Source organism: Dromiciops gliroides, chromosome 5 (assembly GCF_019393635.1).
Source record: "Dromiciops gliroides isolate mDroGli1 chromosome 5, mDroGli1.pri, whole genome shotgun sequence".
Lineage (NCBI taxonomy): Eukaryota > Metazoa > Chordata > Mammalia > Microbiotheria > Microbiotheriidae > Dromiciops > Dromiciops gliroides.
In genome coordinates this window covers 102867561-102939649 of record NC_057865.1, presented here as the reverse complement: position 1 = coordinate 102939649, position 72089 = coordinate 102867561, and the positions used below count along the sequence as shown (strand labels likewise).

The 72089-nt window shown below is 39.4% G+C and overlaps 4 gene segments (V, D, J or C); all 4 read left to right on the top strand.

Annotated features, from left to right (window-relative positions):
* The first annotated feature begins 23542 nt into the window (after positions 1-23542).
* On the top strand, positions 23543-27423 carry LOC122728778. The segment is given in 3 exon segments: positions 23543-23633; positions 23965-24338; positions 27391-27423. Coding segments are annotated over 3 exon segments (438 nt in total).
* Positions 27424-27779: 356 nt separating this feature from the next.
* Positions 27780-28529, top strand: LOC122728777. The segment is given in 2 exon segments: positions 27780-27865; positions 28183-28529. Coding segments are annotated over 2 exon segments (378 nt in total).
* A 14012-nt stretch (positions 28530-42541) lies between these two features.
* On the top strand, positions 42542-56511 carry LOC122728776. The segment is given in 3 exon segments: positions 42542-42677; positions 42814-43190; positions 56425-56511. Coding segments are annotated over 3 exon segments (513 nt in total).
* A 14406-nt stretch (positions 56512-70917) lies between these two features.
* Positions 70918-72089, top strand: part of LOC122728775 — a 10114-nt gene continuing 8942 nt past the window's right edge. Inside the window, 2 exon segments of the V gene segment in view lie at positions 70918-71052; positions 71185-71583. Of these exon segments, the coding sequence occupies positions 71004-71052; positions 71185-71583 (448 nt within the window).

The following is a 72089-nucleotide window of genomic DNA, read 5'->3' as shown; positions in this document are numbered from 1 at the left end:
AAAAACAGAAAACAGTTTAGTTTAAAAAAAAACAAAAACCAACAACAGAAAGCAGTTTAGTTTTAGACCAACACCTAACACATCCTAATAAGTTTCAAATGTACACTTGACCTCAATATGAAATACCATTTGTAAAAAATGGATGAAAATGAAAGGAAATATCTATCACAATTATGAATAGGGAGAAGACAGCACAGATAAAATAAATAAACAAATGGCTTTTATTTCATGATACTGAAAAAATGTAGCAAGCAAAATTAATACAATTAAGATGAGAAGAGAAACTGGCAAAGGGGAAAGAATTTTTGCATCAAATATCTGATAAAAGTTTGATATCCAGGATATTAGGGCATTAATACAAATATGTAAAATCAAGGGCTTTAAATAATTGGTCAAAGGAAATAACCACAATCCTCTAAAGAATTACAATCTATAAACAGCCAAATGAAATAGTGCTTCAAATCACTTATAATGAAAACAAAACCAATCTGATATCACTTTATTCCCTCACAGATTGGCAAAGGTGACCAAGGATGGAAACAATCAATGTTGGAGGTCATGTGGAAACAGGTGATATGATATTGGGTGTTCCATTCATTCTGGAAATCAATTTAGAATTATTCTGAAAAAAGTGACTAAGTTGTCCATGCAGAAATCCCACTGCTAGGCATGTGCCTCAAGGAAGTCAGTAAAAAAAAGTGCCATTTATTTATTTATTTTGGTGAGGCAATTGGGGTTAAGTGACTTGCCTAGGGTCACACAGCTAGTAAGTGTTAAGTGTCTGAGGCCGGGTTTAAACTCAGCTTCTCCTGACTCCAGGGCTGGTGCTTTATCCACTGTGCCACCTAGCTGCCCCTGAAAAGTGCCATTTATACTGAAATGTTCATATCGACATATTTTTGTGGCAATGAATAACAAGAAACTGCTGAAAATGGTAACCCATAAACTGGGAAATGGCTAAACAAGTTGTAGTAAGTCAATGTAGTATAATAATACTTCACCAGAATAAATAATGACTATGAGGAATTCAGAGAAACACAGGTAGATTTGCTTGAACTGGTGCAAAATAAAGTAAAAAGAAACAAGAAAACAATATACATAATGACTACACAATATAGAACAACAATACCATGTAATTATAGCATCCATGCTTGGCTCTGGAGAAGAAAGGAGGAAATCCATTCCTTTTCTTTCTTTTGAGTGTTGAGGGATTATGGCTACAGAAAAATCAGTATGCTTCCAGAATTGGATAATATATTACTTAATTTTTTTCTTTCTTTCTTTTTCTCTGTCTGTGACAAAGGAAGACTTGCTGGGTAGAAGAGAAAGGAGAGTATATTCAGAAAGGCTTGTGATGTAAAAATAAAAGACATCACTATAATTTTAAAAAGAAGAAAAATAATTGAAAGAATACAAGCAGTACTTGGTAGATTTAGCATTCATAGGATATTTGAACTATTTGAGAAATGCTTCATAGCAGAAAGAGAATACAAATAAGTTCTCAAAGGTAAGAAAGGAGAATGAAGATGGATGTTGGCTCCTTCTGGGTTGATAGAAAATGCATAAGGATGACTTGATCAATGTAAAGCACAAGATTCTTCTTTTTTAATGCTTGATCAAACACAAAGACCATACCTTTCTTTATGAAACTGAAGTCCCTAGGAATGCCTCTGACCCAAGAAAAGACCCCTGCTCATCTGAACTCATTGTAGACCAACATTTCACCTTGGGGAATTCCAGTGCTTTTAAATTAGATCAAAACTCTAACATAACAGACTTACTCTACCTAGGGGTGCGTATGATCTCAGTGTCCCAACTCCTCCTTTAGCACAATCTAGAGAAAGAGACCGTGCTGAACAGAATCTACATACCTCCTCTGACACCAGCATCAGCTCCAGATTCCTCTATTGTGTGACCTGCTGTCTCCTGGGAGCAGGTAGGGATTAGACATTGGGAAAAACAAAGTCCTACCCTTGCTGGGGTGTAGCTCCAATCCTTTCTATTGTGTTTTTAATATTAGACTACCTCTCAGGATCTGGATACTGACTTTTTTTTTTTACCTTTTTCCAGTCCCCTCGGATGCCATAGTCACTCAGACCCCGTGGCATCTAATCAAAAAGACTGGAAAGAATACAGACCTGAAATGCGAGCAGAATTTGGGGCACAATACTCTGTACTGGTATCGTCAGGACTCCAAGATGGGACTTCACTTAAAGTTTTACTTCAATAATAAAGCACTTATTGAGAATGGTACTATTTCCAATCGTTTCAGGCCAGAATCTCCAGAAAATTCTCTCTTGCATCTTCATATTGAATCATTATAGTCAGAGGATACGGCTACCTATCTCTGTGCCAGCAGTATAGCCACAGCACTGCAAGGTCACCTGCTCTCTGTTCACAAACTTCCCCAGGCCCCGGCAAGGAAGTAGCAGGAGGGAAGATGGGACCCAAAATGTTGGTCTAGGAAACAAGGAGAGCATCTCTGCAGGTCAGGACTCACTTCCTGCAGGAACCTTAGTGAAGTGGGTACGGCTATTCTCTTGCTCATCTTCGCAACCTCAAGAACTCAACATTGTCAAGGTGCCCAAGGGGATCAGGTTGTGGGAAAAGTAGTCACATTACTCAAACTCAAAAAGGACTGACTGGTATTCTACAAAATTCACTTACAATGGAGAAATAGAACTGCTGAGGTGAGATAGACTGCTCTCTTTGGCTCTCACCATAATCTCCTAGGAAGGAAGCCTATTCAGAAAATCTAGTTAGTAATTTAAAGTTGTTTGGTAAAAAACATAACAGAAAGAACTACATGGCAATGATGAATATATTTTCCCAATTGTACTAATCCAAGAATTTTTTCTCTATCAGATATGTACCTGTTGAGACTAGGGTTTGTACCTTCCTCCTAGCACAATGATGGGAACAAAAATAACTGCAACAAACTAAAAAGAATTCAGATATGTGGGGGCAATGGTAGATTTAGGTCTTATGCAGGATGTGTAATCATTGCATAAAACTTTCCAGAGGAGGTAGAATTTAAGTAAGATATTAAATGTAAAGGGGGAGAGGAATAACTGATATTTTACTCATGAAGGGGTACTGAAAAATGTTCAAATAGATGATTATACTATACAATACAACACACACACACACACACACATACACACACACCCCACACCATACCATACAACCCAAATATATTGTGATATATTTCTTTAGGAAAAAAACATTCTTTTAAAAAATTTAATTTAATTTCCAATGAATAAAATTTTATTTCCTCTCCCTTTTACCTCCCTCACCCCCCAAAAAACTTCACGGGGGGAAGAACATTTGTAACAAATATGAAGAGTCAAACAAAAATTCCCACATTAGCCATATCCAATAAATAAATGTTTCAATTTGTACCCTGCATCCATCACCTCTCTGTCAGGAGGTGGGTAGCATGCTTTATTATGAGTCCTTTGGAATCATGGTTGGTTAATAAGTTGATGAGTTTGTAAAAGAGCATCCTTTTCTGAGGAAATAAAAGTCTCTGAGTGTGTCTGTGGCCTAGGAAAAGCTTTTCTTCATCTGCCCTCAGTATATGCCAATTTAATTGCTTTGGGGACCTTACTACTTTTGGAGGTGGTCAAGGCTATGACATCACTGACTTACTTCACCTAGAGGTAGTTGTAACCTCCATGTCCCATACAAGATTTTGGTCAAGTGAAAAGAAACAGCTGCTCCTCAAGCCTGACTTTACTCTTCAAGTTCAGTGTTTTTATTCTCATCCTTGAAGGCTCAGGAATTCAACTTTATCAGCCAATTCATGTGTAATTTGTTTCTGAGGAAATTAGTCCTACTAACCAAACTCAAAAGATATTGTTTTATGAACCAGATAGGGAATAAATATATTTTATTCATCATTACTGTGAGATATAACTTCCAAAATGAAATATAAACTCTTGTTGGCTGTCAATAGTCAGTCAACAAGCATTTATTACATTCTTATAGTGTAATAATGCTAAGCATTATCAGTATAATCTCCTAACATGAAGAAAGGCTTGTCAGAAAACCAAGTTAGTAACAAATGATGCTTAATGAAAATAGATCAGAACAAAGCAAGCTGCAGGAAGATGAGGGATATTTTTCTCCAGTTGTAATAGTAAAAGTCATTCTTCTTCATCAGAAATAGATTTGTTGAGAAGACCAGAATACTTGGGTTGGCTGGTCAGCATGGTCTCTTCCCAGTGCAGTGCTGGGTCTACAAAGAATAAACCAAAAAATTAGAAAATTGCATGGGGATCATGCTAGAATTAGGGCTTATGGGGGATATGTGATCATCAAGAAAGGTTTCTCAAGCAAAGAGAAATATGAATAGTCAAATAACACAATTCCCACATTGTCCATGTCCAACAAATACGTCTCAATATGGCCCCTGAGTCCATCACCTCTCTGTCAATAGGTGGTCAGCATGCTTCATCATGAGTCCTCTGGAATCATGGTTGTTTAACAAGTTTATAAGAGTTCTTTAAAGATCATCCTTTTCTGAGGGAAGCAACAATCTCTAGGTGTGTCCATGGTCATGTTCACGTCATGGTTTTGTTCCTCTGCCCTCAATATAGAGGCCATAGGGGACCCTGTTTTTGGAGATGGTTGAGACTGTGATATCACTGACTTATTCCACTTAGGTGTAGATGCAGCCTCAGTATCATGGATTAGAGGGGAAAGATATGGCTAATTTGTCACCCCATTCTGAAGTGATATACAATTCATGAGCAGATGACTGTTCCATGCAAGGCACTGGAAAACAAATACCAATATCACTGTCTGAACACAAAGATCATGTCTTTCTGAAGAAGGAAACAGTTTCTGGATATAGCTCTGTCCTTGGAAACCATCTTTGCTTCCCTACACTCAGTGCAGACCAGCCTCTTAACTAAGAAGACTCTGAAATTTTTGGAGCTGGTCAATTGTGACATTATAGATCTTCTTCCCCTAGGAGTGAGTACAACCTCAGAGTCTTGGTTCTCATGCTATTTTAGAACCTAGAGCCCTGTGTTCAGGAGAGGGCGCTACCCCCCATGAGCACTAGATTCCTCTACTGTGTGACCATTTGTCTCCTGGGGGCAGGTGAGGCTGCTTGGACATTGGGGATGACACAGTCCTGCTCTCACGGGGCTTAGCTCCTAGTTTTTTCCATTGTGCTTTTAATCTCAGACCAATTCTCAATATCCATACCCCATCTTTTTTGTTATCTTCTCCCACAGTTCCCTTGGATGCTGGAGTGACCCAGACCTCATGGCACATGATCACAAGGACTGAACCTATGATATGAGCAAGATATGGGTCATGACACTCTGTCCTGGTATCTATGGGACTCTAGGATGGGACCACAGATGATGGTTTACTTCTATAATAGAACACTTATTGAGAATGCTACCATTTCCAATAGCTTCAGACCAGAGTTTCCAGAAAATCCTCACTTGTATCTTTACATCAAGTCTCTCCAAATGAAGGACACAGACATCTAGCTTTACACTGGCAGCTTAGTCACACAAGTCCTGTAAAGTCATACCTTTCTGTGCCCAAACTTCACTAGACTTCAGCACATGAAGCAGGTGGAGAAGAGATGGGAAACAATCTAAATCAAGGAAGGAACAACTCCTTAGGCTAGGCCTCACATGCTGGAAATATTCAAGTTGGGTTACAGAAGATAGAGTTTTTATCTTCAACTTTGCAGGCTTAGAAAGTCAACTTTACCAGACTATTCTGGGTTGCTATGGAAAGTAGTCACACTAACCAAATCTTAAAAGGGACTGATTTTTAAAGAAGAAAGAGATGTTGGGGCAGCTAGGTGGTGCAGTGGATAAAGCACCAGTCATGTATTAAGGAGAACCTGAGTTCAAATGCGGCCTCAGACACTTGACACTTACTAGCTGTGTGACCCTGGGCAAGTCACTTAACCGTCATTTCCCCGCCAAAAACAAAAAAAACAAGAACAAGATGTCATTAACTGATAATTAGCAAATGGTTCCTGACCTAAAAAGAAATCTCTTGTTTACTCCAAATTTGATCTCTTCCTAGGAAGTAAGTCTATCAGAAAACCAAATTAGTAATGAAAAGGTGTTCAGTTAGAAGAAATCAAAGAATGCTGTGTGACCATGAAGGCTTTTTGTTTCCAAATGTACTCAAGCAAGACTTTCTTCTCTACTAGAAATATGCCTGTTGAGATAACTCATTTTCTGGTCAGAGTACTTTCTATTTGATAGACAAAGACCATTTTTATTTTTTCTGTTTTGGGTAGTTGTCAGTCATTTCCATGGTCATTTGATTGTGAACTCCTTGAGGGCAGGGACTGTCTTTTGCCTCTTTTTGTATCTCCAGTGCATAGCACAGCCCCTGTCACATGGTAAGTGCTAAATATATGTGTATTGATCAATTTTGCACAATGAACATGACAATAACATAAAATCATATGTTTATAGCTAGAAGGAAGGAACTGATAAATATTGGGAGGGGTGAGGAATGAGAATTGTTTTTTGTGTACCATGCACTGCTCTGGCTGGAGTAGGCAACATAAATACTTCAATCAATTTAATAAATCCATCCCTGCTGAAGATGAATGTCTTGAATTAGGACAGACTAGAGAAAAATATTCCTCATGTTTATGTCATTTTCCTTGTTCTGATCTATTATTTCCAAGAAATTTTTTACTACTAATTTGGGTTTTTGAGTTGGCTTTTTTAGAGATCATCTAATATAAAACTAAAAGAGACAGAGAGACAGAGAGAGAGACAGAGACAGAGAGACAAAGAGGGAATAAGAGAGAATGAGAAAGAATAATGAAGATTTTGGGGAAAATTCTAGCTCAAAAGAAATATGCAAATCTATGTAAAGCAAATTCTATGTATTGGGGATATAATTATTAACAATCATCCATAAATACACAGACATATGAATGTTCTTGAAAATAAGATAGAAATAGATTCCAGAGAGAAAGGACAAAGGATACAACAGAAAATTACAGCTGTTGCTCCTCTACTTACCATGATATGTGCACAGGGAGGTATATGGATCTACCATTTCTGCTGTCTATTCTGTCACCTTTGGGGGAGAAGGGTTAGCATGTTTATGATCTTTTCTATCATTGTTGCAATTTCAACTTTGAAAATATTCTAAAGCAATCCAAGATTGCTGTTAAAATTCTGTTGATTAGGGGGAAACTAGGTGGAGCAGTGGATAAAGCACTGGCCTTGGATTCAGGAGGACCTGAGTTCAAGTCCATCCTCAGACACTTGACATTAGCTGTGTGACTCTGGGCAAGTCACTTAACCCTCATTGCCCTAAAAAAAATTCTTTTGATTAGGTATAGCATGGATTTCTTCTGTAGGTAGAGTCTCTCTTCTTGACTTTATCTTCTTAAATATAACTGACGTTACCTCACGATGTGTGTTAATTAGGTTTGGAGGAGCTCGGATACAAGTGTAGCAGTTGCTGATTCAAGGAGAAAATTTAAATCCTGGTAGACTTGTCTGATTTTGTGCGTTGCTTCCTCACTTCTGCTAAGCAGAGAGGGACTCAAGGAAGCATTAGCAACACAGGAGGAGCGGGAGACTTTGACCTTCTATTCATTCTTCTTTCTCCAACATAGAAGAAGTCTGTTTACCCCCCCCTTTAGATTATTTACAACAAAATTGAGCATAGAGGGGCATGGAAAAAAATGATGGGGAAAAAAAGACATCCTAGAAAGTTATATCTTGTAGGGAGTTATTTGGGAATGAAACAAGGAAACAAAATAAGTAGAGAGAGGTAAGCAAGGACTCTTTGGAAATATATAAGTCTTATACCTAACTTTTTTTTTTTTGGCAGGGCAATGAGGATCAAGTGACCTGCCTAGGGTCACATAGCCAGCAAGTGTCAAGTATCTGAGGCCTGGATTTGAACTAAGGTCCTCCTGAATCGAAGGCCAGTGCCTTATCCACTGTGCCACCTAGATGCCCCCCTATGCCTAACTTCTTAAGTATGTGAAGATAGTTCCCAGTAAAAACCTAAGTTGAGTGGCACACAGTAAAAATTCTTTCTATTGAAAGAAGTATCTCAATGAAGGATTTATCTATTATGTAACTCTATAAAGTATCTCTACCTCTTTATACAGGGTAGACCAAAAGTAACTTTTAATTACTTTTGAAAATTATTTTTTATTTATTTTTCCCAATTTACAAGATTTAATTTTCCACACATAATGCAAATTCATATAGATGCATCCACATACATATACATATATGTACTGTATGTGATGCTATGGTATATAAATTAAAAACAAAAAAATAAAGGAGTTATTAAATATTGAAACCCGTTTGTGACTTTTGACCCACCCTGTATCTACCCATACCTATGTCATCTATGTTTATATCCATAGCCATATCATTGCTAGAGGCAAATATGTCTAAATCTTGAAATAGATATAGATATAGATTAGAGATAGAGATAGAGATGATGTAGATGTAGACAGATGTAAATGTAGATGTAGATACAGATATATAGATATACCTGAGACATCTGTTTCCTTCCCTATTTCTCTCTCTTGCACACTTTGAAAATCTCTGCCTCTTGTCTCTCTGTCTCTCTCTGCCTCTGTGTGTGTCCCTTCATCTTTAAAAATAATTTAAAAAGTTATCGTATCTCCTTCTTCCTTGATCCTCAATCTATCTGAATTACTTTTGTTTCTATTTTCTCAATTTCTATTCTCTGGTTTTTTACTAGCTATAGTTCAAGATCATTATCTTTAGAAAAAAAAAACTACACAACACCCTATTTCCTGGTAACATAAAAAGCCCCAAACTAAAATTCAGAAACAACAACCATGCCAGTGAATTTTTTTTTAATTTAAATTTTTTTTTCAGTGAAATAAACATTTATTTTATTTTTCCCAATTACATGTAAGGGTAGTTTTCAATATTCATTGTCATAAGATTTAGAGTTCCAAATTTTTCTCACTCCCTCTCTTTCCTCCACCCTCCACAAGACATCAACCAGGTTATATATGAACAATCCACAAGTGTTCTTTTTATCAGTTCTTTCTATGGGGGTGGATAATATGCTTCATCATTAGTCCTATGAGATTTAAAATTGGATACTAGAGCATTAACCTCCCCTTTTGACTTTTTCCCTTATTTATCTCCCAGACTAGTAAATGGAAGAAGCTTCTGATCTCTAGTTAGAGCTTTTATTGTTTGGAAATTACAAGGTAATGTTGATTAGAGGGATAAGAAAGTATAAATACAAAACAAATAGTCTTAAGCCTAAATTTAGTCTATATTCCGTATAAAACTCACCAAAAACCCAAGGCCACCTTTGAGGGGGAGAGCCACGTCAAGCACTTGCTGTTACGGCGAGCCGGGCCGAGTCCAACCTCCGTCAGCATCTCTGTCTTCAGTGCCAGTCATCGGACAAGGAGAGCCAAAAAGAGATTCCACTTCCATTCTCTCCTTGCCTTTTAAGCTCGCACCCTGGAAGTGGAGTGCTTAACAGTCAGACTGGCATGTGTAGCCCATGCATGGCCATCGGTCTCCTCCCTGAAAGGGTGGTCCTTCAAAACCTGGCGTCTCTCCATTATCGCTAACCGACTGTTAAAAACTTCTTACCACAGTCCCTTGGGATTGTCTTGGATCATTGTATTGCTGAGAGTAATTAAGTCATTCACAATTACTCATCAAGCAATACTGCTGTCACTATGCACAATGTCCTCTCAGTTCTGCTCACTTCACTATACATCAGTTCATATGAGTCTTTCCAGGTTTTTCTCAGATCATCCTGTCATTTCCTATAGCACAATACCATTCCACTAAAATCATATACCATAGTTTCTTCAGTCATTCCTCAATTGATGAAAATTCCCTTGATTCTCAATTCTTAGCCACCACAAAGAGTTGCTATATTTTTTGTACAATTTTCACCCTTTTCTCTTTTTCATGATTACTATTGTTAACTGTTTCCCTCCATCCTATTCCTTTCCCCATGATATTTACTCTATTATCTATCTTCTTTTACCCTATCCCTCTGCAAAAGCGATTTGCTTCTGTCTGTCCCCTCCCCCAATCTGCTCTTCCTTCTTTTGCCCCTCTCTCTTTATCCCCTTCTCTTCCTATTTTCCTACAGGGTTAGATAGATTACTCCACCCAATTGAGTGTGTACATTATTCCCTCCTTGAGCCAATTCTGATGAGATTGAAGTCTTTGAGCAAATTCTGATGAGTGTTAGGCTCATTTACTGCCCAGATTAAATAGATTGCTCCACCCAATTAGTTCCAAAGGTTTGTCATGCCAGGGTGGGAGTGGGGATAAGCTCCCACTCTCTATAAAAGGCTCCAATAGCATGCGTCTCAAATAGCCTCTGATAACCGAAGCCCAACTCCTGGCCTTCTCGTGGTGGAACTGTTTCCACTAACAGGAGAAGGGGCAAAGGCGAGTCACTGGCACCTTAAAACCAGTTGCTTTGGGCTGGTGGGGCTCATTAGCCTTGGCAGGCAACCTGCCTAGGGGAAGGAAACCCTGATTTTAAACCTCCGCTGCCTTGAGGGTATACCCATATATGGGAAAGGCTTTGGGAGTTAACCCTGAGGAAAAATCAGGAGTCGGAGTCCCTTAGGCAGTTGGATGTTGGACATCACATCCCTCTGGCAACTCCTGCGGCAGCACTGGTGCCAAACTGTATTGGCTCTGCCTCACCTTTGGATCCACCTATGTCGTGGAGAGGGAAAACCCGCTGCATGGGCAACAGCTTGTTTTCCATATTGATCCGCCCAGGCCAGTGCCCTGGAGAGGACACTCCAGCTACTCCTCATGGGGTAGATACAACACGGGATGCAGCAGTTACCGGTTAAAAGTCATTCAGGAGCTGAGGCTCCCGTATCGGACTGCACAGCCACACTGTGGCCTGTGGCTCTTCAAGGCGCTGATCCATGGTCATCTGTGACTGGTGGAGGCCTACTACTACTCCACCCAATTGGGTGTGTGTGTTAATCTCTCCTTGAGGCAACTCTGATGATATTAAAGTCTCTGAGTCTATTCTGATGAGTGTAAAATTCATTTACTGCCCTGCTCCTCCCCCATCTCTTCCCCTACTCCATAAACCCTTTCCTGTTCCTTTCATGTGGGATTTTACCCCATGCTACTTCTGCCCTTCCCCCCTCCCCCTTCCCCAATGCATCCCATTCACCTCTCAGTTTTACCCTAAAGATGTCATCATGGGGCAGGCAGGTGACACAATGGACAAAGCATACACCCTGGACGCAGGGGGATCCGAGCCAAAACCTGGCCTTAGAAATGACAGTCACCCCCAGGTATGTCCTGCAACTCCAATTTTTTATGGTTCTCTAGGGTCTTGTATTTGAAAGTCAAATTTTCCATTCACTTCAGGTCTTTTCATCATGAATACCTGAAAGTCCTCTTTTTCATTGAAGTCCCATTTTTCCTATGAAAGATTATGATCAGTTTTGCTGGATACATGATTCTTGGTTGTAATCCCAATTCCTTTGCCCTCTGGAATATCCTATTCCATACCCTCCGGTCCTTTAATGTAGAAGCTGCTAGATCTTATGTTATCCTGACTGGGACTCCACAGTACTCGAATTCTTTATTTTTGGCAGATTGCAATATTTTCTGCTTGGCCTGAGAGCTCTGGAATTTGCCTATAATATTCCTAGGAGTTTTCCTTTTGGGATCTCTTTCAGGAGGTGATTGATGGATTCTTTCAATTTCTATTTTACTTTCTTCTTCTAGAATATCAGGGCAATTTTCCCTGGCAATATCTTGGAAAATGATATCTAAGCTCTTACTTTGATCATGGTTTTCAGATAGATCAATAATTACAAATTCTCTTTCCTGGACCTATTTTCTTGGTCAGCAGTTTTTCAAATAAGATATTTCACATTGCCCTCTATTTTTTTATTCCTTTGCATTTGCTTTATTGTGTCTTGGTTTCTCATAAAATTACTAGCCTCCATTTGTTTAATCCTAATTCTTAGGCAATGATTTTCACGAGAGAGCTTTTGTACCTCCTTTTCCATTTGGCCAATTTGGCTTTTCAAGCTGTTGACTTTTTTCTTATGTCTTTCCTGCATCACCCTCATTTCTCTTTCCATTTTTTCCTCTACCTCTCTAACTTTATCTTCAAAGTCCTTTCTGAGTTCCTCTACCTCTCTAACTTTATCTTCAAAGTCCTTTCTGAGTGCCTCTATGGCCTGAGACCAATTCATATTTTCTTGGAAGCTTTAGATATAGGTGCCCTGACATTGACATCTTCCTCTGAGGGTGCACCCCGATCTTCCTTGTCACTGAAGAAACTTTCTATGGTCCTCACCTTTCTCTGTCTGCTCATCTTGTCTGACTTTTACTTGAGTTTTTGCTCTTTAAAGTGGGGCATTGTTTCCAGGCTGTAGTATCCCAAGCTTCAGAAGGTCCCAGTTGGTATGATTTGGGAAGGAGCAGGTTCTTCACTCACCTGGCCTGTTCCCTGGTCTGTAGATGACCCCAGACCAACTTGCTAATCAACCAGCTTTGTGTGTTGTGGTTGTTAGCCCCAATGAGCCTGTGCCCCTCCCCCACCTGGGCCACTGCTACTCATGCCTACCTCCTGGTTCCCAGCAGGAAAAACCCAAGTTCTGCCTCAGCACCAGAATAGACCCTTGTAGTCTCTCTCCTGCCAAGGGCTCAGCCCTCACACCAGACTGTGAACTTAGTTCCAGACAACACTGGTGCTGAAGCTGATTCAGAGGCTCTGAAGGGTCTCTTTCTCTGGTGAGGCCTTCTTGGGACTGGATCTGTGTCAGGGTGACTGTGAGGTTGGGCTCGACTCCTGTCTCAGCACAACAGCTCCCTCCTTCTGACCTTCCAAGCTGTCCTTGGTTGGAAGATAAATTAGCACATTCTTCTCTGGGTTTTGCTGCTTCAGGAATTGTCCTATGTCATTATTTGTATTTTTTTTGTAGTGATCATGTTATGAGTTTGAGAGCTCACTGCCTTTGCTCTGCCATCTTGGCTCCCCCCCCCCCCAGTGAATTTTAAAGAAGTGTTTTTTGTAGGTATGCATGCATGTATTAATGTGTACATGCATGTATATACACGGGTGTACATATATACATAAATATATTTATTTGTATGCACACTTATACACCATTTTTTTAGGGCTCCATTTTAAATATCATGCATAGAATGGGATAAAGCACTCCAGATGTGTTCAGATTAGCAGTTATAAATAGGACTATGACTTCTAATCATTAGGATACTGTGTGTAGATTAATGCAGCCTTAGACTTATTTAGTAGCTACATCAATTACATAACACTGTTGGCTCATGCTACATTTGGAGGCAACTAAAGTCTTATTCTTTGTTTACATGAATGACTTTCAAGCTAAGTTTCTCCTATGCTGTATTTCTGCAATTAGTTTTTTAAAAACCTAAATGGACATTATTACATTAATTCACAAGAAATTCCATTCTATTGTCCAGTGTTCCACCCTGTCAAAGAAATTTTTTCATTTCACCTCTCTATTACTTTCCATAGATTTCTGTTTCTGGACAGAATATATGTATGTATACATGTGTGTATACATACATATATGTACATAATACACATAAATATATAATTTATAAAAATATAGCATTAAATAAAAATATAAATATGAGTAAAAATGTAAATAAAATATACATATACATACATAATTTTATATATCATATATAAAGTCTGAAAATTTATACACACCTGTATACAATTTCTATATGACAGAAAGGTATATGTATGCATATATGTTCGTGTATAGACATATGCATTATGCATATTCATAAACTTCCATCTATATATATGTAAAATGTGTATGAATATGTGTTTACACACATATGTATCTATGTATATAGTCCAGATAATGAGTTGCTTAGAGGTATCCATTTGTGTGTGTGTGCATGTGTGCGTGTGTGCGTGTGTGTGCGTGTGTGTGTGTGTGTGTGTGTGTGTGTGTGTGAGAGAGAGTGTATTCATTTGAGATAGCAAGAATAAGTATTATTCTCACTTTTAGCCTGTTATTCAATGCAAATGTAAGAACCACTTAGCCACTAAGCAACTCAGTTTCTGGGCTTTGAAAGGGGTTTTCCTTCCTGTTCATATGAGGTGTTCTTATCCTATTTAAGAAAGTAACCCTTAGGCTGGGCATCTCTGAGGAGAGTTGTAGCACAGATCACAGCAGCTCAAAAAGGAGAGGAAAGATTTCAAGATGAGAAACACGTTTTATTAACAGGTGGCAAGGTGGTTTAGCCTTATTATATGTAATTCCAGGTGCTGCTACTCCATCATGAATATGCATTTCCTTTGCTATGTGGCCATTGTTCTTCTGGGAGCAGGTAAATTCTGGGCACAGATGGGAAATCCTTACTCCAAACTTGTCAAGCCCTAGCTGAAAAACTTGATCTATGCTACAGTCCCCACTCCCACCGCCCCAAATTCAGCCTCTGTCATTCTCTTTCTGCACAGGCCTTATGGATGCTGGAGTTACCCAGACCCTGAGATACATTGTTGCAAGGAAAGCAAAGAATGTGATATTTAGATGTGACCATTTCAAAGGACAGACATGGGTTTATTGGTATCAACAACTTTTAGAAAAAGAGATTAAATTTTTGATGTATTTCCAGGGCAGCAATAAAGTGGATGACTCAGGGATGCCCAAGGCTCGATTCTTTTATGTCCCCAAAACAAGCCCTGTTGGCTGTCAATCCAGCCCATGGAGCTTGGGGACTCAGGCATCTATTTCTGTGCTAGCAGTGCAACCATAGTGTGGCAAAGCCTTCTCCTTTCTCTGTATAAACCTCCAGCCACCACACAGGAAACAGCTAATGCAGCAGCTTGTAACATGGAGTTTGGGACCTTGGTTTTTATTTTAAAATATATTTTGGCATCTCCATTTCAGCATAATCAGGTTTCCTTTGTAACCGGATATATTTTGTTTTCTCCATTTAAAAACATTGATCTGAGAGGGGCCCCATAGGCTTCAGCAGACTACCAGAGGGGTCTGTTTATCTGTCTCTCTGTCTCTCTCTCATACATGCACACATACATATACACTCATACTCACATACACACAGAGTTAAGAACTCTTGAGGTGGAATATCACATGAGACACAGGGGTTAAGGAAAGCACTGGTCGCAGAAACCAACCCCAGAATCCATAGCACATTCATGAGTAGAGGAATTCTGTGGCATAACAATAAACTCATGTCATTTCTTAATCTTTGCTGTGATCTCACAAATGTGAGTCCTTCAAACCATTCAGATTAAAACTTACCCTTGTTATCTCTGCTGTATAGAGGAAGAGAAACTAGAGACATCAGAACTCAGCAGCATCCGTGCCTAGGCAAGGACGGTCATCCATGGCAGAAGAGAGTCAATAAGATTTATTTTTTCTTTTTATTCTTTTTTCTTTCCTTTTTTATTGTTTAATTTTTTAATAGTTAAGATTTATTTTTTAAAAAGTCAAATGTAGTGTATACATGTAGAGCTTTATTCTTGGAGGCAAAAAGATCTAGGTTGCAATCCCACCTCATTCTAACAACTGCTATGTGACCCTCAGCAAGTGACTTAAGGTATTATGTGCATTTAGTGACAGATTATTGGGGAGAGAGGCATTCTGGTACAATGAAGAGAATACTAGGTTTAGACTCAAAGGAACTGGATTCAAATCCTAGCTTTGCCACTGATTTATGTGGACTTGGTCAGGTCCCTTATTTCTCTGAGTCAACTGTAAAATGAGGAAGGTTGAATCAGATGACCTCAAAGGTCCTTTCCATAACTAAATCTATGATTTCATAATTATTCTCTGTGTTCCAGAGAGATAGCAGAAAGAGACAAAGGGATTGGCTCCTGTAGCTTGGGTAAACATAAACTTCTGAGAATATAGAGTCAGTGAGGGACAATATTTTAGACCCAGATTGTACCAATGACAGGAGAAATTTTACACTGGATTCAATCTAGCAATCAGAGAGTCATTAGCAGCCCTATGCCAAGCCCTAGGCTTAGTCAATTCCAGGAACCTAGAGTAACTAGAGAGGACATATTTTTTATGCCACTAGTGACAACTGTCTTACTCAAAGCTCCCTCATTTCTGGATATCTCTGCCTTCACCCTCAGGACAGTTTATTCTCCAATCACATCCTCTATTCCCTGATTTTCTAGGAAGTCTATATTTTCTCTTTGGTTCTAAAATGGTTCTACTCTTTATCCAGAATCAGAGTTTGAGATGAAGAATTATGGTTCATGTAACTCTACAGGTAAATCTAGCAAATGTTAGAAAGATAGCACAATTAGATTTCAACTAATTCTCTCATGCTGTGCTTATGGACAAGACAGAGAATTGTATGATAGCTGATACATTAAGATATATTCAAAATCGATTGAATGACCAGATTCATAGAGTAGACATTAATGGGGTCAGTAACAATTTAGAAGGAAGTCTCTTGTGGAGTTCTTCAGAGATCTCTAGTTGGTCTTTTGGTATTGAATATTTTAGCTAAATTGTCAATTAGCTGTATTACCGGTCATGTTTGTCATATTTGCAGATGGCAAGAAATTTCAACAGATAGACATGGGGCTACTTTGCTGACAAATGTAGGACCAATTGTGAGAGAGGATAAATAAAGGAATCTTTCAGCATGGGAGGCTGTGGGGCTGGTAATTGAAAGAAGATCTTTGTACTACTCTTCCAATGAAAAGAACTAGCTCACCCATTTGACTACTGGGTCTTAGTTTTTGAAAGCAGTTTCTGATTTGGATGTCATTCAGGGTGAATGGGCTTTGCTGTCTTCCAACCCTGGCCACAATTCTCTTCTTGGGAAGTACCTTCTTTAAAGCAATCTACCCTCCAAATGATTATTCTTTTTATCCATATCTCCACAACAAATGTATGCTATTTGTGGGGTGTATGGGGAGTTCAGAGATGACTATCACATCTGGTATGAGGACTTGCCCATCACTTTTCAGGGCTGCTTATCCACCTTTGGTATACACCAATCACCTGACTCCCTTTTGGCTCCAAGAAGTAATAGTGTGTACAGCAGCCATACTCTGATAAAATGTTCTTGGCAGATAGGCTAAACCAGGTCGAAGGTAGCCAACAGGTCTCAAACCCACAGCTGAGTCAGAAGACTGTCTACCACAAGAATGTGAAGACTTCTGGAAGAATAAGTGGATAAAAGCAATGTGTTTCAAATGTCCAAGAAGACAGCCAAAGTGGCACTGGGAATTATTAGAACTAGGTCAGACATCTAAGACAAGAAGAAAGCCATCCACTGTGTAAATGGCTATCACCAGTCATCTTGACTTTGGTCCTGCCACTGGACTTTGATGACTCAGGAAGAGAGAGTGAAGTTGACACCTTTGGAAAACTCTGCTTAATTAAATCCAATTTCCTGGCAAGTCAAGACATTACCTCATGATGTCATGGATCGTCTAAAATAAAGGATCAACAACAACAACACTATTTATATCCTATCTTACAATTGGATACTATTTTCACTGTCTTTTGATGTTTGAAGTTTGGAGCATAGAATGGTAAGGGACAAAACTTGGTCACTTTGATGGAACATTGGGAGTGCAAGTCTCTGGATTCTTTGAAGAGTTCAAACACTCACTTATTGCCCATCAAGAGATCAACCTTGGGCAACTCATTTAATTTCTTGGAGCCTTAATTTTTCTCCTGGAAAACACTGAGAATGATCCATATGGTACCTTTCTCTTAGTCATTAAGAATCACATTTTTTTTTTCAATTTTCTATTTATGTAACTAGAGAGAAGTCTTTGGCAATAATTTCAAGTTTAGCCAGTTAGGATCTTTTCTCTACTTGGTTCAACTTTATCAACCACAACTGACTATGATATATCCTATATTGGTAAAAAAAAAGAGCATGAGGAAATGACAGTATAATTTTTTAGCCTGTTCATCAATTTTATTCAGTGATTAGAAGAGTAGAAATCTAATTACCTCATTGTATTATTTTGTTAAATAAAGAGAACATATTTTTGCGATGAAGATTTTTCTGCAATCTTAGATGTACATCTGAGGATTCCATTGAGGAAGTTTTCCAAATCCCTGAATCAATGATTAGAAACATTATGCTATTGGTACTTCATGTCAAGCAATAATTAGATCAATCCTAGGTAGGTATAACCTTAATTATAGTGATTAAAAATAAATATATATATAATTATTCCCTCCCCCTTTTTTTCAGCTAAGGGTAGTCCTAGTGGATGTTGGGACAGGCTTGATGAAATATCATAGTGTTCCAGCAGAGGGCATACTAATATAGAGTATAGAATAATATAATATAGATAATATAGAATGTCACCATTCTTCTACAAAAGACAGCAGTGGAAAGCTGAGAACTTTGGGGACTCCTGTCCTCAGTCTCTCCTCTTTAGGAAGAAGAAAGGTGAGTAATAGAAGGTGCTAAGATTTCTATTGTTCCTGGGGCCCAATATGTGCCTTAGATCCTGGGACGCTGGGAGGATATGGTGGTGCTATGGTGGGGAAGAAATAGCACCAGAAACATTCTTAGTGCTTGGTGAAGGTTAGTCATAAATGGAAAACCTCTGAAGTATTCTGGCAAGGCCTCAGCTCCAAACATTTTCTCAAAACTTCAGTGTCAAGTGCCTTCCCAGGATAAGTATTATATCTTCTCTCTCCTTTCTCACAGGCTCAATGGACTGTGAAATCTCTCAGACCCCAAGATTACTGGTTGGAGGAACAGGACAGGTGGTGACTTTGAGATATGACCAGGATCAAGGAGATGACATTATGTTTTGGTACCCAAAAGGCCTAGACCAAGGACCAAAAACCTTCTCTGTTTCTACAACAAGGACATTATAAAGGATAAATACATCCATAGTAGCTTCCATTATTGCAGCCAACTACCTCTTTCTGTTAGCTTCACATCAGCTCCCTGGCTGTTGGGGGGATGAAACAACATATCTCTGTGCTAGCATGAAATTCACAGTCACAGCCTTGGAGAGTAACTTCCTTTATGAGGATGAAACATTCTAATTCCTGCACATAACCACCAATCCTCAAGAGTCTTGTGCATTTCACTTCCCAGGCCTCACGCTTTCCCATTCTTCAGGAAAAGGAGGTAGCCTTCTTTTTTCAGTTAGTCTATTTTGTTCTAAAGGGGTTGAAAGGTTTGAGGCTGAACACAAAAGCATATAGAGAACAGTTGTCAAATGGCCCTCACAATTTCCCGGGGATTGACCACAGTACTCACTCTTATTGAGATCTAACCCCTAGCTCTGAAGAGACACACAACAGTTATTCAAGGGAAAGAAGCTGGTCACTCTTGGTAGAAGGCTGAATGCATGATCACTATCTTCACTTAGTCATTTAGGGTATTCTTTTAAATCAAGGGTGCTTGGCCACAGGTCCATGTATGCATTTCACAGAGTTGTGGCCTGGAATGAGGAAAAATATTTCATCTTTATTGTCAGTAATCTCTAACTAAAATTTAGAATTAAGGCTAAAAAAACCATTCTTCTGCTAAGTGTCCCAAGGTTTCATCAGATTGCCAAAGACTGTATGACATAAAGAAGGGTTAAGATATATATGTGTTTGTATATATACACATACATATATATATACATGTACACACACACATATATAAATATATATACACATTTATCCATATATAAATATACATACACACATGCATTTCATAGTCTGTGAACTTTGATGGGAAAATTAAGTACATTTTTATTTTCAGAAACCTCTAAGTGAAATTTGGAATTTCCTTCAATTAAGATTTTTCTAAAAACCTCCTTATTCATAGGTTTCACTAGGCTGCCAGAGGAGTATATGAGAGGAAAAAGACCTTCCCTCTTCTGCCCATGATGGCACCTCATTTAGCCTCTCAGGGGATTCATTCCCTCTTCTGGAAAATAAGGATTGTGATCTTCAGAATCCTTTCTTCTTAGGTAAATTCTGGTTCTATGATACTATGTTGGAATAGCTAGTACTAGTGAGTGGAAATCTTAGGGGAAGTCATCATAAAAATCCACTAGGGGGCAAACAGGTACTTTCTTGGGGAAAAAAATAGAAAATCTTCATTATTTAAGAAAAAAGAGGACCAAAGAGCTGGGATTCCTAGTTGTCCTTAGAATCTCTTCTCAGGAAAGAAAAGAAGACAGAAGATGCTGAGCTTCTAAATGCTCTTGGAGTCCAAGATATGGAACTGGTCCAGGAGAGAAAAATTTAGTGGTATTGAGCAAATAAATGGAGAGGTAACCTCATTGACCATAGAGGATGTAAAGGGACATCAAGAGGTCTGAGAGACACGTGGCGATGGGTGCTGATAGATTTGTGTTGGCGTGGATTGGAGAAATTGTGTGTATGGAAAGATAGGTACTGAACATTTTAGGTGTAGCAGAAAGTGTGGAATCTTGTGTTTGATACACCCATGTTCATGCCACCCCTTGGCTTGTTACTTGATACATTCTTACATTTAATTTTACCATCATGAGCTCTAGTGCATTCTGGGTTATCTCTATATATCTCCCAATTAAGTAATTAAATTTCAACTTATGTTTCAATTATCTTTCAAGTAACTAAGTACAGAAATCCTACCAGTTGATAAAATATCATTTATATAATAATTTGGAAAAAAGTCCTCTTCCAATAGTGCATACTCATATTTTGCTAAAGATTAAATTCCATCTCCTCAAATTAAATAATTGTTAAAGTTACTGAATATAAAATTCATAAACAATGAAACTAATGGTAATATAAAAACAAATGACAGGCTTGGTGTGAACATGCCAGCTGAGACTGATAGAATCGGTGATGATCACACCTGATTCTCCTAATTGTCCTCCTGCCTCCATCTAGCACAGTGGCTAAGTAGAATACAGTATCTAAGGGTTCCTTGAGCTAACTAGGTCCTTGAGTTCTTATTATTCTTGTCAGAGGCTCAACACATGAAAAAAGTAGAGATCATACCTGGGGTTATCAAGCTACAGGGCTGTCCAAGCCTTTTCTTTCTTTCTTTCTTTCTTTCTTTCTTTCTTTCTTTCTTTCTTTCTTTCTTTCTTTCTTTCTTTCTTTCTTTCTTTCTTTCTTTCTTTTTCTTTTAGTGAGGCAATTAGGGTTAAGTGATTTGCCCAAGGTCACACAGCTAGTAAGTGTTAAGTGTCTGAGGCCAGATTTGAACTCAGGTCCTCCTGACTCCAGGGCCAGTGCTCTATCTACTGTGCCATCTAGCTGCCCCTTGTCTGAGCCTTTTCTTACAGAGAAAAATTGGGAATTGTAGATGAGGAACAGCAGATACCCAGTAGATAGAGATTGCCAAAAAAAGTAACTTATCCAGTGGCATCACTGGAAAATCTAATAAATGTTGAATATGGAAGCTGTTCAGCATCAGAGGTGTGAATTTCCCTAGATCTATACTTACTGTGGCCTTATGAATCTTGTGTTCCTAAATGTGTTTGATATGATGTGTTCCCTGCACTTTCATCTGACAACACTGGGAGTATGGCAACATATGGTAATGTGCAAGAATATTTGAGGGAGGAGAAGGGGAATCAGGGAAGGTGTCCTATAGAAGATGGCAACTGATTTGAATCTTGAAGCTAAGAATACCAAGAAACAAAAAGATATTCTAAAACTACAAAAGGTACCGGCTGGGTCCAAGTAGGAGGTAGGAGACAGGATCCCAGGCTGACTGGCTTCAAGAAGAGAAGTTGGAGGCAGAATAAAAGCCTTTCAATTGTAAATTGGGAAGTTTGGATTTTATTCTCTAGGTAATCAAGAATCCCCAAGGATAAGGGAACAGGCCAATGACATGAAGGGACTTATGTTGCAAAATTATTTTTTGTATTTAATTGGAGGATTGGTTTACAAAGGTAGAGCATGGGTAAAGGCAGAACAATTTGAAGGCTCTTATCATTGCCCAGGCCAGGGGTAATGAAGACTTCTCTTAGGATTGTTGTTCAGTCATACCTGAGTCTTTGTATTTGCCATTTGGGGTTTTCTTGGCAAAGATACTATAGTGTTTAGCCAGTTACTCCTCCAGTTCATTTTACAAATGAGGAAACTGAAGCAAACAGGGTTAAGTGCCTTGCTTAGGGTCACGGAACTAGTAAGTGTTTGAAGCATGTGACTATTGAAAAACCTGAGAGAGAGAGTTTCTAGGTAATTAGTAATTAGTGTATTAATCTGTTGGCTAATAATCAATAAAGTGATGATCAGTGGATCTCTAGGAAAACCAAAAATTCCCAAGGTAGACACTGAATGCTTTAAATACCTATGTAAAAAGGGATGCCCATGGTAAGTGAAAGGCAACACTAATTGGTGGAGTTTAATGAGGATGTGGGCTAGGAGCCTTGAGCTCCTGCTGAGAACATGACTTGAACATGAGACTCAGTTGCCTCCAGCAATCTGGACAGGGGTATACATTTCCACCCAGACTACTCTGATTGTTTTTCTCTTTCAATGAGATGGGTCACCCTAAATTCTAGTGGAGGGTTACACAGAAAGGGGTTCATTTCCTTGGGGCAAGACCTCACCTGGACTTATTCTATTTACACTCTAAACAGAAGGTCTCCTAGTTGGGTGGGGTCTGGCGCAAGATTGAGGGATATATTTGCCCCAAATTATGGATATTTCATCAATCAGTCATATCTTTTATTTTTCTGTGTGAGGCAATGAGGGTTAAATGACTTGCCCAGCATCACACAGCTAGTAAGTGTTGAGTGTCTGAGGCCAGATATGAACTCAAATCCTCCTGAATGCAAGGCTGGTACTTGTGCCACTGTGCCACCTAGCTGCCCGCAATTGGTCAACTCTTTCAGAGACTTACTGAATTTATACAGGGGCTGGCCATTAAATAACCAAATAAAAAAGCTGGATCCAAACTCAATAATGGATTATTAATAAAATAGAAAATAATAGTTTCTTTCAAGCTTGATTTGAACTCAGGAAGATGAGTCTTTCTGAATCTGGGCCCAGAATTCTACCCAACAGGGTACAAGCTGCCTTTTCCATCAGGCTTATAGCCATATAAATGAAAAGAAACCCCTGGAGAAAAGCTATCAGCCATCCTCCTTTTCTCCCAAGCAATGGTCTCAGCCTTTATTCTCAGGATAGAACAGGTTGAGATTCATGATCTGCACATCCATGTATGAATCTACTGAAGGAACCAGATTTTGTTGTGGTGAGTAAATGGCTGAGTGGATGAGAGCTCTCTGGTAAATAAGCCATCTAAGAGACTACCTTAGACACATAAAAGAAATGACTTTGTGTAAGTGACCAAGCCTTTCAAGGCTCAGGTTTCCTCATCTAATGGGTCCCTTCCTACTCCAACTTTCTAGGGTCCTATATAGAAGCATAGGATAGGCTAGGTAGAGAGGTCTGGTGAATGAGGCTGTTTTCTAGATGAAGTTTTCCCCCATTTCCACTAGGGGACACACCATAGCTTCTCTCTGTTTCCATTGGAAACAAAATTGGAGGAGAGGAGGGGACAGAAGAAAAGGAGGGGAAAGAAATACGAAGAATCCTCTTCAACTCAGCCTCTTCCCACAGCAAAAGAGCCAAGAAGAAAAAATGCTGTGCCTGCTGTTGCTCTTGGGGCCTAGTATGTCCTATGAAATCTACTGATTTGGGGGTCAAGATGATTTGCTGAAGGTCCTAGGGAAAGAACGGGGAGAGGAGCTGGGGTACTGACAGGTATTGGGGCACTAGCTGAGATAGTAACCAAAGTATAGGGTGGGGGAGCCTCCATTCTACCCTCCAGAGAAAAGTACTAGAAAGGTAACATGACAGTGTGGAGTTCTGACATGATGTAGAGAAGGGTTGGGGAAATGGTGGCTAGAAAACAGCAGGAATAACAGAATTCCCCAGTTATGGTTTCATCTGAGCCTAGAACAAGGTGCTTTTTCTTATCTCTCCATTTTCTGTTCTATTAGGTGGTGGTCTTGCAACACTCATCTCTCAGCACCCAAGCAGAGGGATCTGGAGGAAAGGGGCCTCCGTGAAGATTGATTGTGAACAGAAGGGTCAACTCAGCACCATGCTATGGTACCAGCAGCTTCCACAGCAGGGCTTGGTACTTATTGGTATTAAGAATGAGGGCTTTGATGCCACGAATGAAAAGGGATTTAATGAGTCCAAGTTCCATATTACTTCACTACGATCCAAATCCTCCACTTTGAAAGTGACTGGTGTGATTCCAGAAGATAGTGGCTTCTATTTCTGCAGTGCTAGTGACACACTGAGAGAACTTGATCAAAGTCTGCAACAAGAACCTTGGCTTTTCCTCTCTTACTCACATGTGGAGAAGGTGAGGGATTCTGATAGAGCAGAGGGAAACCACAGCTGTGGGGGAAGACAGCAGGGTCCTGGGCAACCAGTGAATCAGTGGTGGAGGTGGTTGGAAAGAAAGGACAGAGGATGTTTCCTGGGGCATAAGTATTAGGAGATGCAGTCATATAATCTCATTCCAAAGGCTATCCTAATATCTTGGTCACCATAACATAAATTCCTTCCATTTTCAAAGAAGTTGTTGGCAAGGAGAATGAGGTAGAGATCTCAGAGAGCTGAAAATAAAAGAGATTTCTTGAGGTGAGATTTTTCCTTATATAATGAAGACCAATATGCCAGCTGTCCCAGATCCATACTCTCCTCTCCTTACTAGCCCTGCCACTGTGAAAAACTAATAATATCTTCCCCAATTAATCATGAGATTAATAAATATATATGTAATTTATATAATTATTTTAATTAATAATATATAATTAATAATTTATCACAATGTAACTTTTCCAAAAGGGATAGGTACTGGACCTGTGATTTCATTTTTATATAGAACTCCTAATTCCTCTACAGATTAACCAAGCACTTTCTATGCAAGTAAGAGTCCTTGAGAGCTGGCAAGAATACCAGGAGGCAAGTCAGTGACACAAGTAGTATGTAGTGGATATAGGATTTGATCCAAAGGTTTCTAAGCTTCCGTACATTTCTGATTGGACCTGAACAAGATTAGAAATTAATTTGAAAATAATAAACAAAATAAATAAACATACAATAAAATTTGATGCTACATTTAAAAACCAAATCAACATGCAGCCTATGGAACCTCTAACGTATAGAGTTCTCCTCTAGTCATTGTCAGTCATACCCACCTCTTCATGACCCCATTTGGGAGTTTCTTGTAAAAGATCTTGGAGTGGTTTGTCTTTTCCTTCTTCAGTCCATTGTATAGATGAGGAAATGAGGCAAACAGAGTTATGTGACTTAGCCGTAGTCACACAGCTAGGAAGTATCTGAGGAAGGATTTGATCTCAGGAAGATGAGCCTTCCTGATTTCAGGCCTGATGCTCTATCCACTCTTCCACCTAGCTGCAGATGTATGGAGTAGTGTCAACCCTAGTTTCTAATTAAATTTGACACCAAAGCACTACATCAGCCTGCCTCTCAAGAGGAGAGGGAGAAAAGGTTAACGTGAAAAAAAATTAGGAACCTTTAGAAAGGTTGATGTCAAGTCTGATTATTGTATAAAAGTCTTTGAATTAATACTGGAATATATGACTCATAAATCTAGGTTGGAAATATAAGTGCAATAAATAAATCTATTAAACTCATTCATACTGGATTATGTAACAAAACTGTAGAGCTGCATTTCCTACTAGCATATCATTCGTATGCTCCAAATCCTTCACCTTGCAGTATAGTTATACTTTAACCACTTCATGGCTGAACATGGAACATTCTATAGATGCTATGGAGAAGGAATCCCAAAGAGGATCAAATAACCAAAGGTTAGGATCATAGTCATTGGGTGAGGAGAAGTCATCTCTGATCCTCAGTTGGGTCCACAGAAAGTTATTAGGGAAACTTAACTCATACAGGTATTTTGGGGAGTAAATCAGTTAATGGTTTTGTACTAGTTTTTAACCTTCCCTGTGATAAGACACGAGCATGTGAAATGGTGGAAAATAAGAAGAGTTTCCTTTCTTGTACCTACAATAAAATTCAGAAGAAGTGTGGCTGAAAGAGATAGGATGAGTCTATGCCCCTTGCTCTAGAACTTTGGATTCTTGTTGCTGCTCAGTCATGTGTCAATCATGTCTGAATCTTCATGACCCTATCTGGGACCATGCCGTTTCTGTCCCCAGCTCATTTTATATATGAGAAAGCTGAGGCAGACAAGGTTAAGAGACTTTCCAAGGCTCATATAGCTAGTAAATGTTTGAGGCCAGATTTTAACTCAGGGAGATGAGTCTTGTTAGTCAAACAAACAAAGAGGCTATTTAACCTTTGAGAATTAATGTCCAGTCTCTTCTCTTTCTCCTAAAACCAGAGTTAGCGTAGTGTATAATGGAAAGAGCCCTGAAATTGGAGTCAAAGGTACTGAGTTTAAATCTTGAATCTGCTATTTATTACCTGTGTGGACACAGGCAAGACATTCAGTTTCTCAGTGTCTCAGTTTCTTCATGTGGAATAGGAAGGGGTTATATTAGATTTCCTCTAAGGATCCTCCAAACTCCTGGATTATGCATGTGGAAACCAAGAGTGCTAGAACTCAACACCCTCTGGAGTCACTCAGCTCCCCAGATCATAGGTCTTTCATGCCCATTTCTTTAGGTGTCATGTTGGAAGAAGGAAGAGAGAGGTGATTTCATGTTGTGCAAATGCACATTGGCTGTAATTTTCTAAGGTATATTAAAGCTTTATCTTTTCAAATCCACATCTAATTTTAGATCAGGTGGATTTTTTTTCCATGGAGAAAACTTTTGAAAAGTCTATCACTTTCAAATATTGTAAAGAACTTGAAAACAGTTTTCAGCTTTTCCAAAACTTGTTTTTATTTCAAGATTCAACCTTTATCATTTACATGTCTCCAGAAAGTCAAAGAACCACATTTTGAGAAAATCTTTAAACATTGTAAGATATTTCTTTGGAGTTGTTTTTGCTTGTTTTTTTTTTCCTCAGACAAAAGTTTACGTAACTAATCTCAGGATTGGAAGAATCTGGACTTTGACCTAAGAAATCACTAGCGAATTAGTTCTATGGGGTTCAGAAAGTGTGGGGTTGAAAACATACTTCATAGCAACCATTGGACAGAAGCTATAAAACCTCTATTTTGTCTCCCAGAAAGTGTACCAAACATTTACTTTCAGAGAATGAGGATGAATAACCAACTCTGAAAGACCATGACCTAACAGTTGTATACAATAATCTGTTGATTCTGAGTAGAGATTTATAGGAGAGTACTAGATTTGGAATCTGAAGACTTATGTTTGAATAACAAGTTTATTATTTGCTACTTCTGTGAACAAGTCATTTGACCAAGGTGGGTTTCAAATGTTTGTGTTATTCTTTCCTTCTTGAAGCTGACCAATGAAATAATGAAAACGATGCCTTAACCTGCAAAAGGATTTTATTTCAGTGAGAGAGAACTGTAGAAAGTCACCAGCCTCATTCTCTTCTCCAGAGTTATCAGAGTCCAGTGGCAAGACAAAAGTCAAGATGACTGGTGATGGCCCAGGGTTTCAACTACCTCTTCCCTAAAAGGAGATGAAGCTAGATGATCTCACATGCACTGTCTTATTACCAAATGAGAATAATGACCTTGGAGAGGGCCTCTCACTTCTCATAGTGCTCCACCAGAGGGCAGACTGGAATCTTCCTATGATTTTGTAGAAATTCACCATATTGCTAGAGGAAGAGGAGGGGCAAGAAAGAAAGAAGAGCTCAATGAAGAATAACTCCCATGGCCTGATCCATCATCTCTTCTTTGAAGAAACCAAGAGAACAAGAGAGAACAAATAATAGGCATGCTGAGACTGTTATTGCTTCTTGGGCCCAGTGAGTGCACAGAACTTGAAGACCTGGTAGGAAAATGATGAGGGTGATAGGGAAGAAGTCCCATGTCTTCTAGAATATGTGAGGGGTTCATGAGAGGACTATAGCCACTAGCCAGGAGAAAAGGAAAAGTATAGGAAGGTTCTGATGGGGAAAATGCTCCTCAAGCTAAGACTAAATCATGATTCTGGTTTATTAGGGGGCAATGTGTTGATGGGAGAGGATTGAGGAATGAAGGGTGGAAGGAGAATGCAGAAGCTTTTACTTATTGATTTGTTTGAATTCAGACCAATGGTGCTCATTGACATGTTCTTTACCAGGCTTTGGGCTTGGAGCTTTCATCTCACAAATGCCACACCAAGGGATATGGAGGAGTGGAGATTCAGTAGAGATCCAATGTCATCTGATCGACTTCAATGTTCCAGTCACTATGTGGTATCAACAGCTTCCAGAACAGAGCCTGGTACTGATCGCCATTTCCAATCCAGACTCTCCCCCAGACTATGAGAAGGGTTTTGATGCAGCCAAGTTCCGCATCAGTCCCCAGGGTTCAAAGTCCTCCATTTTGACAGTGACTGGTATAAATCCCAGTGACAGTGGCTTCTATTTCTGCAGTGCCAGTGACACAGTGAGGAACTTGGATCACATACCAAAGCAAAAACATTAGCTTCTCCTCTCTCACACTCATCTGAATAAGACTGTAAAGGAAGGCAAACCACAATTATGACTAGGAGAGTTCTTTACTCTGGGGCATGTGCTAAATGAGGGATGGGGCAGAACTGTAGTCTGGTGCCTAAAAGAAGAAGGAAGTGACATCAGACAACATAAAGCAGGAGCCCAAAGGAATTTGGGATAACTTTTCTTCTCACAAAATATCTAAAAATTTTACTCAACCCACAGAAGTTTTCAAATATATGAGAAAGGGACTTACGCTTTAGTCGTAGGACTAATCTATACAGCTCTAACTGTGTTGCCAGAATTAAATTTCTATCCCTGTGATTCTTTCACGTTCCCCTATGATGCCTTTGTACTCTAATCATTCAACAGGTATCAGCACATAATTGCAACACAGCTAATATAGGATTTTAACCCAGGCCTTCCTGATTCCTTTTCCACTGTTCTGTCCATTACACCTCACTGTCTTTCAAAAACTTGAGGCTTAGAAAGTTAAGGGGACTTGTCCCTTGTTCACACAGTTGCTAAGTAACTGAGCTCTGTACTCTCTCCAGTATGTTATGCTTCCTCTGCCAACTTCTAATATTGCATATTGTAACCTAGACCACAGTCTACTTTGTCAAACATTTCTCAAGGCTTTTCCTTAAGCTCTTCCAAACATAGAGTCTGGATATAATTCCTTAGGTGAGCTTTCCCATGGCAGATAGCAAGCAGTCCAGGGTTCACTGCTGTGAGTTGCTGAGAAAATACATCTAGAAACTCTGGAGAATGTAATGCTTTCTGGGACTCTTGCTGCATCAGTCTTTTGTGCCCTGAGGACTGAGGTTCTTTTTGCCTAGCTGAACTAGTCAGTGCACACTGGCCTGGGGCTCTGCAAACTGCACGGTGCTCCACCCACTGGTTGTAGCCATTGCCAGGGCTCTGGCACCTCACGTCATCACCACTCGCCAAGGCCTACATGGGCCTGGCAAAATTATAATGATTGGAAGCCTAGTGAGGGCAGTCATGTGACTGTGAGAGCAGCCAGCCAATTGGCTGGGGCTGTGTGGGGAGTTTCTAGGTTTGGGGGAGGAGAATTGGGCATTCGAGGTGGAAGCTGGAAAGCGACAGGCGTTCTGCTGCGTATTTTCAGCTGATTCCTGGGCGGTGGTATTTTTTCAGGTATTATAATTTCGCTTTCCCCATTTTATTTCCTTTCCCTTGATCCTACTGATCCTGTTTGTTTTCTTTTTAAGTTCCTTGTTGTTAAAATAAATCTTGTTCTGTTTTGAGGGAGGCTGCTGGTCTCCTTCCTTGCCCCAATATTGCAGTGAGCCACTTAGCTAGCACTCCCTAATTAAAAATTGGTCCCCAGAGGGGTAAGGGAAAATCTAATAACACTTGATGCTACACATTATTTTTTTAGATCGGTCTAACTTTTAGGAAATTTTTCCTTATGTCAAGTCTAAATTTGACTGCAAAATTCACTTGAAATTTTCTTTGCTCTATAATACCAACTTCTATTTTATGTCGGCCTTGCAAATGTTTATTTCATGTCTAAACATTCAGGTTATATAAGTGAACAAAAGAGATGTATAGAATTCAAAGTCTTTTTCCAGGTATGTGAACATTTACTCAGAAAGGGAGAAAGACACCCCTGCAGTTATGTTCTGTAGTGTTTTCTGGAAAGTATAAACTGACCTCAATGAATCCAAGATATTTTAGTGGTTCCCTCTCATTTTTATTCTAAAATATAGTATATAAACCCCTCAAGCATTTAAAGGTCTTTATAATCTGGCTGATTTATAGGTTGTTTATGTATTATTCATCTTCATATATTCTGAAAATAGACTGCTAACTGGGATTCCATAGCCTTTCTCTTTGCCTTTGAAGAGGCTGTTGTTCCTTATGCCTGGAATACTCACTCTTTTTCCTCCCCACCAACTCTTAGAGTTCCTAGCTCCCTTAGAGGCTCAGCTCAAGTACTAACTCCAATAAGAGGCCTTTCCTGATTCTCCTAGCAGTCAGTGCCCCTACCAATTTTCTTTGTACACATTTATTTTGTATTTGTACCCTGGGAGGTAGGTGCTTTTATTATCCCCATTTTGTAGTAAAGGAAACTGATAGAGATGGTAAAAAATTCGCCTAGGGTCAAGGGTGCGGAGCAATATTTGAATTCAGGTCTTGGTGACCCACTGTTGAACACTCTGTTCACTCTTCCACTAGTTGCCAACAGTGCAGTTTGAGGAAGAGGAGCAGAAATCAAACTTGATGCCTCTAAATATAGGAAGGGACAGTTAACAGAAAATGTAGTCTACATGTCACCTGGAGATTTTGGATTAAAGCTTCTTTCCACAGCTTCTAGAATCATCCCTCCATCCAAAGTATACTTCCCCTCAGGGCCATGGGGATGGGGTGAGGGTTGAGGGTGGGAAGGGATGTAGCTTATCTATAACTTTCTGAGAAGCTGCCCTCTTTGCCCTCTTCAAGACAATGACTCTGCTGGCCTGGGAGGCTGGGCTGTGTTGGGCTGTCTGTGAGAGTCTTACCCTCCACAACTGACTTGGGGTACATTTCAGTGACAGTTTCTCATTTTACTGAGTCCTGAAAGGCCTATGTGTGCCCCTTCTTATCAATGGGAGGGGAAGAAAATGGTGAAGAGAAGTTTTAAGATCATAAAAGGAGAATGTTGGGGGGAATTTGGGGTATGGAGGAGGGTAGAAGGTGAGCAGCTGAGAAAGAGGTGACTGTGGGAGTGGGGATGTGGGGAGTTTGATGGGAGAATCTGGCAAAATGAACAAGGCATCTGAGGATTAGCCCAGATGGGCAGTAAGGAAAGAATGGCCGAAAAGCATGCAGGCGAGTCACAGTGCTGACCACAAGTGTTCTGACCCTGGCTGGAGATGCAGCCAGGAGAAAGCCGGAAATACTAGTGCTTGGTGACTGTTCCATTGACCACTAGGGGGCTCTGTGGTTCCACTAAAACTGTAGAGGAGTTTGGAAATATCTGCTATGGGAGACATTCTGAGGTGAGGCAGGGAGATTAGGTTGGGTAGGGTGTCTTGACACAAGTAAAAAAAAAAAAGAGCCCTTAGTACTAAAGCCTAAATCATATTTTAGGAACTCTAGTGAATTCAAGGGATGAGGGAAATAAATACAATCAACAAGAAGGACAATCACCACTCCCATAATTGTTGTCCCCTGCCCAGCCAAACGTGAAGGAAGCTTCAAGAGAACAGCAAATGACTCTCTGGGAGATAAAATAAATGTTGGGAAGGAGAATGAGCTGAGTAGTGATAAAACTAGTCAAAATAGAGATAGTAGAATCCCACTTGCCTCTAGAATTCAGAGGATTCTCAGTAAGAGCAAGGGGAACTGCTTTGGATAGTAAAGGGGAAACAGATGAATATCTGGTGCTGGGGTGTAACCCTGGTGTCTTGTCCCTGCAAGCAGCCCTAAACTTCAGTCATGGATGACAAGGGGTTCCATGGAATCTATGTAGAATCCTGATTGAGAAAGTACATGATAAGGGAAGGTCTGTTTGAGTACATTCTAGATGGGATTAATATGGTGTATGATGAACTACTGAGCAATCCTAGATAAAAGATTGAGTTCAGAAAATCTTGTGTTCAATAGAGAAGATGAACAAAGATGCTTGCAACAAGATACAGGTCATGTCAAACCAAGCAGACATATCCATGTGTCATGATGCAAGCAGATAGACTAACCCCATTAGGTATTTAGGAATGGGACCTTTCTCATACTGAACACAACTCTGTCCAAATTTGGATGTCTGTAATTCCCAATTAAAATCTCATCTTTTTCAGGAAATCTTTCCTAATTGCTCTTGGTTATAGTGACTTCCCTCTCCTAATTATTTCCTATTCATCCTGTCTAGAGATTGTATGTTTATCTTCGTTTGCATATATTCTCCCCCTTTCCAATTTGAGGTCCATGAGAACAGAGGTCTTTTGCTTCTTTTTGTTCCCACAGTGATTAACACAGTGCCTGACATAAAGGTACTTAAATCATGTTTGTTGATTGACTAACCAACCAGTCAACAATTATTTAATTGAGCTCTTCCCATGTGGCAGATGCTCAAAAGACCATTTTAGCCTCATGCTGCCATGTAAAAGGCAATGATGAGAATGACTCAAGAAGGGGGAGGGATATTTCCAAATATTGCTTAGGTGGCTGGGGTTTGTGGAGTGTAAACTAAGAAACCCAGTGACATCACAGTTAGATACCATCCAAAGGGCAAAAGAGATTCCCAGTGCCCCAAGCTTCATCTCTGAAATACCAAATGACTGAGCATTACCCACTCAGGTATGCCCCAACTGCAACCATGGTTCCACCATGGGCACCAGGCTTTTCTGCTGTGTGGTTGTTTGACTCCTCAGAGTAGGGAAGTTTTTACTAATCAGCATAGATACATGACCTTCATTTGCCAGGACCTAGTTTGAACGCTTTTCCCCACAGTTTACTGCTGATCTTTTTAGCTTCTGCCTTTTTCCATCACAGATTTCACAGATGGCAAAAGTCACTCACACACCCAAATACCTGGTTATAGCAGCCAGGTAGCCTGTACTGTTGAGATGTGAGCAGGATCAGGAAGAAGACAATATGTACTGCTACTAACAGGAAGTGGGGTAAAAACCAAAGACAATCTTCTTCTATTATAAAAATATGGGGGCTGGTAGGGGGCATAGTGGATTAAGCACTGACCTTGGATTCAGGATGACCTGAGTTCAAATCCAGCCTCAGACACTTGACACTTACTAGCTGTGTGACCCTGGGTAAGTCACTTAACCCTTATTGCCCCACAAAAACCAAAAACAAAATTAAAAAAAACAATACAACATGAAGAAACAACTTTCCTGATACCTTCCATGCCAGTAGATCAAAGTGTTTCCCTCTGTTACTTTAACATCATGTCTCTAAGTTTGGGGCAGTCAGCTCCATAGCTCTGTTCCTGCAGCAGTGTGACAGCACTGCATATTCACCCCTTGTCTTGGTACAAACCTTCTGTATCCCCAATAAATAACCTCAACTTTCAGGGACGTTATATGTGGCTTTTTGGGGCCATTTCCAGGGTAGGTATATGGCTGCACATTTTCAATGGTTTTGGGTGGGAGAAAATGGGAACTAACTCCCATGAAACTGGCATGAGCATCCTAGCTAGGACTAATATGGGCTTGGTATTGAGTCACCAAACAATACTGGATCATGGAGTTCTGTGGATCTGAGTAGGAGAGGCAGAAAGGATTGATGGAAATACTAAATGAGAGATTAGTGATTCACTCAGGGATACTTCAGGAAAATTCATAGGTCAAAGTGAAGACAACTGAATGGGATGAGAGGATCAGAGGAGGGATGGTGCTGAGTCACTGAAGTCTTCCAGTGGCTTTGGGCAGGTGGGGGGATGGGGGTGAGACAGAGTTCTACTTGCAGTATTATTTTTTTAAAACCAGAAGAAGATAAAGATGACTTGATTTCTAGGTAGCCACCAGAATCTATAAAGTATTACTGGTGATTATGAAATCTTAGACAAGCATTGGAAGACCTTAAGGTACACCAGGTACCCTCTAATGTCCTCATTCTCTTTCAGAATTCCTTTTATGGCTTGTTTTTCTCCATCAGATTATAAGCTCCTCGAATGTATGAATATTTCTTTTCCTTACTTGTATCTCTAGAACTTACCACAGTTTCTGGCACATAGTAGGCACTAAATAAATGTTAATTGACTTGAGGTGAATTGGTAAATCCAGTTTGGATTTTTCAGATTTTTTTCGGTATTTGGAAGGTGTCTCTTAATTTTCAATATACTCTTCATTCCAGAGTTTTTTTCTCACATATGCGTCTCTTCTGTCTCCTATGCCAGTGCTTCCAACAACACCCACTGATCCAATCCCATTGTTTAAAGTACAACTTTCATATTGATTCCCTCTCTCTGAACTCTTTCAAAGGTCCTCTCACCTATTCCCATTGCACACCTGTGCTTCCTGTGATGCCTTCAACTTTCTCATTGTGCTTCTTTCTTTGTGGAATACTACAGTTTGGTTTCTTTACATTTTGTGGGCAAACTGCTCTATATCTTGATTAAATTTCTCTTATTTTCTTTCTACTGTCACTTCCTTGATATAACTGAAATCTGGTGCTATGAGGAAGTCATCACATCTTTGGCTATTATGTTAGAAGTTCTCCCTTCTCCCTTTTCCCTTGACTTTATGAAAAAGGACAGGGAATGGGCCTCCTTGTGATATCCCAATGCATGTTCTGGATTCTCTCCCTTGTTAATCCTAAACTCTTTCTCTGTATCTTCTCCTAAAATGACTGAATCCATTGTCCCCTCCTGAGACTGACCCTGGTTTTATCTTCCTGGATGACTTTAATACCAGGTTCATATTCTTCCTCTACATCCTGTCCCCCAGCACCATCCTCACTGGCTCCAATTTTGTCATTGGTAACCCATCTGATGACCCAATCTCATCACTCCTTGAGTTGCTTATTTTGTTAATTTTATAGAACTTCATCTCTACTTCACCTCAGGTGTACTTCAAGAACATCCTACACTGGGCTATGTTACAGGGCACTGCTTTATTTCCAACATTCCAACTTTGTCCCTTCACCACCCTATCTGATCATAGCATCCTGACCTTCCAACTTTCCTTCAACCTCACTAAACCAGTTCTTTAATGCTACTGTGACCTTTTAAAGCATTCAGCCTTTTTCTTTTTCAGAATGATGAGGGTTAAGTGACTTGCCCAGGGTCACACAGCTAGTAAGTGTCACGTGTCTGAGGCCACTTTTGATCTCAGGTCGTCCTGAATCCAGGGCTGGTAATTTATCCACTGTGCCCACTAGCTGCCCACAGCAATCAACCTTTTGAAAATTTTTCCACTTACCAAACTCCTAGCCAGCTTTCAATCCTCCTTCACTGTGGATTCTAACATGAGCAATTTAAAGGAGCCCTGGCCAACATTTAGATTCCATCACTTATCATAATTGTCAGCATCATACAGACAACATATTTAATAGTATGTGCACATAGTAAATGCTAAATAAATATCCTTGGAATAATAGTAATAATCCATACTTTTAAAAACTAGACCTATATTTTTGTTCATGTAAGGAGATAACTGTGGGGACTTTCTTGAATAATGCAGATTGCAACTTATGGCATTGCAAAAGTGTCCTGAAAGCACAAGTGGTGAAGTGATTTTCCCCAGGGTCAGCCTACACATGCACACACACACACAGATAATGGGCATGAGGAACCCTAGAACCCAACTCTCTCAGAAGTTCAACCCCAAAAAACCAGAGACCTGGATATCACAGATGCCTCACTCCTGTTCTGATGCCACCATGGAAAGCAGACTTCTCAGCTTTGTGGCCATTTGCTTCCTGGGAGCAGGTGAGTGGTCAGCCCAGAAGACCAGGTCAGGCATAAGTTTGAAACCTTTCTCTTTTGGCATCAATGTCAGATGTGCTGATGAACTGAGATTCCCAGCTTCCCTCTCCTCCCGGCAAAGGTCTGCCAGATAGCATTGTTCTCCAGATCCCAAGATACCTGGTCACGGGCACAGGACAAGATGTGGCACTGAGATATGACCAGGACCAGAATTATGATTACATTTACTGGTAGCAACAGAAAATAGGACCGGAGCCAAAGCAACGTATCTGTTCCTTTAAGCTCTCAAGTGATAAGAAGGAAAAGGACACCTCTGACAAATTCAAAGTCCACCAGGAAAACATGAACCTCTACTTCCTTAACATCAGTGCCTTAAGTATGGGGGACTCAGCTATATATCACTCTGCTATCAGCAGCACAGTGCTGTAGAGTAACCTCCTCTCTGTGCCTAAACCATAGTCTTAATCCATACCCAACAACCCGGTCTTATTAGGAGTCTTCTCTAGGCTACCTGGATAGGAAGTCTGTTTGTGGTTACAGCATCCTCCTTTATAGGGATACTTTGGGCATTATCCCCTAAAAGCATTGGTGAGTTATGTGGAGAATAACTTGTATAGCAAAAGACATTGAGACAAACAATGCCAAGTCTGGAGTCAGGAAAACTCTTCTTCAGGCATTCAAATCTGGCCTCAGACATTAGCTGTGTGACCCTGGACAAGTCATTTAACCCAGTTTGCCTCACTTTCCTTATCTGTCAAATGATCTGGAGAAGGAAATGCCAAACCACTCCAGCATTTTTGCCAAGAGAACGCCAAATGGGCTCATGAAGAGTCAGACATGACTGAAAAAAATGACTGAATGAATTAGGTAGACAGATAAGGATTGGGCAAAAGTGCTATGGCAGGGTCAGATTCTGATATCAAGTCAAGCAAACCAGGAGGACAGAGCTAGGTGAGCTTGGTTTTGAGTTTGTGAATCTTAGAACTCTAGAACATCAGAGACAAAAGAGCCCCACCAGATCATAGGATCATAGATTTAGAGCAGTGTGGGACCTTAAATGGCATCCATGTCCTACAAACTATTCCTTTTACAAATGGACAAAATGGAAGGACCCAGACAGAGATAATAAAATGTCTATGATCACGAATGAGGCTGGACTATTGTGAGGACCTCCTTGTTCCAATTCACAATGCAGAGGGAACTTTCCATTCCACCTCTTTGAAGGACAGAGTTAAAAAGATGGAATGGGGGCAGGGAGAGAAGCAGAGGGGAGCAGAGTTCTAGTTTGTCTCTGAAAAGGAAGACAGGTAATAAAAATGGGTACCTTAGATGAAGCACCTATAGGAAAATGTTTCTCAGTTAAACCATTTCAGGAAACTGTAGGGAGAGCCCTCTCCCTCTTGTCCAGTATTCCATGGACAAAGTTGTACATAATTTGGAGAATGTGAGGGCAAGGAAATAAAGGTCAGGAAACTGTCTGGTGCAGAGGTGGAGCAGCAGGTTTGAGCCAACTCTGGGGGCAGAGAACTCCCTGGTTTTTGTTTGTTAGGTTTTTAAAAACATTACGAGGTTGGGCGCTTTGTATAAGAAAACTTGAATAAAAGAAAAAAAGAAAGAGTAAAAATAGCATGCTTCAGTCTTTATTCAATCAATATCAACTATTTCTTTGGAGCAGGACAGAATGCTGCATCATTAATTCACAATATTCCGGGGCAGCTAGGTGGTGCAGTGGATTCAGCACCAGCCCTGAATTCAGGAGTACCTGAGTTTAAATCCAACCTCAGACACTTGACACTAACTAGCTGTGTGACCCTGGGCAAGTCACTTAACCCCCCCATTGCCCCACAAAAACAAAAACACAAACAAAAACAAATAATATTTCATTACACTTATACACCACAGTGTGTTCTGCCCTTCCACAATTGATGGGCATTCCTTTGTTTTGTGGCAAATAAAAACTAATAGGGTCACCTTATAATTGTCCCAAGTGTTAGGGGATTTAGCTGGGATTTATAATATGTTTGTTACTTAGAAATTAGAGGCTATTGCAGCAACATTGGGCATTAAGCATTTATTAAAGCATAGTAAATATTAGTAAAGAGATAGAGCACATGGCTCAGAAAGTTAAGAAGCCCTACATACCCAGGTTAGAGGGGAAAGAGAGAGCAGCATGGGAGAGGGAAGAGGGGGCCAAGAGAGGGAGAAACCCCTCCCTAGGGTTTTTAACCTGTCTCAGTTAGAGGTGGGTCACTCCACCTTGATCCAAACTAATTGGCTGGTAACATTCAAGTCCTTTGATTGACATGACTTAAAGGTGGTCTTCAGTTAGTTAACTTCCTTTAGTTAGTTAGGAAGATTGATCTACATTTCCTTTGACATTCTCCTGACTCTGGGCTGGCCCTGCAAAACCAGCCAGTGTTGCTGTGTCTCTGTGAGTGTGAGTGTGTGTGAGTGTGTGTGTGTGTGTGTGTGTGTGTGATTCCCCCAAACACCTTATTATTTATAATTTTCTCACAGTTTCCAAATTCGTAGTCACCAAAAAAAGAGCTGCTATAAATATTTTGTACAGATAGGTCTTTCTTCACTTTTTGGGGGATATCTTTGGGATAGACACCTGGCAGTGGTATTCCTAAATAAAAGGTTATTCACAGTTTGATAGTTCTTTGGGCATAGTTCCAAACTCTTCTCTAGTATGGTTGGATCTTTTCACAACACCCCAACAGTGGATTAGCATCCCTGTTTCCCCACATCCTCTCCAACATCCAACATTTTTCTTTTTTGTTATACTTGCCACTCTGATAGGTGTGAAGTGATATCTTAGAGTTGTTTTAATTTGCATTTCTTTGATCAATATTGATTTAGAGCATTTTTTCTTATGTCTATCCATAGCTTTGAATTCATTTTCTGAAAACTGCCTTTTAATATCTTTTGACCATTTCTTGATTGGGGAATGCCTTGTATTTTTTATAAATTGGACTCAGTTCTCTATCTTTTTGAGAAATGAGGCCTTTCTGATAACTGCCTGTTAAGGAGTTTAAAGTTTATTTTCCTAGGCACTGGAAAGTTACTCAAGTATTTATTAGCACAGAAAGGGAGGGTGGTACCTCAGGGAGAGGAGCATTTCACACAAGATGAGAGGATATCAAACCCACAGTGTCAGTCTGTCTCCCTACCAAACATAAGAACCAGTAAGAACCCTGATAATGAGTGTTTTAGCTGAGAAAGTGTCTCTCCTCCATTTCTCTGGGAGATTCAAAGCATATAAATGGACAGGGGAGTCTGTGGGCAGTGTCAAGTCACAGAGAGATACAACCAAGTGGAGACTAGGAAGCCTCAGCTAATAGCTATGTACTGGAATCTAGGAGATGCCTCACCCCTTTCTTGTCAGCGCTATGGACACCAACCTCTTCTACTGTGTGGCCATTTTTCTCCTGGGGGCAGGTGAGTCTCAGGCAGAAGTGGGAAACCCTTGTCTTGGACTTGCCAGACCTGGCTCCAAACTTTCCTCTTTTGGGTGAAGTCTAACAACGTTTGTCTCCGTATTCCACAAGCCTTGAATTTCTGGAGTCTTCTAGAGTTCAAGAAGCTTGGCCAGATAGAGGGGAAAAAAAAAAGGTGATGCTGAGATGTGCCCCAATGAAAGGACATAATTATGTCTTCTTGACTTTATCTTCTTAAGCATAACTGACAGTACCTCACAATGGATGTTAGTTAGGTTTGGAGGAGCTCAGGAACAAGTGTGGCAGTTACATTGTCATTTCTGATTCAAGGAGAAAATTTAAATCCTGGTAGATTTGTCTGATTTTGTGTGTTGCTTCCTCACTTCTGCTAAGCAGAGAGGGTTCAAGGAAGCATTAGCAACTGAGGAGGAACTGGAGACTTTGACCTTGTACTCTCTTTTCTCCAACCTAGCAGAAGTCTGTTACCGCCCCCCAACCCCGCCCTCCCTATAGACTATTTACAAGAGAGTTGCACATAGAGGGGCATTGAAAAAAATGGTGAAGAAAAAGACATCCTAGAAAGTCATATTCTGTAGGGACCTATTTGGGAATGACCCAAGGAAATGAAATAAGAAATGAAGAGAGAGATCAGCAGGGCCCCTTTGGAAATATATAAGACCTATGCCTACCTTCTTAAGTATCTGAAGATAGTTACCAGTTTTAACCTAAGTGGAGCGGCATACAGTAAAAATTCTTTCTATGCAAAGGAGTATCTCAATGAGGGATTTATCTATATTATATCTCTATAAAGTATCTCTACATCTTTATACAGGGTGGGCCAAAACCCACAATTTTAACATTTCTTTTGAAAATTATTTTTTCTTTATTTTTTTGCCATTTACAAGATTTTATTTTCCACATATAATGAAAATTCACCTCTTATACACACGTGTGTGTATATGTATACATGCACTCATACATATACATATATATTCACTGTGTATGATGCTATGGTATATAAATTAAAGACAAAAATATAAAGGAGTTATTAAATATTAAAACCTCTTTGTGACTTTTGTCCTACCCTGTATCTATATCTCATCTATATCTATATCCATATCTATATCATTGTCACAGGTAAATATGTTTATAACTTGTCATAGATATAGTTATAAATATATAGCTACCATTGAGTCATTTCTGTTTTCTTCCCTATTTCTCTCTTGGACACTTTGAAAATCTCTGTCTCTTGTCTCTCTGTCTCTCTCTCTGCCTCTGTGTATGTCCACCCATCTTTAAAAAAATTATTCTCCCTCCTTTTTCCTGGCTCTTCTATCTATCTGAATTATTTTTGTGTCTATTTTTTCAATTTCTATTCTCTTGCTTTTTCACTAGCTGTGGTTCAAGATCATTATCTTTGGAAGAAAAAATAAAACACCTTGTCTCCTGGTAAATTACAAAGCCCCAAACTAAAAACTGGAAAGAACAAACACCCCAGTGAATGTCATAAAAATGTGTGTGTGCATATATGCATTTATGTATATATTATTAGGGGCTAAAATTCTTGCTATACTATCTAAAATATCTAATAAGTGGTTGCCAATAAATTATAAGCTTTAGCAAGAGTTAGGCTTTTAAGCATTTATTAAGGAGAATCAGAATTTGGTAAAGAGAGAGAGAAAGGCCTAGATTCATCTATTATAGGGAGAGAGCATTCCTAGCTCCCTTCTCCACCAGAGTCCTCAGGAAAGAGAGTGAGCCAGCGCGCCAGCCTCCCCCTTCTTCGTCCCACAAGTCAAAGTCACTTCCTGACGCCAAAGAAAAGACGCATAGTCCTGCCCTCAGAGGCCCTCTCCTCATGTTGGTGCTTTCCTATAGTAAGTCTTTAGCAGGTGGCATCATAACAATCATTACAGTCTGTATGTACAAGTGTGTATGCATGTCCATGTATATACATATATAGTGTTGTATATATGTACACGTTTTTATACATATATGTATGTTTATACACACATATACATGGTTTTTTTTTGTAGGGTCCCTTCTTAAATATGATGAATAGAATGGGATAGAGCACTCCAGATGTGTTAGAACTAGCAGTTTAAAATAGGACTATGACTTCCAATTATCAGGACACTGTGCTTAGATTCATTCAGCCTAAGAAGACTTATTTAGTAGCTACAACAGCTTCATCACGATGTTGGCTTATACTTCATTTAGATTCAACTAAACTCTCACTCTTTTTTCATATGAATGATTTCCAAGGTAAATTTCTCCCATGCTGTATTTCTACACTTAGTTTTTGAAAAAACTAAATGGACATTATTACATTAATTCACATTAAATTCCATTCTATTGCCCTAGTGCTCCACCGTGTGAAAGAAATGATTTTCGTTTTACTTCTTTATTAGCTTACACAGATTTCTGTCATCTGGACAGAAAAAAAATCTACACACAAACACACACACATGTATGTGTTTGTACACATATGCATATATACACACATGTGTGCATCATGCACATGTACACATGTGGACATGCACATGTACACGTGCATATATTCGTGTATGAACACAATACACATAAATATATAATTTATAATAAAATATAGTAGAAAAATATAAATATGGAAATAAACAAGTATACACAAAATAATAGAATTATATTAATATAATTATTTGGATATACACATATGTATACATATATAATTTTATATATCATATATAGTCTGGAAATTTATACACACCTATATACAATTTCCAGATGACAGAAAGGTATATGTATGTTTATATATTCTTGAGTGTATATGTGCATATTTATACATACCTGTGTCTATAGATATGTATAGTGTGTATGTATATGTATATACACACATATGTATCTATGTATATAGTCCAGATAATGAATTGATTAGGCGTATCCATTTGTGTGTGTGTGTATGTGTATGTGTGTGTATTCATTTGAAATAGAAAGAATGCTTTGGACAGTGTAGTAAAGTATTGCTCTCACTTTTAGCCTGTTATCCAATGCAAATGTGAGAACCTCTTGGCCACTAAGCAACTCAGTTGCTGACTTTGGAAAGGGGGTTTCCTTCCTGTTCATATGAGGTGTTCCTGTCCTATGTAAGAAAGTAACCCTTAGGCTGGGCGTCTCTGGGCAGAGTTGTAGCTCAGATCTAGGCAGCTCAAAAAGGAGAGGGAAGATTCCAAAACAACAAACAGGTGGCAAGGTGGTTTAGCCCTATTATGCTGTGACTCCATCATGAATATGCGTTTTCTTTGCTATGTGGCCATTATTCTTCTGGGAGCAGGTAAATTCTGGGTGCAGATGGGAAATCCTTACTCCTAACTTTTCGTGTCCTGGCTGAAAACTTTCTCTGTTCCACAGTCCCCCTTGCGCACTGCCTGACCCCGTTCAGCCTCTCACTCTTTTTTCTTTCTCCACAGGCCTTATGGATGCTGGAGTTACCCAGATTCCAAGATTCCTGGTCACAAGGAAAGGAGAGAATGTGACATTTAGATGTAACCCAATCGAAGGACATACTTGGGTTTATTGGTATCAACAACTCTTAGAAAAGGAGATCAAATTTTTGATGGATTTACAGGTCAGCAATAACATGGATAACTCAGAGATGCCCAACCCTCCATTCTCAGCTAAATGTCTCAAAAACAAGCCATGTGAGCTGTCAATCCAGCCCACGGAGCCTGGGCTCTCAGGCATCTATTTCTGTGCTAGCAGTGCAACCACAGTGTGGCAAAGACTTCTCCTTTCTGTGCATAAACCTCCAGCCACCCCACACAGGAAACAGCTAATACAGCAGCTTGTAACATGGAGTAGGGACCTTGGTTTGATTTTAAAACATATTTTGGCAACTCTATTTCAGCATAATCAGGTTTTCTTTGTAACCTGATATATTTTGTTTTCTCCATTTAAAAACATTGATTTGAGACGGGGCCCATAGGCTTCACCAGACTACCAGAGGGGTCTGTTTTTCTCTCTGTCTTTCTCTCTGTCTCTATCTCTCTTGCTGTCTCTTGTTCTCTCATACAGACACACATACACACACACTCACAAACACATACACAGACAGGGTTAAGAACTCTTGAGGTGGAGTATCACATGAGGAGACACAGAGGTTAAGGAAAGCACTGGTCACAGAAAACAACCCCAGAATCCACAGCACATGGATGAGTAAAGAAATTTTGTGGAATAACAATAAGTTCTTGTCATTTCTTCATCTTTGCCCGATATTCCAGCAAACCTGTGATCTTACACATGTGAATCCTTCAAACTATTCAGATTAAAATCTATCCTTGTTATCTCTGCTGTACAGAGGAAAAGAAACTAGAGACATCAGAACACATCAACATCAGTGACATATGTAACAGTCACCCACAGCAGAAGAGAGTCAATAAGATTTTGTTTTCGTTTTGTTCTTTTATTTTTTTGTTCTTTTTTTCAGATTTATTTTTTAATAGTTAAGATTTATTTTTTTAAAAAGTCAAACCTAGCCTATACATGCAGAGCTTTATTCTTGGAGGCAAGAAGATCTAGTGTGCAATCCCACAACTGCTGACTATGTGACCCTCAGCAATCACTTAAGGTACCATGTGCATTTAATGACAGATTGTTGGTAAGAGAGTCATTCTGGTACAATGAAAGAATACTAGCTTTGGACTCAAAGGAACTGAATTCAAATGCTATTTTTGCCACTGATTTCTTATGTGGACTTGGTCAGGTCCCTTATTTCTCTGAGTCAACTGTAAAATGATGAAGGTTGGATCAGATGACCTCAAATGTCCTTTCCATACCAAAAATCTATGATTTCATAATTAGTCTCTGTATTCCAGAGAGACAGCAGAAAGAGGCAAAGTGATTGGCTCCTGTAGCTTGGGTGAACATAATGTTCTGAGAATATAGAGTCAGTGAGGGACAATATTTTAGACCCAGATTGTACCAATGACAGGAGAAATTTTACACTGGATTCAATCTTGCAATCAGAGAGTCATTAGCGCCCTATGCTGAAACCCTAGGCTTAGTCAATTCCAGGAACCTGGAGTAACTAGAGAGGACATGTTTTTTTTATCCCACTATGGACAACTGTCTTACTCAAGGCTACCTCATTTCTGGATATCTCTGCCTTCACCCTTAGTACAGTTTATTCTCAAATCAGGACCTATATTCCATGATTTTCCAGGAAGTCTATATTTTCTCTTTGGTTCTAAAATGGGTCTGCTCTTTATCCAGCATCAGAGTTTGAGATGAAGAATTATGGTTCATGTAACTCTACAGGTAAATCTAGCAAATATTAGAAAGATAGCACAATTAGATTTCAACTAATTCTCTCATGCTGTGCTTTTGGACACATGTGTGTATATATATATGTATATATATACACATTTATAAATATATACGTACACACATGCATTTCATAGAGTCTGTGAACTTTGATGGGAAAAGTAAGTACATTTTTATTTTCAGAAACCTCTAACTGAAATTTGCATTTTCGTTCAATTAAGATTTTTCTAAAAACCTCCTTATTCTGATGAATATTCATAGGTTTCACTAGGCTGCCAGAGGAGTATATGAGAGGAAAAAGGCCTTCCCTCTTCTGCCCATGGTGGCACCTCATTTAGCCTCTCAGGGGATTCATTTCCTCTTCTCGAAAATGAGGATTGTGATCTTCAGAATCCTTTCCTCTTAGGTAAATTCTCATTCTATGATAGTTACTATGTTGGAATAGCTAGTACTAGTGAGTGGAAATCTTAGGGGAAGTCATCATAAAAATCCACCAGGGGCAAACAGGTACTTTCTTGGGGAAAAAAATAGAAAATCTTCATTATCTCAGAAAAAAAGAGGACCAAAGATCTGGGATTCCTAGTTTTCCTTAGAATCTCTTCCCAGGAACGAGAAGAAGACAGAAGATACTGAGCTTCCAAATGCTCCTGGAGTTCAAGATATGGAATGGGTCTTGGAGAGCTAAGAGAAAAAATTAGTGGTATTGAGCAAATAAATGGAGAGTTAACCTCTTTGACCATAGAGGATGTAAAGGGAAATCAAGAGGTCTGAGAGGCACAGGGGGATGGATGCTGATGGATTTGTGTTGTCGACGATTGGAGAAATTGTGTGCAGCGAAACATAGGTACTGAACATTTCAAGTGTAGCAAGAATTGTGGAATCTTGTGTACAACACACTCATTTGCATGCCAGCCCTTTGCTTGTTACTTGATACATTTTTACATTTAATCTTATCATCATGAGCTCTAGGGCATTCTGGGTTATCTCTGTATAACTCCCAATTAATTAATAAAATTTCAACTTATGTTTCAATTATCTTTCAAGTAACTAAGTACAGAAACCCTACCAGTTGATAAGATAACATTTATTTAATAATTTGGAATAAAATCCTCTTCCAATACGACATACTCACATTTTGCTAAATATTAAATGCCATCTCCTAAAATTAAATAATTGTTAAAGTTACTGAATATGTAATTCATAAACAATGAAACAAATGACAGGCTTGGTGTAAACATGCCAGCTGAGACTGATAGAATCAGTGATGATCACACCTGGTTCTCCTGATTGTCCTCCTGCCTCCATCTAGTACAGTGGCTGAGTAGAGTACAGTGTCTAAGGGTTCCTTGAGATAACTAGGTCCTTGAGTTCTTAGTATTCTTGTCATAGGCTCAAGACATAAAAAATGTACACATCATAGCTGAGGCTATCAAGCTACAGGGCTGTCAGACCCTTTTCTTACAGAGAAAAATTGGGAATTGTAGATAAGGAAGAGCAGATGGTAGCAGAGACCAGCATCAACAGGGATACCAAAAACATAATTTATCCAGTGGCTTTACTGGAAAATGTAATAAATTTTGAATATGGAAGCTGTGCAGCATCAGAGGTGTAAGTTTCCCTAGATCGATACTTACTGTGGCCATATGAACCTTGTGTTCCTAAATGAGGTTGCCATGATGTGTTCCCTGCACTTTCATCCTACAACACTAGGAGTATATAAACATATGGTAAAGTGCAAGAATATTTGAGGGAGGAGAAGGGGAATCAGGGAAGGTGTCCTATAGAAGATTGCAACTGATCCGAATCTTGAAGGAAGCTAAGAATCCCAAGAAGTAAAAAGATATTCTAAAAATACAAAAGGGACAGGCTGGACCAAAGTATGAGGCAGGAGATAGGATCCCAGGCTAACTGGCTTTGAGAAGAGAAGGTGGAGGCAGAATCAAAGCCTTTCCATTCTAAGTTGGGAAGTTTGTATTTTATTCTCTAGGTAATCAAGAATCCCCAAGGATAAGAGAACAGGTGAATGACATGTAAGGCCTTATGTTGCAAAATTATTTTTGTATTTACTTGGAGGATTGGTTTACAAAGGTAGAGCATGGGTAAAGGCAGAACAATTTGAAGGCTGTTATCATTGCCCAGGCAAGGGGTAATGAAGACTTCTGTTAGGGTTGTTGTTCAGTCTTACCTGAGTCTTTGTAATGGCATTTAGGTTTTGTTGGCAAAGATACTGATATGTTTAGCCAGTTCCTCCTCCAGTTCATTTTATAGACAAGGAAACTGAAGAAACAGGGTTAAGTGACTTGCTCAGGGTCACATAACTAGTAAGTGTTTGAAGCATGTGACTATTGAAAAATCTGAGAGAGAGAGTTTCTGGGTAATTGGCAATTAGTGTATTAATCTGGTAGCTAATAATCAATAAATTGATGATCAGTGGTTTCTCTAGGAAAACCAAAGATTCCCAAGTTAGACACATAATGCTTCAAATCTTTGTAAAAAGGGATGCCCATGGTAAGTGAAAGTCAACCCTAATTGATGGACTTTAATGAGGAAGTGGGCTAGGTGTCTAGAGCTCCTCCTGCTGAGAATATGACTTGATCATGAGACTCAGCTTCCTCCAGCAATCTGGACAGCAGTATACATTTCCACCCAGACTACTCTGATTGGTTTTCTCCTTCAATAAGATGGAACACCCTAAATTCTAATGGAGGGTTACAAGGACAGGGGTTCATTTCCTTGGGATAAGACCTCACCTAGACTGTATTCTATTTACACTCTAAACAGAACATCTCCTAGTTAGGTGGGGTCTGGCCTAAGATTGAGAGATATATTCCCTCCAAGTTAGGGATATTTCATTAATCAGTCATGTCTTATTTGTGTGTGTGTGTGTGTGTGTGTGTGTGTGTGTGTGTGTGTGTGTGATGTAATGAGGGTTAAGTGACTTTCCCTGGGTCACAAAGCTAGTAAGTGTCAAGTGTCTGAGCCCAGATATGAACTGAAATCCTCCTGAATCCAGGGCCAATGCTTTACCTACTGTGTGACCTAGCTGCCCCCAATCAGTCATGCCTTTCAGAGACTTGCTGAACTTAAACAGGGGCTGGGGGCAGCTAGATGGCGCAGTGGATAGAGCACCGGCCCTGGAGTCAGGAGTACCTGAGTTCAAATCCGGCCTCAGACACTTAACACTTACTAGCTGTGTGACCCTGGGCAAGTCACTTAACCCCAATTGCCTCACTAAAAAACAAAACAAAACAAAACAAAACAAACAAACAAACAAAAAAAACAGGGGCTGGACCTTAAATAAACCAATAAAAAAGTTGGATGCTAATCAATAATGAGTTATTAATATAATAGAAAATAATTTCTCTCAGGCCAGATTTGAACTCAGGAAGATGAGTCTTTCTGACTCTGAACCCAGAATTCTACCCAACAGGGCACTAGCTGCCTTTTCTATTAGGCTTCTAGCCATATAAATGAAAAGAAACCCCTGGAGAAAAGCTTTCAAGCATCTTCCTTTTCTTCCAACAATGGTGTCAGCATTTATTCTCAGGTTAGAATAGGTTGAGATTAAGGGGCAGAGCCAGGATGGCAGAGAGTAGCCAGCAAATTGTGTGAGCTCTCCTTCTGTTCCCTCAAAAAGAACATTAAATCAAGCCTCTAAACGGATTCTGAAACTACAGAAACTGCAAAGAGACAGAGAGACACAGTATTCAAACCAGAGATAATTTAGAAGACTTCAGGAAAGTTTGGTCTCACTCAGGCAAAAGGGAGGCTCAGCTCACTGCAGCACAGCTTGCAGGAAAGGGTGGGGCAAGTCAGCAGGAAGCTGTGTGAGACAGCCAAGCAACTGAGGCCCTTGGATCCTGGCACAACAATCTGGTGTCATAGCAGAATAGTGGCGAAACCCACCTACACCAGCAGAGAGGGCATACCCACAGGACAGGAGCCAGAAGGCCTACTGATCCCAGCGAGCTCAGACAGGAAGCCCAGGGCAAATTCCACTGATCCCAGTGCACTCTGACAGGAAGTTCAGGGTGGTGACACAGCCCCTATATCCCAGCATAAGAAGCTTGAAACAGGGACCCTGGTGCCCCCGGAGGAGACCTCAACTCTAAAAAAATAAAAAATAAAATAAGCTGCATTATGAGTAAAAAACAAAAAAGAACTCTCACCATTGAGAGTTTCTGTCTTGACAGGGAAGAGGCAAACACAAATTCAGATGAGGACAATACTCCCAAATTGCCTGCATGTGAGGCCTGAAGAGGGAAGATGAATTGGTCTCAAGAACAAAAACCTTCTGGGAGGAGCTCAAAAAGGATTTTAAAAATCAATTGAGAGAAATGAAAGCAACAAAAGAAAATTATGAAAAATACAAACTGCCCAGGTTAACTGAAGAGGAAATAAAATCCTTAAATAAACCCATATTAGAAAAAGACATTGAACAAGCCATTAATGAACTCCCTAAGAAAAAAGCCCCAGGGCCCGATGGGTTTACAAATGAATTTTACCAAACATTTAAAGAACAATCAATTCCAATATTATACAAATTATTTGGAAAAATAGGTGAAGGAGTTCTACCAAATTCATTTTATGACACAAATATGGTGGTGATACCAAAACCAGGCAAAGCAAAAACAGAGAACGAAAATTATAGACCAATTTCCCTGATGGATGTTGATGCTAAAATCTTAAATAAGATATTAGCAAGGAGATTGCAGCAAGTGATCACAAGGATAATACACTATGACCAGGTGGGATTTATACCAGGAATGCAGGGCTGGTTCAACATTAGGAAAACTATTAACATAATTAACCACATCAATAAGAAAACTAACCAAAATCATATGATTATCTCAATAGATGCAGAGAAAGCTTTTGACAAAATACAGCACCCATTCCTAATAAAAACACTAGAGAGTTTAGGAATAGGTGGAGCTTTCCTTAAAATAATAAACAGTATCTACCTAAAACCATCAGCAAGTATTATATGCAATGGAGATAAATTAGAGGCCTTCCCAATAAGATCAGGGATGAAACAGGGATGTCCATTATCACCCCTATCATTTAATATTGTACTAGAAATGTTAGCTTTAGCAATCAGAGAAGAAAAAGGAATTAAAGGAATTAGAATAGGCAAGGAGGAAACAAAACTATCACTCTTTGCAGATGATATGATGGTATACTTAAAGAATCCTCGAGAATCAATTAAAAAATTACTTGAAACAATGAACAACTTTAGCAAAGTAGCAGGATATAAAATAAATCCACATAAATCATCAGCATTTCTATACATGACCAACAAAGTCCAGCAGCAAGAGATAGAAAGAGAAATTCCATTTAAAGTAATGGTAGATAATATAAAATACTTGGGAGTCTACTTGCCAAGACAAACCCAGGAACTCTATGAGCACAACTACCAAAGACTCTTCACACAAATCAAATCAGATCTAAATAATTGGAAAGATATCAATTGCTCATGGATAGGCAGAGCTAATATAGTAAAAATGACAATACTACCTAAATTAATTTACTTATTTAGTGCCATGCCAATCAGACTACCTAAAAATTATTTTATAGAGCTTAAAAAATAACAAAATTCATCTGGAAAAACAAAAAATCAAGAATATCCAGGGAAATAATGAAAAAAAATTCACAGGAAGGTGGGTTAGTAGTATCAAACCTGGATCTTTACTATAAAGAGGCAGTCATCAAAACTATCTGGTACTGGCTAAGAAATAGAATGGAGGATCAACAGAATAGGCTAGGCACAGGAAACACAGTAGTAAATGACACTAGTAATGTAGTGTTTGATAAACCCAAAGACTCCAGCTTCTGGGATAGGAACTCAGTATTTGACAAAAACTGCTGGGAAAACTGGAAGATAGTATGGCAGAAATTAGGCATAGACCAACATCTTACATCTTATACTAAAATAAGGTCAAAATGGATACATGATTTAGACATAAGAGGTGATACCATAGGTAAGTTAGGAGAGAAAGGAATAGTCTACCTATCAGATCTTTGGAAAGGAAAACAGTTTTTGACCAAACAAGAGATAGAGTATATTATAATATGCAAAATGGATGATTTTGATTACATTAAATTAAAAAAATTTTGTATAAACAGAAGCAATGCATCCAAAATTAGAAGGGAGGCAGAAAGCTGGGAAACAATTTTTATGGCCAGTACTTCTGATAAAGGCCTCATCTCTAAAATATATGGGGAACTAAATCAAATTTATAAGAATCCAAGTCATTCTCCTATTGAGAATTAGTCAAAGGATATGAATAGGCAGTTTTCTGATGAAGAAACCAAAGCTATCTATTCCCATATGAAAAAATGCTCTAAATCTCTAATGATTAGAAAGATGCAAATTAAAACAACTCTGAGGTACCACCTGACACCTATCAGATTGGCTAAAATTACAAAAAAGTAAAATAATAAATGTTGGAGAAGCTGTGGGAAAATTGTAACACTAGTGCATTGTTGGTGGAGCTGTGAACTGATCCAACCATTCTGGAGAGCAATTTGGAATTATGCCCAAAGGGTGATAAAGCTGTGCATACCCGTTGACCCAGGAATATCACTTTTGGGTCTTTTTCCCAAAGAAATCATGGAAAGGGGAAAGGGACCCACATGTACAAAAATATTTATAGCTGCTCTTTACGTGGTGGCAAGGAATTGGAAATTGAGGGGATGCCCATCAATTGGGGAACGGCTGGGAAAGTTGTGGCATATGAATACAATGGAATACTATTGTGCTGTAAGAAACGATGAGCAGGAGGAGTTCAGATAAACTTGGAGGGTCTTGCGTGGGCTGATGATGACTGAGATGAGCAGAACCAGAAGAAGACTGTACACAGTATCATCAACATTGAGTGTTGATCTACTGTGATGGACTATATTCTTCTCACCAGTACAATGGTAGAGTAGAGTTCCAGGGAACTCATGATAGAAGAGGATCTCCAAATCCAGGGGAAAAAAAAGAACTGTGGAGTATAGATGCTTATTGAACCATACTATTTATTTTGTTTTTGGTGCTGATGTTTTTCTATTTTGAGGTTTTTCATCATTGCTCTGATTTTTCTCTTATAACATGACTAATGCAGAAATATGTTTAATATTATATATATAGATAACCTATATCAGATTACCTGTGGTGTAGGGGAGGGGGGATGGAGAGGAGTGTAACGATTGGAATAACGCCACCTGCTGGATACTTACTGTAGAAGAGTTCTGCCCATGAAGGGAAGGTCTTTGAGGGCAAGACCAGGAGTCAGGAAGTGACGCGGGCTTGTGGGAGGAGGAAGGAAGAGACTGGCGTTCAGTCTCGGGCTCTCTGTCCTTTGGACTCTGGTGGAGAGCGGAGCTAGAAATGTGCTCTCCCTTTAATAGATAGGAATCTAGGCCTTTCTCTCTCTTTACCAAAATTCTTATTCTCCTTAATAAATGCTTAAAAGTCTAACTCTTGCTAAAGCTTATAATTTATTGGCGACCACTCATTAGATATTTTAGACAGACTAGCTAGAATTTTACTCCTTAACAGATGGCTGACCACGAAGAGGAAAGCTGAACCTCACTTCTGATCTTCCGGTTGGGTAAGAAATTTCCCCTACCCTTTAAACTGCTAAGTACTGGTGTACTGGCTGTGTTTTCCTTTAAATTTTTTCGAATGGACCTTTTAAACTCCCTAATTATCCTATTTTTGATTTTAGTCTGTTTAACCAGACAAATGGGAGATAAGATCATGTTAATGCTTTGTTTTTGTGGATTTTCTATTTTTCTTTTTATTTTTGTTAAAAGAGCCAGCAACTTACTCACACAAGGAAATATCTCTCCCTCTCCCAACCATGCTTTTTCAGAGAAACCTGAAGAGATTCCTGCAGCTTTTCCCAGTTCTAACACTAATTGTTGCTTTAATTTTGCATGCCTGGAGGCAATGACCCACCCTCTAGAAGCTTTTAATCCCCTAGCACCTGGAGGCAAGGTGGGGGAAGAGGAATCCAGGCCTGAGTTCAAAATCAAGTGTGATTCAAATTGTGCTGGTCCCTCCCCTCCTCTCCAGACCCCACCCTCTACTCCTCCCATGGCCAAGCCCATTGCTTCCCCTGCCTGGGAAGTCCAGAGAACTGATGCGCATGCTCAACTTTCTCTAACTACATTTGCAGCTTCAGGCTCAGCCCTTCCCCAGCCTGGCTGTGCTTCTGAGACAACCTTAGAAAACCCTTTAAATTCCAGATATACTCGTTTTGTTCATAATTTTGCTAACCTGCTTTTGTCTTTAATTAGTAATCTTATAAAGCATTTGTATGGTGAAAAGCCCGACAGACAATATAGAGGGGTTAAAGAAGAAAAACTTAAGCTGAATAAGAATGACAATCAACATAGTTCAAGACTCTGCCTCTTTTGCCATGGAAGGGTATATATTTTACAGAAATGTAGAAGTAAGCAGCAAGGTATTGATATGAGTATTGGGGATTTTAGATATCGGAATCAAAGGTGTTCTGAATTCACTCAGAGTATTAATATCAGTTCAGAGGTTACATAGGATTTCTATGCTATTACATATACATTTTGAAATTAATGGTATGGGTTTAGTTTCATAGAGATTTTCATGCTTTTGAGATTGTGTTTTATATTTAGTTTTTAAAACAAGGAGAATATTTGTAAAAGCTTTTTATAGTCATGCGATCAAGTTTATATTTTGTAATACTCTTATTAATATTAAGTTCATATTCATTTAGACTTCCTTAGTTTGAATTTCATTGTCTTTTATTGTTCCATGTGTATTTTCTTCTATTCATTTGTCTATCTAATTTTGAAACATTGCAAGATGGTTTTGATTTTATTATACAACGTTAATTCTAGGAGTATTGTGCTCCCATATTCTGAGTTGTTTGTTTTTGTTATTTTTTCTCAACTGATTATTTGATCAAACTCTTTAAAGCATTTCCCTGGCAAATTGGTTGCCATGGCAAGTGTAAATTGATTCTAGAAGTATTATTTTTGATAAGCATATTCCCCCCCCCCCAAAAAAAAGAGGGGAACATTTGTAAAAGTTTTCTATTTTCAAAAAAAAAAAGTTCTTTGAGATTCTGTTGTGCTTTAACTTGTATTTAAGTATGTTCTGATTTTTCACAAAAGTAATTGTATACTAAGTAAAAAAAAAGGGTATTATTTGAAATTGTTGCATAATTATATATTATATTTTGAGTCAAGATGTATTCACATTTTTTGCAATCATTTATTATCCTCAATTTTAAATCCATATGAGACTTGGATTATGGGAACTTATCATTTAAGACATTAATTGCCTTTATTCTGAGTTATCAGATGCCAGTTGGCCAAGATGCCATCCAATCACAAGAGGAATACATGCAAGAGCAGACACTGAACTGTCACATGAGGGGAGACATGCATGAAGTCAAGGTAGGGCCGAGGGAATGGCTTTTGACAAATGTTGAGGTTGGATTCTCTTGGTTTAATATTTTATTCTCTTTTTCCCCACAATATTGTACAGATGGCTGGAAGTATTCATCCCACCCATCTCACTTCTACACCTGGCTTCTATGCTCCCTCCTATATGCCTGATGCCATGGACATCTCAATCCCATGCATCTGATTAAGTCTGACTCAGTTTCTTCCAATATGTTCGGTGGCATGGACATATATTCCATCCACCTATTTTAAGCCTGGCATACTGTATGGGTAGTACATATTGCTCAAGTGTGGGAATGCTCATATCCCATCATTTCTCTGTTCTTTTATGGTAACCCCCATAATTATCTCAGGTGTTATGATAAATACAGTGTTGAATTTGGCCTTGACACCTGTTACCAATTATATTAGATTTTTTAATTTCTCATAATGGCATGAGGATAATTAGGCAGATGATGCAAAAAGTGATGAAACAAAGATAAAAATTATTTTTAATAATTAATATCGCAGCAATTGTCTTCTCAATTACCCTCCATAAAGGGGGACTATAGTAATATTATAATTTTAAAGAATGTTTCAATTTTTGTTTTATTTTATGTTTCATGTGTAACAACTAAGATTCTGAATTCCCTTAGACATGTTTTTGAGAACTTTCATTGTTTGATTTGATTATTGACAAAGCTATTTTAAAGTTGTGTTAAGCTCAATTTTGTAGGAAGTTTTCCTGGCTGATTACCAGCATCCACACATCAACCCCTGAAAAGACTTCCATTCCACGACTACACCTAGAGGACATCTAAGAAAAGACTTTCAGAGACTTTAAATGAACAGTTTTGATTTGTTGTTTTTGTTGTTTTTTTTCTCTTTCTGTTATAATATACACCATCTGTAACATGTATTCTCTGCAGAGGCCCTCCCTTTGCAAGACTAATGTCAAAGCGTCGGTTCATGAGGACAAAAAAAAAATCGCCCCTCTGGACAAAACTTTCCTCTCTTCCTTTTCTATATTGTTGTTCACATATTATTAGTTAGCAATAGTTATTATATTCTTTTTACTGTTCCGTCAAGGAAACATTTTGTTTCTTGAGGAACAACAGGGGGGACTGTAACGATTGGAATAATGCCACCTGCTGGATACTTACTGTAGAAGAGTTCTGCCCATGAAGGGAAGGTCTTTGAGGGCAAGACCAGGAGTCAGGAAGTGACGCGGGCTAGTGGGAGGAGGAAGGAAGAGACTGGCGCTCAGTCTCGGGCTCTCTGTCCTTTGGACTCTGGTGGAGAGCGGAATTAGAAATGTGCTCTCCCTTTAATAGATAGGAATCTAGGCCTTTCTCTCTCTTTACCAAAATTCTTATTCTCCTTAATAAATGCTTAAAAGTCTAACTCTTGCTAAAGCTTATAATTTATTGGCGACCACTCATTAGATATTTTAGACAGACTAGCTAGAATTTTACCCCTTAACAGGAGGGAGGGAGAAAAATCTGAAATTGGAAAGCTTGTATAAACAAAAGTCGAGAACTATCTTTACATATAACGGGAAAAAAATAAAATACTTTATTAATTAAAAAAAAAAAAGAGCACCAATGAAATCATGAGGATGATGCCATATCCTGCAAATGGATTGGATTTAAGTGAGACAGAACTGTAGAAAGTCACCAGCCTCATTCTCTTCTCCTGAGTTATCAGAGTCCTGTGGCAAGACAAAAGTCAAGAGGACTTGGTGATGGCCCAGGGTTTCAACTACCTCTTCCCTAAAAGGAGAAGATGAAGCCTGACAATCTCACATTCACTGTCTTAATTACCAAATGAGAATAATGACCTTGGAGAGGGCCTCTCACTTCTTGTAGTGCTCCACCAGAGGGCAGACTGGAATCTCCCTATGATTTTGTAGATATGCACGAGATTGCTAGATGAAGAGGAGGGGCAAATCTCTTCTTTAAAGAAACCAAGAGAACAATAGAGAACAAATAATAGGCATGCTGAGACTGTTGTTGCTTCTTGGGCCCAGTGAGTACACAGAACTTGAAGACCTGGTAGGAAAATGATGAGGATGATAGGCAAGAAGTCCCATGTCTTCTAGAATATGTGAGGGGTTCATGAGAGGACTATACCTTCTAGCCAGGAGAAAAGGAAAAGTATAGGAAGGTTCTGATGAGGAAAATGCTCCTCAAGCTAAGTGTAAATCATGATTCTGGTTTCTTAGGGGGCAATGTGGTGATGGGAGAGGATTGAGGAATGAAGGGTGGAAGGAGAATGCTGAAGGTTTTACTTATGGATTTGTTTGAATTCAGACCAATGGTGCTCATTGACATCTTCTTTACCAGGCTTTGGGCTTGGAGCTTTCCTCTGAAAAAAGCAACACCATGGGATATGGAGGAGTAGAGATTAAGTACAGATTCAATGTCATCTGATCGACTTCAATGTTCCAGTCACTATGTGGTATCAACAGCTTCCAGAACAGAGCTTGGTACTGATCGCCATTTCCAATCCAGACTCTCCCCCAGATTATGAGAAGGGCTTTGATTCAACTAAGTTCCCCATCAGTCCACAGGGTTCAAAGTCCTCCATTTTCACAGTGACTAGTATAAATCCCAGTGACAGTAGCTTCTATTTCTGCAGTGCCAGTGACACAGTGAGGAACTTGGATCACATACCAAAGCAAAAACGTTTCCTTCTCCTCTCTCACACTCATCTGAATAAGACTGTAAAGGAAGGCAAACCACAATTATGACTAGGAGAGTTCTTTATTCTGGGGCATGTGCTAAATGAGGGATGGGGAAGAACTGTAGTCTGGAGCCTGAAAGGAGAAGGAAATGACATCAGACAACAAAAAGCAGGAGCCCAAAGGAATTTGGGATAACTTTTCTTCTCCCAAAATATCTAAAAATTTTACTCAACCCACAGTATTTTTTCAAACATACAAGAAAGAGATTTATGCCTTGGTCATAGGACTAATCCATACAGCTCTAACTGTGTTACCAGAATTAAATTTCTATCCCTGTGATTCTTTCATGTTCCCCTATGATGCCTTTGTACTCTAATCATTAAACAGGTATCAGCACATCATTGCAACACAACTAATATAGGATTTCAACCCAGGCCTTCCTTATTCCTTTTCCACTGTTCTGTCTATTACACTTTACAGTCTTTCAAAAACTTGAGGCTTAGAAAGTTAAGGGGACTTTTCCATTGTTTACACAGTTACTAAGTATCTGAGCTCTGGAATCTCCCCAGTATGTAATGCTTCCTCTCCCACCTTCTAACATTGCATATTGTAACCTAGACCACAGTTTACTTTGTCAAACACTTCTCCTTAAGCTCTTCCAAACATAGAGTCTGGATATAATTCCTTAGGTGATGTTTCCCATGGCAGATAGAGAGCAGTCTAGGGTTCACTGTTGAGAGTTGCTGAGGAAACCCATCTAGCAACTCTGGGCAATGTAAGACTTCCAGGTCAGGGAAGCTCTTTATGACATTCCTCTGATGGGAAGAGGTTAAGATTGAGAAGTAGAAATCTATCCAGAATCATCAAGCTTATGTGAGCCAAGAACATCCTTACTCTGAGAGAATTAAGGGATAATGGAAAGCACAGGACTTTCTAAACCTTTTACATAAATATGTATCCATTAGTATTTTGATTTTCAGGCTCATAACATGGGAAAACTGGAGTTTTGTTTGGGAGCATTGAATTTTGGAGGCTTGTTCTTCCTTCTGAAGAGCAAACCTGTTTAGCACCTATTATTTAGTGAAAGCAGTAAGTGAAAACAGTAAGCTACGAGATGGAATTCTTCTTTGCTTCATATGTAGTTTGCCCCCTTTATTTCCTCTACCAATTTGCTTTGTACACATTTATTTTGTATTTGTACCCTGGCATGTAGGTGCTCTTGTTATCCCCATTTTGTAGTAAAGGAAACTGATACAGAGGGTAAAAAATTCGCCTAGGGTCAAGGGGCTGGAGCTATATTTGAATTCAGGTCTTGGTGATGCACTGTTGAACACTCTGTTCACTCTTCCACTAGTTGCTAACAGTGTAGTTTTTTTTTATTGATTTATTTTTTTTTAATGTATGAGGTATTTTATTTTTTCCATTACATGTAAAGATAGTTCTCGACTTTTGTTTATACAAGCTTTACAATTTCAGATTTTTCTCCCTCCCACTCCTCCCTCCCCCCTCCCCTAGACAGCAGGTAATCTGATATAGGTTATATCTATATATCTCTATACATATACATATAGATATATATATATACACACACATATATATACACATAATAACATTAATCCTATTTCTGCATTAATCCTGTTACAAGAGAAAGAATCAGAGCAGTGATGCAAAACCTCAAAATAGAAAGAAAAAAAAAACCAACAGCACCCAAAACAAAAGAAATAATATGGTTCAATCAGCATCTATACTCCACAGTTCTTTCTTTCTTTTTTTTTTCTTGGATTTGGAGATCCTCCTCTATCATGAGTTCCCTGGAACTCTTCTGTACCATTGCATTGGTGAGAAGAATATAGTCCATCACAGTAGGTCAACACTCAATGTTGATGATACTGTGTACAATGTTCTTCTGGTTCTGCTCATCTCACTCATCATCAGCTCACATAAGACCCTCCAGGTTTCTCTGAACTCTTCCTGCTCATCATTTCTTACAGCACAATAGTATTCCATTGTATTCATATACCACAACTTGTCCAGCCATTCCCCAATTGATGGGCACCCCCTCAAATTCCAATTCCTTGCTACCACGTAAAGAGCAGCTATAAATATTTTTGTACATGTGGGTCCCTTTCCCCCTTCCATGATTTCTTTGGGCAAAAGACCTAAAAGTGGGATTGCTGGGTCAAAGGGTATGCACAGCTTTATCACCCTTTGGGCATAATTCCAAATTGCTCTCCAGAATGGTTGGATCAGCTCACAGCTCCACCAACAATGCATTAGTGTTCCAATTTTCCCACAGCCTCTCCAACATTTATTATCTTCCTTTTTTGTCATTTTAGCCAATCTGATAGGTGTCAGGTGGTACCTCAGAGTTGTTTTAATTTGCATCTCTCTAATCATTAGAGATTTAGAGCATTTTTTCATATGGGAATAGATAGCTTTGGTTTCTTCACCAGAAAACTGCCTGTTCATATCCTTTGACCATTTCTCAATTGGGGAATGACTTGGATTCTTATAAATTTGATTTAATTCCCTATATATTTTAGAGATGAGGCCTTTATCAGAAGCACTGGCCTCAAAAATTGTTTCCCAGCTTTCTGCCTCCCTTCCAATTTTGGATGCATTGCTTCTGTTTGTACAAAAATTTTTTAATTTAATATAATCAAAATCATCCATTTTGCATTTTATAATATACTCTATCTCTTGTTTGGTCAAAAACTGTTTTCCTTTCCAAAGATCTGATAGGTACACTATTCCTTTCTCTCCTAATTTACCTATCGTATCACCTCTTATGTCTAAATCATGTATCCATTTTGACCTTATTTTAGTATAAGGTGTAAGATGTTGGTCTATGCCTAATTTAACAGTGTAGTTTAAGGACGAGGGGCAGAAATCAGACTTGATGCCTCTAAATATAGGAAGGGACAGTTAACAGAAAATGTAGTCTACATGTCACCTGGAGATTTTGGATTAAAGCTTCTTTCCACAGATTCACGAATCATCCCACCATCCAAAGTATACTTCCCCTGAGGGCCATGGGGATGGGGTGAGGGTTGAGGGTGGGGAGGGGTGTAGCTTATCTATAACTTTCTGAGAAGCTGCCCTCTTTGCCCTCTTCAAGACAATGACTCTGCTGGCCTGGGAGGCTGGGCTGTGTTGGGCTGTCTGTGAGAGTCTTACCCTCCACAACTGACTTGGGATACATTTCAGTGACAGTTTCTCGTTTTACTGAGTCCTGAAAGGCCTATGTGTGCCCCTTCTTATCAATGGGAGGGAAAGAAAATGGTGAAGAGAAGTTTTAAGATCATAAAAGGAGAATGTTGGGGGGAATTTGGGGTATGGAGGAGGGTAGAAGGTGAGCAGCTGAGAAAGAGGTGACTGTGGGAGGGGCGATGTGGGGAGTTTGATGGGAGAATCAGGCAAAACGAACAAGGCATCTGAGGCTTAGCCCAGACAGGCAGGAAGCAAAGAATGGCTGAAAAGCATGCAGGCAAGTCACAGTGCTGACCACAAGTGTTCTGACCCTGGAGATATAGCCAGGACAAAACAGGAAACACTAGTGCTTGGTGACTCTGCTCCATTGACCACTAGGGGGCTCTGTGGTTCCACTAAAATGTAGAGGAGTGTGGAAATATCTCCTAGGGGAGACAGTCTGAGGTGGGATAGGGAGATTAGGTTGGGTGGGGAGTCTTGACACAAAGGAAAAAATAGAGCCCTTTAAAGGCTAAATCAAGTCTTAGGAACTCTAGTCAATTCAAGGGATAAGGGAAATAAATACAATCAACACAAAGGACAAGCACCACTCCCATAATTGCTGCCCCCTGCCCACCCAAACCTGAAGGAGTATGCAAGAGAACAACAAATGACTCAGTGGGATAAAGTGAATGTTGGGAAGGGGAATGAGCTGAGTCATGATAGAACTAGCCTAAATAGAGATAGTAGAGTCCCATTTGCCCCTAGAATCCAGAGGATTCTGAGAAAGACCAAGGAGAAAGGCTTTGGATAGTGAAGGGGGAAACATGCATATCTGGTGTTAGGGTGTAACCTTGGTGACTTGTCCCTGCAAGCAGCCCTAAACTTCAGTCAATGATGACAAGAGTTTCCATGGAATCTATATAGAATCCTGATTGATAAAGTACATGATAAGGGAAAGTCTGTTTGAGTACATTCTAGATGGGACTAATATGGTGTATGATGAACTACTAAGCAATCCTAGATAAAATGTTGAGTTCAGAAAATCTTGTGTTCAGTAGAGAAGATGAACAAAGATGCTTGAAACAAGACACAGGTCATGTCAAACCAAGCAGACATATCCATGGGTCATGATGCAGGCAGATAGACTAACCCCATTAGGTATTTAGGAATGGGACCTTTCTCATACTGAACACAACTCTGTCCAAATTTGGATGCCTGTAATTACTAAATAAAATCTCATCTTTTTCAGGAAATCTTTCCTAATTGCTCTTGGTTATAGTGACTTCCCTCTCCTAATTATTTCCTATTCACCTTGTATAGAGATGGTTTGTATGTCTTCCTTTGCATGTATTCTCTCCCTTTCCACTTTGAGCTCCTTGACAGCAGAGGTCTTTTGCCTCTTTTTGTTCCCACAGTGATTAACACAATGCCTGACATATAGGTACTTAAATGATGTTTGTTCATTGACTAACCAATCAGTCAACAATTATTTAATTGAGCTCTTCCTATGTGGCAGATGCTCTAAAGACCAGTTTAGCTCCCTGCTGCTATGTAAAAGTCAATGATGAGAATGACACAAGAAAGAGGAGGGACACCTAGTACATTTCCAAATATCCAGCAGCCAGGTGGCTGGAGTTTGTGAAGGGGTGACTAAGAAACCCAGTGACATCACAGGTAGATACCATCCAATGGGCAAAAGAGATTCCCAGTGCCCCAAGCTTCATCCCTGAAATTCCAAATGACTGAACATTACCCACTCAGGTATGCCCCAATTGCAACCCTGATCCCACCACGGGCACCAGGCCTTTCTGCTATGTGGTTGTTTGACTCCTCAGACTAGGGAAGTTTTAACTAATCAGCAAAGATACATGACCTTCATTTGCCAGTACCCAGTTCAAAAGCTTTTCCCCATGGTTTACTGCTGATCTTTTAGCTTCTGTCTCCTTCCATCACAGTTTTCACAGATTGTAAAGTTACTCAAACACCCAAATATCTGGTTACAGCAGCCAGGCAGCCTGTGCTATTGAGATGTGACCAGGATCAGAAAGAAGACAATATGTACTGCTATCAACAGGAAATAGGGTAAAAACCAATGATAATCTTTTATTATACAAAATTTCAGGGCAGCTAGTGGGTGCAGTGGATAAAGCAGTGGCTCTGGATTCAGGATGACCTGAGTTCAAATCGAGCCTCAGACATATGACACTTACTAGCTGTGTGACCCTGGGAAAGTCACTTAACCCTCATTGCCCAACATAAAACAAAAATATATATATTTACAACTTGAAGAAACAACACTCCTGATACCTTCCATGCCAGTCAACCAAGTGTTTCCCTCTGTTACCTTAACATCATATCCCCAAGTTTGGGGGCTCAGCTACATAGTTCTGTTCCTGCAGCAGTGCCAGAGCAATGCATATTCACCCCTTGTCTTGGTACAAACCTTCTGTATCCCCAACAAACAACCTCAACTTTTTGGGACCTTATATATGGTTTTATGGGCCATTTCCAGGGTATTTATATGGCTGCACATGTTCAATTGGGGGGGCAGATAGAATGGGCACTAACCCTCAATGCAACTGGCATGAGCATGCTAGCTAGGACTAATGTGGGCTCAGGATTGAGTCACCAAACAATACTAAATCATGGAGTTCTGTGGATCTGAGTAGGAGAGGCAGAAAGGATTAATGGAAATACTAAAAGGGAGGGTAGTGATTCACTCAGTGGATACTTCAGGAACATTCATAGGTCAAAGAGAGGACAACTGAATGGGAAGAGAGGATCAGAGGAGGGATGGTGCTGAGTCATTGAAGTCATCTAGTGGCTTTGGTCAGGTTGGGGCATGGGGGTGGGACAGAGATCTACTTGCAGTATTATTTTTTTAAACCAGACAAAGATACCGAAGACTGGATTTCTAGGTAGCCAACAGAATCTATAAAGCATTGCTGGTGATTATGAAAACTTAGGCAAGTAATGAAAGACCTTCGTTACACCAGGTACCACCTAATGCCCTCTTTCTCTTTAGGATTCTTTTTATGTCTTGTTTTCCCCATCAGATTATAAGCTCCACTTTTTCCTTATTTGTATCTCTAGTACTTAGCATAGTTTCTGGCACATAGTAGGCACTAAATAAATGTTTATTGACTTGAGTTGAATTGGTAAGTCCAGTTTGGGTTTTTCAGATTTTTGCTGATATTTCGAAAGGGTCTCTTCAGTTTCAATATACTCTTCATTCCACAATTTTTCTCACAAATGCCTCTGTTCTGTCTCCTATGCCAGTGCTTCCAAACAAAACCCACTGATCCAATCCCACCATTTAAAGCATAATTTTCATATTGACTCCTTGTCTCTGAACTATTACAAATGTCCTTTCACCCATTCCCATCCCACACCTGTGCTTCCTGTGATGCCTTCATCTTTTTCTTAGTGCTTCTTTCTTTGTGGAATACTACAGTTTTGGTTTCTTTACATTTTGTGTGCAAATTGCTCTATATCTTGATTAAATTTCTCTTATTTTCTTTCTACTGTGACTTCCTTGATATAAATGAAATCTGGTGCTATGAGGAAGTCATCACATCTTTGGCTATTATGTTAGAAGTTCTCCCTTCTCCCTCTCCCCTTGACTTTATGAAAAAGGACAGGGAATGGGCCTCCTTGTGATATCCCAATGCATGTTCTGGATTCTCTCCCTTGTTAATCCTAAACTCTTTCTCTGTATCTTCTCCTAAAATGACTGAATCCATTGTCCCCTCCTGAGACTGACCCTTGTTTTATCTTCCTGGATGACTTTAATACCAGGTTCATATTCTTCCTCTACATCCTGTCCCCTACCAACATCCTCACTGGCTCCAATTTTGTCATTGGTAACCCATCTGATGACCCAATCTCATCACTCCTTGAGTTGCTTATTTTGTTAATTTTATAGAACTTCATCTCTACTTCACCTCAGGTGTACTTCAAGAACATCCTACACTGGCCTATGTTACAGGGCACTGCTTTATTTCCAACATTCCAACTCTGTCCCTTCACCACCCTATCTGATCATAGCATCCTGACCTTCCAACTTTCCTTCAACCCCACTAAACGAGTTCTTTACTGCTACGGTGACCTTTTAAAGCATTCAGCCTTTTTTTTTCAGGGTGATGAGGGTTAAGTGACTTGCCCAGGGTCACACAGCTAGTAAGTGTCAAGTGTCTGAGGCCACTTTTGATCTCAGGTCGTCCTGAATCCAGGGCTGGTACCTTATCCACTGTGCCCACTAGCTGCCCACAGCAATCAACCTTGTGAAAATTTCTCCACTTACCAAACTCCTTCTAGTCAGATTTCAAGCCTTGTTCACTGTGGATTCCAACATGAGCAATTTAAAAGAGGACTGGCCAACGCTTAGATTCCATTACATATCTTAATTGTTAGCATCATACAGACAACATATTTAATAGTATGGACACATAGTAAATGCTAAACAAATATTTGTGGAATAATAATAATAATAATCCATACTTTAAAAACTAGGCCTATCCTTTTTGTTGATGTAAGGAGATACCTTTGGGGACTTTCTTGAATAATGCAGATTGCAACTTATGGCATTGCAAAAGTTTCCTGAAAGCACAAGTGGTGAATTGATTTTTCTCAGGATCAGCTTACGCATAGGCACACACAGAGCTAATGTGCAGGAGGGACCCTAGAGCCCAAGTCTCACAGAGGCTCCACCCCAACCAACCAGAGCCCCGTACTTCAAAAATGCCTCACTCCTTCTCTGATGCCACCATGGAAACCAGACTTCTCAGCTGTGTGGCCATTTGCCTCCTGGGAGCAGGTGAGTGGTCAGCCCAGACGACCAGGGCTGGTCTGAGTTTGGACCCTTTCTCTTTTGGCTGCAATGTCAGTTGCTTTGCTGAACTTAGCCTCCCAACTTCCCTCTCCTCCCCTCACAGGCCTGACAGAAGGGATTGTTCTCCAGAGCCCAAGATACCTGGTCAGAAGCACAGGACAAGATGTGGCACTGAGATGTGACCAGGACCAGAATTATGATAACATGTACTGGTACCAACAGAAAATAGGCCAGGAGCCAAAGCAACTTTTCTATTCCTTTGAGGTCTCAAGTGATAGCAATCAAAAGGACACCTCTGACAAATTCAAAGACCGCCGGTCAAACATGAAACTTTATTACCTTGACATCAGTTCTCTGAGTGTGGGAGACTCAGCTATATATCTCTGTGCTATTAGCAAACACAGTGCTGTAGAGTAACTTCCTCTCTGTGCATAAACTATACTCTTAATCCACCTCCAACAACCCAGTCTTGTAAGGAGTCTTCACCAGGCTACATGGATAGGAAGTTGGTTTGTGGCTACAGCATCCTTCTTTATAGAGATACTTTGGGCATTATCTCCTAAAAGCATTGGTGAGTTGTGTGGAGAATAACTTGTATAGCAAAAGACATTGAGACAAACCTGGCTATTGCTGAGATCAATCTAAACTTTGGTATCCATGGATATGGTGATCAGGAGTTTCTGTGGGTTTGGGCTGGGCAGCTGGGTGGTACAGTAGATACAATGCCAAGCCTGGAGTCAGGAAAACTCATCTTCATGCATTCAAATCTGGTCTCAGACATTAGCTGTGTGACCCTGGACAAGTCATTTAACCCTGTTTGCCTCACTTTCCTCATCTGTCAAATGAGCTGGAGAAGGAAATGCTTCCACATCTTTGCTAAGAAAACCCCAAATGGGGTCATGAAGTGTCAGACATGACTGAAAAAAATGACTGAATGTATTAAGTAGACAGATAAGGATTGGGCAAAAGTGCTGTGGCAGGGTCATATTCTAATATCAAGTCAAGAAAACCAGGAGGACAGAGCAAAGTGAGCTTGGTTCTGAGATTGTACATACTAGAACTCTAAAACATCAGAGACAAAAGAGCCGCACCAGATCAAAGGATCATAGATTTAGAGGAGTGTGGGACCTTATATGGCATCCATCTCCTACAAACTATTCCTTTTACAAATGGACAAAATGGAAGGACCCAGACAGAGATAATAAAATGTCTATGATCACAAATGAGGCTGGGCTATTGTGAGGACCTCCTTGTTCCAATTCACAATGCAGAGGGAACTTTCCATTCCACCTCTTTGGAGGATAAAGTTAAGAAGATGGAGTTGGCAGGAAGAGAAGCAGAGGGGAGCAGAGTTCTAGTCTGTCTCTGAAAAGGAAGCCAGGAAAGAGAAATGAGTACATTAGAGGAAGCACCTATGGGAAAATGTTTCTCAGTTAAACCATTTCAGGAAACAGTAGGGAGAGCCCTCTCCCTCTTGTCCAGTATTCCATGGGCAAAGTTGTGCATAATATGGAGAATGTGAGGGCGAGGAAATAAAGGTCAGGAAATTAATTCTAGTGTAGAGATAGAGAGGCAGGTTTGGACCAACTCTGGGGGCAGAGAACTCCCTGGTTCTTGTTTCTTTCTTTGTTTGTTTTAAAACATTACCAGGTTGGTTGTTTTGTATAAGAAAACTTGAATAAAAGAAAAAAAGAAAGAGTAAAAATAGCATGCTTCTGTCTTTATTCAATCAATATCAACTATTTCTTTGGAGCTGGACAGTATGCTGCATCATTAGTTCACAATAATATTCCATTACACGTATACACCACAGTGTGTTCTGCCCTTCCACAGTTGATGGGAATTCCTTTGTTTTGTGGCAAATAAAAACTAATGGGGTCACCTTATAATTGTCCCAAGTGCTGGGGATTTAGCTGGGATTTATAATATTTTTGTTACTTAGAAATTAGAGGCTACTGAACCAGCTTTGTGCATAAAGAATTTATTAAAGCATATTAAATATTAGTAAATAGATCGAGCACATGGCTCAGAAAGTTAAGAAGCCCTACATAGCCAGGTTAGAGGGGAAAGACAGAGAAGCATGGGAGAGGGAAGAGGGGGCCAAGAGAGCCAGAGACCCCTCCCCAGGGATTTTAACCTGTCTTAGTTAGAGGTGGGTTCAAACTAATTGGCTGGTAACATTCAAGTCCTTTGATTGACATGACTTAAAGGTGGTCTTTAGTTAGTTAACTTCCTTTAGTTAGTTAGGAAGGTTGATCTACATTTCCTTTGAAATTCTCCTGACTCTGGGCTGGCCCTGCAAAACCAGCCAGTGTTGCTGTGTGTGTGTGTGTGTGTGTGTGTGTGTGTGTGTATGTGTGTGTGTGTGTGTGTGTGTGTGTGTGTGTGTGTGCTCTCTGAGTCCCCCAAACACCTTATTATTCATAATTTTCTCACAGTTTCCAAATTCTTAGTCACCACAAAAGAGCTACTATAAATAATTTGTATAGATAGGTCTTTTTTCACGTGTGGGGGGATATCTTTGGGATAGAAACCTAGCAATGGTATTGCTGAATAAAAGAACAGTTTGATAGTTATTTGGGCATAGTTCCAAACTGATCTCTAGAATGGTTAGATCTTTTCACAATGCCCCAATAGTGGATTAGCATCCCAGTTTCCCCACATACTTTCCAACATCCAACATTTTCCTTTTTTTTGTTATATTTGCCACTCTGATAAGTGTGAAGTGATACCTTAGTGTTGTTTTAATTTGCATTCCTTTGATCAATATTGGTTTAGAGCATTTTTTTTATATGTCTACCCATAGCTTTGATTTCTTTTTCTGAAAACTGCCTTTTTATATCCTTTGACCATTTCTTGATGGGGGAATGCCTTGTATTTTTTATGAATTGGACTCAGTTCTCTATCTTTTTGAGAAATGAGGCCTTTCTGATAACTGCCTGTTAAGGAGTTTAAAGTTTATTTTCCTAGGCACTGGAAAGTCACTCAAGTATTTATTAGCACAGGAAGGGAGGGTTTTGCCTTGGAGAGAGGAGCATTTCACACAAGATGAAAGCCACAGTGTCAGTCTGTCTCCCTACCAAACATAAGAACCAGTAAGAACCCTGATAATGAGTGTTTTAGCTGAGAAAGTGTCTCTCCTCCATTTCTCTGGGAGATTCAAAGCATGTAAATGGACAGGGGAGTCTGTGGGCAGTGTCAAGTCACAGGGAGATACAACCAAGTGGAGACTAGGAAGCCTCAGCTAATAGCTATGTACTGTAATCTATGAGATGCCTCACTCCTTTCTTGTCAGCGCTATGGACACCAACATCTTTTACCATGTGACCATTTGTCTCCTGGGGGCAGGTGAGTCTCAGGCAGAAGTGGGAAACCCTTGTCTTGGACTTGCCAGACCTGGCTCCAAACTTTCCTCTTTTGGGTGAAGTCTAATAACATCTGTCTCCTTATTCCACACGCCTTGAAGTTGCTGGAGTCTCCTGGACCCCAAGAAGCTTGGTCAGATAGAGGGAAAAAAAAGGTGATGCTGAGATGTGCCCCAATGAAAGGACATAATTATGTCTTCTTGACTTTATCTTCTTAAGCATAACTGACAGTACCTCACAATGGATGTTAGTTAGGTTTGGAGGAGCTCAGGAACAAGTGTGGCAGTTACATTGTCATTTCTGATTCAAGGAGCAAATTTAAATCCTGGTAGATTTGTCTGATTTTGTGTGTTGCTTCCTCACTTCTGCTAAGCAGAAGGGCTCAAGGAAGCATTAGCAACTGAGGAGGACCTGGAGACTTTGACCTTGTATTCTCTTTTCTCCAACATATCAGAAGTCTGTTTACCACCTCCTGCCCTGTCCCCCTTTAGACTATTTACAACAAAGTTACACAGAAGGGCCTTGAAAAAAGGATGGAGAAAAAGACATTCTAGAAAGTCACATTCTGTAGGGACCTATTTGGGAATGATCCAAGGAAATGAAATAAGAAATGAAGAGACAGATCAGCAGGGACTCTTTGGAAATATGTAAGTCTTATGCCTACCTTCTTAAGTATCTGAAGATAGTTCCCAGTTAAAACATAAGTGGAGTGGCATACAGTAACAATTCTTTCTATGCAAAGGAGTATCTCAATGAGGCATTTATCTATTATATATCTCTATAAAGTATTTCTACATCTTTATACAGGGTGGACCAAAACTCACAATGTTTTAATTATTTTTGAAAATTATTTTCTTTATCTTTTGCCATGTACGAGATTTGATATTCACATATAATGTAAATTCACACATATATACACACACATGTGTGTATATATGTATACATACCATATACACATACATATATATTCACTGTGTATGATGCTATGGTATACAAATTAAAAATAAATAAATAAAAGAGTTAGTAAATTGAAACCCCTTCGTGACTTTTGGCCCACCTTGTATCTACCTATACCTATGTAATCTATATCTATAACCATATCTATATCATTGTCATAGGTAAATATGTCTACATCTTGTCATAGATAGATAAATAGATAGACCTGAGACATCTCTGTTTCCTTCCCCATTTCTTGGACACTTTGAACATCTCTGTCTCTTGTCTGTCTCTCTCTGCCTCTGTGTGTTTCCACCCATCTTTAAAAAAAATTATTCTCCCTCCTTCTTCCTTGATCCTCGATCTATCTGAATTATTTTTGTCTCTATTTTTTCATTTTCTATTCTCTTGGTTTTTCACTAGCTGTAGTTTAAGACCTTATCTTTGGAAGAAAAAATAAAACACCTTGTCTCCTGGTAAATTACAAAGCCACAAACTAAAAGCTGGAAAGAACAACCACCTCAGTGAATGTTAAAAAAAAAAAAGTGTGTGCATATATGTATGTATGTATGTATGTATGCATGTATGTACAAGTGTGTACATATGTCCATGTATATACATATCTAGTTTTGTATATATGTATATGAGTTTATATTTATATGTATGTTTATACACACATATACATGGTTTTATTTGTAGGGCTCCTTCTTAAATATGGTGAATAGAATGGAATAGAGAACTCCAGATGTGTTCGGACTACCAGCTTAAAATAGAGCTATGACTTCCAATTATCAGGATACTCTGCTTAGATTCATTCAGATAACACTTATTTAGTAGCTACATTAGCTTCATCACACTGTCGGCTCATGCTATATTTAGAGTCAACTAAACTCTCACTCTTTTTTCACGTGAATGACTTCCAAGGTTAAGTTTCCCCCATGGTGTATTTCTACAATTAGTTTTTGAAAAACCTAAATGGACATTATTAATTCACATTAAATTCTATTCTATTTTCCTAGTGTTCCATCGTGTCAAAAAATGTTTTCATTTCACTTCTTTATTAGCTTAGACAGATTTCTGTCATCTGGACAGAAAAAAAAATCTCTATAACACATATATGCATATGTTATGCACACATGCACATACATGTGCAACACATGCACATATAAATGTAGATATTCATATGTGCACATAATACACATAAACATATAATTTATAATAAAATATAGCATAAAGAAAAATATAATTATGAAAGTAAACAAATATACACAAAATAATAGAATTATATTAATATAATTAATTATTCAGATATACACTTATGGATACATATGTAATTTTATATATCATATATAAAGTCTGGAAATTTATACATACCTAAATACAATTTCTAGATGACAGAATGTCATATGTATGTATAAATGTCCATGTATACACATATGCATGTATGTATATTCATATATACCTATTTCTATAGATATTTATAATGTGTATATATATTTATAATGTGTATATATATGTGTTTACACACATATGTATCTATGTATATGGTCCAGATAATGAGTTTCATAGGGGTATCCATTTATGTGTGTGTGTGTGTGTGTGTGTTTAATTCATTTGAGATAGCAAGAATGCTGTGGACAATGTAGTAAAGTATTGCTCACACTTTTAGCCTGTTATCCATTGAAAATGTGAGAACCACTGGGCCACTAAGCAAGTCAGTTGCTGTGTTTGGAAAGGGTGTTTCCTTCCTGTTCATATGAGGTGTTCCTGTCCTATTTAAGAAAGTAACTCTTAGGCTGTGCATCTCTGGGGAGAGTTGTAGCACAGATAAAGGCAGCTCAAAAAGGAGAGGGAAGATTCCAAGATGACAAACAGGTGGTGAGGTGTTTAGACCTATTATGCTGTGACTCCATCATGAATATGCGGTTTCTTTGCTATGTGGCCATTATTCTTCTGGGACCAGGTAAATTCTGGGTACGGATGGGAAATCCTTACTCCAAACTTGTCAAGCCCTAGCTGAAAGCTTTCTCTGTACCACTGTTCCTCCCCCCCCTCCCCCAGTTCAGCCTCTCTCATTCTCTATCTTTCTCCACAGGCCTTATGGATGCTGGAGTTACCCAGATTCCAAGATTCCTGGTCACAAGGAAAGGAGAGAATGTGACATTTACATGTAACCCTATTGAAGGACAGACTTGGGTTTATTGGTATCAACAACTCTTAGAAAAAGAGATCAAATTTTTGATATATTTCCAGGGCATCAATAAAATGGATGACTCAGGGATGCCCAAAGATCGATTCTCAGCTAAATGTCTTCAAAACAGGCGATGTGAGCTGTCAATCCAGCCCACGGAGCCTGGGGACTCGGGCATCTTTTTCTGTGCCAGCAGTACAACCACAGTGTGGCAAAGTCTTCTCTTCTCTGGGCATAAACCTCCAGCCACCGCACACAGGAAACAGCTAATGGAGCAGCTTGTAACATGGAGTTGGGACCTTGGTTTGATTTTAAAACATATTTTGGCAACTCTATTTCAGCATAATCAGGTTTCCTTTGTAACCGGGTATATTTTGTTTTCTCCATTTAATAACATTTATATGAGAGGGGCACCATAGGCTTCACCAGACTCCCAGAGCTGTCTTTTTCTCTCTCTGTCTTTCTCTCAGTCTCTCTCTGTCTCTGTCTCTGTCTCTCTCGTGGTCTCTTTCTCTCTATCAGACACATACACACACACTCAGACACACATACACAGACAGGGTTAAGAACTCTTGAGGTGGGGAGGCAGGGCCAAGATGGCGGAGAGGAAGCAGCAAACTGCTTGAGCTCTCCTTCTGTTCCCTCAAAAAGAACATTACATCAAGCCACTGGACGGATTCTGAAACTACAGAACCTGCAAAGAGACAGAGAGACACAGTCTTCCAACCAGAGATAATTTAGAAGACTTCAGGCAAAGGTCGGTCTGACTCGGGCAAAAGGGAGGCCCAGCGCAGGGCAACAACCCAGCG